Below are 72,089 nucleotides of genomic sequence, written 5' to 3'. Positions count from 1 at the left end.
TTTCTTCCTGTCTCTCTGCCTGTCTGTCTTTCTTTCTGTCTCTCTTCCTGTCTGCCTGTCTGCCTGCTTGTCTGTAGCAATAATTTATTAAACATTACATTGTTATAAGTTTGTTCTGTGTTTTGTTTCTGTTTCGCAGGGTCTTCATCTGCTCTGTAGTCAGTTAAGGGCTGAGTCAGCTTGTTTACTCGCGTACCTTCTACAGAGGTTTGTCAATATTTGTCTCCTGTTATAAGTTTGTTCTGTGTTTTGTTTCTGTTTCTCAGGGTCTTCATCTGCTCTGTAGTCAGTTAAGGGCTGAGTCAGCTTGTGTTTACTCACGTACCTTCTACAGAGGTTTGTCAATATTTGTCTCCTGTTATAAGTTTGTTCTGTGTTTTGTTTATTTCTCAGGGTCTTCATCTGCTCTGTAGTCAGTTAAGGGCAGAGTCAGCTTGTGTTTACTCACGTACCTTCTACAGAGGTTTGTCAATATTTGTCTCCTGAATCTTGTCTGCCTGTCTCTCTTCCTGTCTGTCTGCCTGTCTGTAATTTATTGAACTCTAGCAATAATTTATTAAACATTACATTGTTTTAGGTTTGTTCTGTGTTTTGTTTCTGTTTCTCAGGGTCTTCATCAGCCCTTAACTTTGACTACAGGGCAGAGTCAGCTTGTTTACTCACGTACCTTCTACAGAGGTTTGTCAATATTTTTCTCCTGAATCTTGTCTGCCTGTCTCTCTTCCTGTCTGTCTGTCTGTCTGTAATTTATTGAACTCTAGCAATAATTTATTAAACATTACATTGTTATAAGTTTGTTCTGTGTTTTGTTTCTGTTTCTCAGGGTCTTCATCAGCCCTTAACTTTGACTACAGGGCAGAGTCAGCTTGTTTACTCACGTACCTTCTACAGAGGTTTGTCAATATTTTTCTCCTGATTCTTGTCTGCCTGTCTCTCTTCCTGTCTGTCTGTCTGTCTGTCTGTCTGTCTGTCTTTCTTCCTGTCTGTCTGTCTGTCTGTCTTTCTTCCTGTCTTTCTTCCTGTCTCTCTGCCTGTCTGTCTTTCTTTCTGTCCCTCTTCCTGTCTGCCTGTCTGCCTGCTTGTCTGTAGCAATAATTTATTAAACATTACATTGTTATAAGTTTGTTCTGTGTTTTGTTTCTGTTTCTCAGGGTCTTCATCTGCTCTGTAGTCAGTTAAGGGCTGAGTCAGCTTGTGTTTACTCGCGTACCTTCTACAGAGGTTTGTCAATATTTGTCTCCTGTTATAAGTTTGTTCTGTGTTTTGTTTCTGTTTCTCAGGGTCTTCATCTGCTCTGTAGTCAGTTAAGGGCTGAGTCAGCTTGTGTTTACTCACGTACCTTCTACAGAGGTTTGTCAATATTTGTCTCCTGTTATAAGTTTGTTCTGTGTTTTGTTTCTGTTTCTCAGGGTCTTCATCTGCTCTGTAGTCAGTTAAGGGCAGAGTCAGCTTGTGTTTACTCACGTACCTTCTACAGAGGTTTGTCAATATTTGTCTCCTGAATCTTGTCTGCCTGTCTCTCTTCCTGTCTGTCTGCCTGTCTGTAATTTATTGAACTCTAGCGATAATTTATTAAACATTACATTGTTTTAAGTTTGTTCTGTGTTTTGTTTCTGTTTCTCAGGGTCTTCATCAGCCCTTAACTTTGACTACAGGGCAGAGTCAGCTTGTGTTTACTCACGTACCTTCTACAGAGGTTTGTCAATATTTTTCTCCTGAATCTTGTCTGCCTGTCTCTCTTCCTGTCTGTCTGTCTGTCTGTCTGTCTGTCTCTCTTCCTGTCTGTCTGCCTGTCTCTCTTCCTGTGTGTCTGCCTGTCTGTAATTTATTGAACTCTAGCAATAATTTATTAAACATTACATTGTTAAAAGTTTGTTCTGTGTTTTGTTTCTGTTTCTCAGGGTCTTCATCAGCCCTTAACTTTGACTACAGGGCAGAGTCAGCTTGTGTTTACTCACGTACCTTCTACAGAGGTTTGTCAATATTTGTCTCCTGAATCTTGTCTGCCTGTCTCTCTTCCTGTCTGTCTTCCTGTCTCTCTGCCTGTCTGTCTGCCTGTCTTTCTTCCTGTCTCTCTTCCTGTCTGCCTGTCTCTCTTCCTGTCTGTCTGTCTGTCTTTCTTCCTGTCTGTCTGTCTTTCTTCCTGTCTGTCTGTCTTCCTGTCTCTCTGCCTGTCTGTCTTTCTTTCAGTCTTTCTTTCTGTCTCTTTTCCTGTCTGCCTGTCTGCCTGCTTGTCTGTAGCAATAATTTATTAAACATTACATTGTTATAAGTTTGTTCTGTGTTTTGTTTCTGTTTCGCAGGGTCTTCATCTGCTCTGTAGTCAGTTAAGGGCTGAGTCAGCTTGTGTTTACTCGCGTACCTTCTACAGAGGTTTGTCAATATTTGTCTCCTGTTATAAGTTTGTTCTGTGTTTTGTTTCTGTTTCTCAGGGTCTTCATCTGCTCTGTAGTCAGTTAAGGGCTGAGTCAGCTTGTGTTTACTCACGTACCTTCTACAGAGGTTTGTCAATATTTGTCTCCTGTTATAAGTTTGTTCTGTGTTTTGTTTCTGTTTCTCAGGGTCTTCATCTGCTCTGTAGTCAGTTAAGGGCAGAGTCAGCTTGTGTTTACTCACGTACCTTCTACAGAGGTTTGTCAATATTTGTCTCCTGTTATAAGTTTGTTCTGTGTTTTGTTTGTTTCTCAGGGTCTTCATCTGCTCTGTAGTCAGTTAAGGGCAGAGTCAGCTTGTGTTTACTCACGTACCTTCTACAGAGGTTTGTCAATATTTGTCTCCTGAATCTTGTCTGCCTGTCTCTCTTCCTGTCTGTCTGCCTGTCTGTAATTTATTGAACTCTAGCAATAATTTATTAAACATTACATTGTTTTAAGTTTGTTCTGTGTTTTGTTTCTGTTTCTCAGGGTCTTCATCAGCCCTTAACTTTGACTACAGGGCAGAGTCAGCTTGTTTACTCACGTACCTTCTACAGGGGTTTGTCAATATTTTTCTCCTGAATCTTGTCTGCCTGTCTCTCTTCCTGTCTGTCTGTCTGTCTGTCTGTCTGTCTGTCTCTCTTCCTGTCTGTCTGCCTGTCTCTCTTCCTGTGTGTCTGCCTGTCTGTAATTTATTGAACTCTAGCAATAATTTATTAAACATTACATTGTTATAAGTTTGTTCTGTGTTTTGTTTCTGTTTCTCAGGGTCTTCATCAGCCCTTAACTTTGACTACAGGGCAGAGTCAGCTTGTGTTTACTCACGTACCTTCTACAGAGGTTTGTCAATATTTTTCCTGAATCTTGTCTGCCGGTCTCTCTTCCTGTCTGTCTTCCTGTCTCTCTGCCTGTCTGTCTGCCTGTCTTTCTTCCTGTCTCTCTTCCTGTCTGCCTGTCTCTCTTCCTGTCTGTCTGTCTGTCTTTCTTCCTGTTTCTCTGCCTGTCTGTCTTTCTTCCTGTCTCTCTTCCTGTCTGCCTGTCTCTCTTCCTGTCTGTCTGTCTGTCTGTCTTTCTTCCTGTCTGTCTGTCTGTCTGTCTTTCTTCCTGTCTTTCTTCCTGTCTCTCTGCCTGTCTGTCTTTCTTTCTGTCTCTCTTCTTGTCTGCCTGTCTGCCTGCTTGTCTGTAGCAATAATTTATTAAACATTACATTGTTATAAGTTTGTTCTGTGTTTTGTTTCTGTTTCTCAGGGTCTTCATCTGCTCTGTAGTCAGTTAAGGGCTGAGTCAGCTTGTGTTTACTCGCGTACCTTCTACAGAGGTTTGTCAATATTTGTCTCCTGTTATAAGTTTGTTCTGTGTTTTGTTTCTGTTTCTCAGGGTCTTCATCTGCTCTGTAGTCAGTTAAGGGCTGAGTCAGCTTGTGTTTACTCGCGTACCTTCTACAGAGGTTTGTCAATATTTGTCTCCTGTTATAAGTTTGTTCTGTGTTTTGTTTCTGTTTCTCAGGGTCTTCATCTGCTCTGTAGTCAGTTAAGGGCAGAGTCAGCTTGTGTTTACTCACGTACCTTCTACAGAGGTTTGTCAATATTTGTCTCCTGAATCTTGTCTGCCTGTCTCTCTTCCTGTCTGTCTGCCTGTCTGTAATTTATTGAACTCTAGCGATAATTTATTAAACATTACATTGTTTTAAGTTTGTTCTGTGTTTTGTTTCTGTTTCTCAGGGTCTTCATCAGCCCTTAACTTTGACTACAGGGCAGAGTCAGCTTGTTTACTCACGTACCTTCTACAGAGGTTTGTCAATATTTTTCTCCTGAATCTTGTCTGCCTGTCTCTCTTCCTGTCTGTCTGTCTGTCTGTCTGTCTCTCTTCCTGTCTGTCTGCCTGTCTCTCTTCCTGTGTGTCTGCCTGTCTGTAATTTATTGAACTCTAGCAATAATTTATTAAACATTACATTGTTAAAAGTTTGTTCTGTGTTTTGTTTCTGTTTCTCAGGGTCTTCATCAGCCCTTAACTTTGACTACAGGGCAGAGTCAGCTTGTGTTTACTCACGTACCTTCTACAGAGGTTTGTCAATATTTCTCCTGAATCTTGTCTGCCTGTCTCTCTTCCTGTCTGTCTTCCTGTCTCTCTGCCTGTCTGTCTGCCTGTCTTTCTTCCTGTCTCTCTTCCTGTCTGCCTGTCTCTCTTCCTGTCTGTCTGTCTGTCTTTCTTCCTGTCTGTCTGTCTGTCTTTCTTCCTGTCTTTCTTCCTGTCTCTCTGCCTGTCTGTCTTTCTTTCTGTCTCTCTTCCTGTCTGCCTGTCTGCCTGCTTGTCTGTAGCAATAATTTATTAAACATTACATTGTTATAAGTTTGTTCTGTGTTTTGTTTCTGTTTCGCAGGGTCTTCATCTGCTCTGTAGTCAGTTAAGGGCTGAGTCAGCTTGTGTTTACTCGCGTACCTTCTACAGAGGTTTGTCAATATTTGTCTCCTGTTATAAGTTTGTTCTGTGTTTTGTTTCTGTTTCTCAGGGTCTTCATCTGCTCTGTAGTCAGTTAAGGGCTGAGTCAGCTTGTGTTTACTCACGTACCTTCTACAGAGGTTTGTCAATATTTGTCTCCTGTTATAAGTTTGTTCTGTGTTTTGTTTGTTTCTCAGGGTCTTCATCTGCTCTGTAGTCAGTTAAGGGCAGAGTCAGCTTGTGTTTACTCACGTACCTTCTACAGAGGTTTGTCAATATTTGTCTCCTGAATCTTGTCTGCCTGTCTCTCTTCCTGTCTGTCTGCCTGTCTGTAATTTATTGAACGCTAGCAATAATTTATTAAACATTACATTGTTTTAAGTTTGTTCTGTGTTTTGTTTCTGTTTCTCAGGGTCTTCATCAGCCCTTAACTTTGACTACAGGGCAGAGTCAGCTTGTTTACTCACGTACCTTCTACAGAGGTTTGTCAATATTTTTCTCCTGAATCTTGTCTGCCTGTCTCTCTTCCTGTCTGTCTGTCTGTCTGTCTGTCTGTCTGTCTGTGTCTCTTCCTGTCTGTCTGCCTGTCTCTCTTCCTGTGTGTCTGCCTGTCTGTAATTTATTGAACTCTAGCAATAATTTATTAAACATTACATTGTTTTAAGTTTGTTCTGTGTTTTGTTTCTGTTTCTCAGGGTCTTCATCAGCCCTTAACTTTGACTACAGGGCAGAGTCAGCTTGTGTTTACTCACGTACCTTCTACAGAGGTTTGTCAATATTTCTCCTGAATCTTGTCTGCCTGTCTCTCTTCCTGTCTGTCTTCCTGTCTCTCTGCCTGTCTGTCTGCCTGTCTTTCTTCCTGTCTCTCTTCCTGTCTGCCTGTCTCTCTTCCTGTCTGTCTGTCTGTCTTTCTTCCTGTCTGTCTGTCTTTCTTCCTGTCTGTCTGTCTGTCTTCCTGTCTTTCTTCCTGTCTCTCTGCCTGTCTGTCTTTCTTTCTGTCTCTCTTCCTGTCTGCCTGTCTGCCTGCTTGTCTGTAGCAATAATTTATTAAACATTACATTGTTATAAGTTTGTTCTGTGTTTTGTTTCTGTTTCTCAGGGTCTTCATCTGCTCTGTAGTCAGTTAAGGGCTGAGTCAGCTTGTGTTTACTCACGTACCTTCTACAGAGGTTTGTCAATATTTGTCTCCTGTTATAAGTTTGTTCTGTGTTTTGTTTCTGTTTCTCAGGGTCTTCATCTGCTCTGTAGTCAGTTAAGGGCTGAGTCAGCTTGTGTTTACTCACGTACCTTCTACAGAGGTTTGTCAATATTTGTCTCCTGTTATAAGTTTGTTCTGTGTTTTGTTTCTGTTTCTCAGGGTCTTCATCTGCTCTGTAGTCAGTTAAGGGCAGAGTCAGCTTGTGTTTACTCACGTACCTTCTACAGAGGTTTGTCAATATTTGTCTCCTGAATCTTGTCTGCCTGTCTCTCTTCCTGTCTGTCTGCCTGTCTGTAATTTATTGAACTCTAGCAATAATTTATTAAACATTACATTGTTTTAAGTTTGTTCTGTGTTTTGTTTCTGTTTCTCAGGGTCTTCATCAGCCCTTAACTTTGACTACAGGGCAGAGTCAGCTTGTTTACTCACGTACCTTCTACAGAGGTTTGTCAATATTTTTCTCCTGAATCTTGTCTGCCTGTCTCTCTTCCTGTCTGTCTGTCTGTCTGTCTGTCTGTCTGTCTGTCTCTCTTCCTGTCTGTCTGCCTGTCTCTCTTCCTGTGTGTCTGCCTGTCTGTAATTTATTGAACTCTAGCAATAATTTATTAAACATTACATTGTTATAAGTTTGTTCTGTGTTTTGTTTCTGTTTCTCAGGGTCTTCATCAGCCCTTAACTTTGACTACAGGGCAGAGTCAGCTTGTGTTTACTCACGTACCTTCTACAGAGGTTTGTCAATATTTCTCCTGAATCTTGTCTGCCTGTCTCTCTTCCTGTCTGTCTTCCTGTCTCTCTGCCTGTCTGTCTGCCTGTCTTTCTTCCTGTCTCTCTTCCTGTCTGCCTGTCTCTCTTCCTGTCTGTCTGTCTGTCTTTCTTCCTGTCTGTCTGTCTGTCTTTCTTCCTGTCTGTCTGTCTGTCTGTCTTTCTTCCTGTCTGTCTGTCTGTCTGTCTTTCTTCCTGTCTGTCTGTCTGTCTTTCTTTCTGTCTCTCTTCCTGTCTGCCTGTCTGCCTGCTTGTCTGTAGCAATAATTTATTAAACATTACATTGTTATAAGTTTGTTCTGTGTTTTGTTTCTGTTTCTCAGGGTCTTCATCTGCTCTGTAGTCAGTTAAGGGCTGAGTCAGCTTGTGTTTACTCACGTACCTTCTACAGAGGTTTGTCAATATTTGTTTCCTGTTATAAGTTTGTTCTGTGTTTTGTTTCTGTTTCTCAGGGTCTTCATCTGCTCTGTAGTCAGTTAAGGGCAGAGTCAGCTTGTGTTTACTCACGTACCTTCTACCGAGGTTTGTCAATATTTGTCTCCTGAATCTTGTCTGCCTGTCTCTCTTCCTGTCTGTCTGTCTGTCTGTCTCTCTTCCTGTCTGTCTGCCTGTCTTTCTTCCTGTCTCTCTTCCTGTGTGTCTGCCTGTCTGTAATTTATTGAACTCTAGCAATAATTTATTAAACATTACATTGTTTTAAGTTTGTTCTGTGTTTTGTTTCTGTTTCTCAGGGTCTTCATCAGCCCTTAACTTTGACTACAGGGCAGAGTCAGCTTGTGTTTACTCACGTACCTTCTACAGAGGTTTGTCAATATTTCTCCTGAATCTTGTCTGCCTGTCTCTCTTCCTGTCTGTCTTCCTGTCTCTCTGCCTGTCTGTCTGCCTGTCTTTCTTCCTGTCTCTCTTCCTGTCTGCCTGTCTCTCTTCCTGTCTGTCTGTCTTTCTTCCTGTCTGTCTGTCTTTCTTCCTGTTTCTCTGCCTGTCTGTCTTTCTTTCTGTCTCTCTTCCTGTCTGCCTGTCTGCCTGAGTAGTACTTATGATATACCATGTGTCAAAATGATTGATGACTTCCGGTCCCGCCCACTAGATATGACATCTGGTCACCGCCCTTCCGGTTGTCCGTTGAGCTGTCCCGCCCTTTCTGGCGTGTATAGATATGGATATGGATTGTCGTATCGGGCGTTCGATCATGTGTTTTGACAGGTTTATCTACCGCATATGTTGTTTTTATCTACCGGTGTCTTTCCGGCATATGTTGTTATGGTTTGCCCTATTGTCCTAGCTAGTCGTAGATCATGTGGTTTTGACAGAAAGTTTGAAGACTGTGTCACACAACCATTATCTCTTGTGCACACGAGTTGGGTGTATTTTCTGTGTTTGTGATCTGTTTTTGACAGAAAGTTTGAATTTGCGGTCTGTATTCACAGAATTGGCCATAAACACTGATATCTCTGCTACGCAGACGTCCACGCTCACATTCCAGAGCAATGTATATAAATGGGTGTAGTGTGTTGTAAAACCATCACCAGAAACATGAGCTACATGAGCATGGATGGTTTATCCTCTCCTCAATCCCTAGAGCCGGGGGTGTGCGACCAAATGATGGAAAGGCTGACTATGGCACCAAGAAAAAAAAACCCTTTCGGACGCATCCGTTTGACAAGTTTTCTCCATGAACTTTCGGAATGGACTGCTGCTGAATATGTAATGTGTAGGAACTGTGTATTCGGATACAAATTTCACAAACCAACTCGAGTTGTTACACTCTACACCACTGACAGCGTCGGAGAGTTTCAGCCTGGGGAAGATACGTGTGTGGTATTTCCTGAAAAAGACTGGACTCTCTTCTACAATCGTGTCTGGAAGGATCTGAATGATGACGGCGAAGAGCCTTTGTACATTTCGGAGTGGGACGGGGTAACCGATAATGTTCGGTACCGCGTGGTAGGTGACCATACTAACAAGAGTCCTACTGATTCTGTTTACATATTCTGTTGTAGAGACAAGACAAAGCTCAACAACAAGCGGTCGGGACGCATCCAGCCTAACGAGCATCACGATCTGTATGAAATGCAATTTTTGTTCGACTGGTGCGATCTGAATCTCCTGAATATGGTTTTTTCAATCATCAACAAAATGTTCAAATGGTGTGACATGCATGACGAATACAGCAAAATTAAAGTGCAACTGTTCCACCCTCAGACATGCCCACGGAGTAGCATATGGTCTCGACCATCCCCACCCATTTACTACAGCCATCCTAAAGCTCGCAAGCCAGACCTATCCAAATAACGTCTATTAATCAGGTTTTGAGTGCTACAACAACCCCGCCCCTTTACTACAACTATCATAAATTCCTGCGACCAGACCCTTCGAAGCAGCATTTATAAACCATGGCTGAAGACGTCGCTTCAGAACCCCATCATGTGTGCAGCTGCGGTATCTCTTTCGGCAGCATTCTCGACCCTCCCGACGACAACGCAACCATCCATACTCTGACTGACGCCTGCGGGCCATTGGGCATACACAAAGACTGGGCTCCGGCTAAAACTATCAAGCGTCGCATAGACTTTGAATCATGCATTGAAAGCGATTGGGGTCCGGGTAACATTTTCAACCCTGAACCATTGGACCTGTGCAAAGACTGGACTCTGGCTGAAAGACGCAAACGTAGCTTAGACTGGGATCCGGAGATCGAGTGCGACTGTGGTTGTACTAAACCTTGGTCAGCACCACCACCACCACCATCCAACAAAAAGCTTGAATCTCCCAACCTGGCTGACCTCTCTCATGCTAAACCCGGTTTCGATGCTACAGACGGATGTTTCAGTGACGTGGGATTCAAAATCATAAAAGCCGCGACAGTGGTTTTGCTGCAACATCTCATCGGAAAGAAGCTGAAGGACGAGTGCGAAGGGTGTGAGATTGATCACCCCAGTCAACTGCAACATTCCTGCCTGTTCGACCCACCTAACTACTACTTTGACACACATTTTGATGAACTTTCAACCAAACTGTTTAGACCCTATTTTCACGCCATCATCGGTATACTCCTAGGACGGTTGGGGTTAAAATCTCACCCCCAACGTATTCAAGGAACAGTCGGGACTATTCTGCACGAATTAAAAGACGAACCATTCATCGCCGCTAAGCTAGAAGAAATCAGGACGAGACTTCTGGACAAACCCTGTGAGGAAATAGTGCACGACGTCGTTGATCTCTGGGAAGGTATTTCGATCGTGAATGGCGAGTGACGAAGCCGTCTCCAACATGGGTGCTACCAGTAGTCTAACCAGCTGTATGGAATACCTGTTTAAAGGACATTACAGACGACAGATGACAAAACTGATGAAAAAGATTATCGATTTTGCATCACGCGACGGTCATCCACCTATGGAGGCAACTACGCGTGAAGCAAATTTCAAGAAACAAATGATGTATATAAGAGGAGCGGCTAATTCATGGGATGATTTGACGGACAAATGCGCTTATGGTACCGATCCGCCTGATGTAATGATAAAACAGGTTCTAGATATGTGTGAATCGCGACTCCCGCTCGGGGTCATCGATGTGCTATGTACTTGTACCTATGTGGCTGATGTATGTACCGAGCTGGTGAAGAAATCAAAAGAAGAAGAATATGACATCAATGATGATGATGAGAGCGATGCTGTTCAAATTATCGAAATGGATGTCGCCATCGGTGAAATTGTTGAAATGTACGTCGATTACATCCTAGACAAAAACATGATGGCCTGTCGTGATTTTCTCTTCTGGTTAGACTATCAGTGATCCATTTTACTTAGACTATGCATGTAACATTGTTATATCCAATTGTATTGTATTTTATGGTATAACCATTTTGTACTAACATCATTATATTAATTTTTACTTAGATTTTGTTGTACTAACATTATTATTATTATTATTATTATATCCATGTATACTATCTTGTATTATATCCATTTTACTTCAATCATGTATCCTGTAATTTTTCAATAAAAGATTGATTCAAACCACATGTATGAGTTATTCTTTTGCAGCGGTTGAAACGGCAGCATGTCGGAGCTCATGAAAAAGGCTTATTATACACCCTCCAACCCCGGCTCTTTAGGGGGTAAAAAAACGATTAAAAGACGCCGTCTTAAAAGATACCGGAGTTCGTCTAAGCGATAAAAAGGTTTCAGAATGGTTGTCTGGTGAGGATGCATACACTTTACACAAAACAGCTCCTATAAAATACAAACGAAATAGAGTGGTTGTGTACGGGGTCGATACCCAGTTCCAGGCCGATCTAGTCGACATGATCGCCTATGCCAAGGATAACGACTGCAATAAATATCTGTTGACTTGCATAGATGTATTTAGCAAGTATGCGTGGACTCGTGTGTTGAAGAATAAGAGTGGGCCCGAAGTCGCTAGAGCGTTCGAGTCTATACTCGAGGAGGGTCGTGTGCCACAGAAATTGCAGACGGATCAGGGGAAGGAATTTTTTAACAAACAATTTCAAGATGTAATGAAAAAGCACAACATTGATCATTTCGCTACCGCTACCGATTTGAAAGCCAGCGTCGTAGAACGATTTAATAGAACGTTAAAGAGTCGTATGTGGAGATTTTTAACAGCTACAAATTCCCGACGATACATAGATGTTTTACAAGACATTATGCAGGGGTACAACACCAGTTATCATCGAAGTATCTGCATGAGACCCGTGGACGTCGACAAAGTAAACGAGGATCAAGTGTTTCAAAACTTGTATGGTGATATAAAGAAGACCGAGAGAGCCGTATTTAATTTCAAAGTCGGTGACGTCGTCAGGATTTCTAAAGTGAGAGGCCCGTTCGCCAAAGGTTATGAGCAAAACTACACGGAAGAATTTTTCACCATATCCGCATGCATTCCGCGACAACCCCCGGTCTACAGACTCAGCGATTATGACGGTGATGTCATCGAGGGGTTTTTTTATGAAAAAGAGTTACAAAAAATAATTGTGAGTAAAAACAAATCTTTTAAGGTGGAAAAGATTTTAGGTCAGAAAAAACAAGGGAAATCTACGCTTGTTTTAGTGAAATGGCTAGGCTGGCCTTCAAAATTCAATAGTTATATAGATAAAAAAACACTGTTGGACTTAAAACACCCCGACGTTTAATGGATGAGTTCATTTGAACGAAGGACAGTCATGGACGATCAAGGGTTCTACATTACGCTACCGTGCAATGCATCGAGGTCGGTTTACCCCGAAAATCGCATATCCTGCTATACAACCAGGTTAGCAAAAGCTATACAATTGAAAGGACAATGGGAGGTGGGGCTCGCCGAAATCGAATATCCTAGAAGTTGGTATAACTTTAATGACAAAGACGGGGATTTCACCCTGTACACAGGTCCCGTATACACAAATAGCGGGGGTCCCAAAGACGCTCCTAAAAAAAAAAAAGACTTACCCACGTTTTTTGTATCGAGGAAATTACACATAAGTGGTGGGTACTACGCGAACATTCGTGCGATCCTCCGTGTGATAAATCAACTTCTAGCACCCACGGCTGTATTGGATTACGACGAATTAAAAAACAAAGTGTTTCTGATCGCGAAACCCAATGTTTCAGTCAGCTTTCAAGGCAGACTCGCCACTATTTTAGGAATGATACCGGACGATACTCTCGGACGTTCGAACTATCATAAAGAAGCAGATTTTACTACGAGCCATATCACGTACGCTCCTCATCGCTGGGTTCTACACAATGTACGTTTACACCGACATCATTCAATATCAATCGGTCGGTGATTCTAACGTCCCGCTTTTGAGATGCGTACATATATCAGGTAAAAGCAACGAGACGGTCATTGCTAGATACGACAACCCGCATTACGCATCGATCAACAAGGATCACATCACAAGTATTACCATAGAGTTGAAGGACGACCAAAACCACGAAATACCATTTTCTTACGGGAAAGTCATCGTAAAACTACACTTTAAACCAACGAATCATTCTATTCTTTAAAATGAGTTATTACTATGGCCCTAGAGAGCACAATACCGCGGACTATGTGGACTATTACCGAAATCAGGCCGGCGGGGGTTTGCCAGGCTATGCCGGGGGAGGGGTTATGTACGGGGCAGGGTTAGGAGGACTTTTCAGAGGTTTGTTCAGGATGGCCATACCTCTGTTAAAAAGAGGATTTAGCATTGCGAAACCCCACCTAAAATCCGCCGCTAAAAATATAGTATCCGACGTCGTCTCAAACGTATTGACGCGTGCGCATAGCAATAATGCTAATGCTCAAGACGGATCTGGGCTGATGGTCATGGCAGGTAAGAGAATGTCTAAACCGCCGGGTGTGAGGAGGCGTGGTCAATGGGGTAAGAAGAGGAAGAAGACAACAAGCGGAACAAAGAAGCGTCCAGTCATACGCAGAAAGCGTAAGAAGTCTGTTAGTCGAAAAGCATCTGTCAAGAGATTTGTAAAAACCATATTCTAACATGGCGCTACTACATCGTATGTCGGGGGAATGCATCAAGTCCGAGCTGGACTTATTTACGGTCCCTCTGACACAGACGGTTATTGAGAAAAACGGCTATTTAGAAGTTGCCCCTTTATCCGCCATATCGGACACCGCTCCATTAGAGTTTTTTATCGCTGGCACTGGTGATGATTATCTGGACCTAAATAACACGATGCTCTATCTACGCCTGAAAATCACAAGACCTAATGGAGCGGACATCGTACATCCTGCACGGGTTGCCCTAATAAATTACCCCGGAGCCACCATATTTTCACAAGTCGACGTAACCCTGGGCGATCGTCTGATATCACAGAGTTCGAGCACCTACCCTTACCGTTGCATCATAGAGAGTCTGATCAACTACAGTAAAGATGCGTTGGAATCTCTTTTCTCTGCCGGACTGTTTTACAAAGACACTGCCGGTCACATGGACGTGAATGACCCCGTAGGCCGTAACGCGGGGTTGACAAAGAGATCGACCTACACCGCCGAAAGTAAGGTGGTGGAGCTGATGGTCCCTATACACAGCGATATATTCTTTCAAGAAAAACTTTTGCTGAATGGAGTTGACGTCAAGATACGCCTAATTAGAGCAAAAGATGAATTCTGTCTGATGAGGTGCGATGACGTGGCTTACAAAATAAAAATAGAGTCGGCGTCCCTATTTGTCAAGAAAGTCGCTGTAGCACCGCCGGTGAGACTGGGGCACGCCCAGGCACTACTCTCGACAACCGCAAAGTATCCCATAGATAGGGTGGTTCTAAAAAATTTCTCCATACCTGAGGGTACACGTGTTTCAAATCAAGAAAATCTGTTTTTAGGGACCCTGCCAAAATCTATCGTCATAGCCATGGTCGACAATGACGCATTCACCGGTTCCTACGAAAAAAATCCATTTGCATTCAAACATTACGATCTGGAGTTCCTGGCCGTCTATGTAGACGGTCAACAATTCCCCTCAAAGCCTCTACAGCCTAATTTCGAAGCTGGTTCGGCAGTGCGCGAATTTTATCAGTTGGCGATGACGACAGGAAGACATCTTAAAAACCAGGCACTCTCTATCGACAGGGGTGATTTCCTGAACGGATACACGCTTTACGCGTTTAATCTTACGCCTGATGAAGACTGTGGTCAGCACATTTCCCTCATCAAGTCCGGGAATATCAGACTCGAAGCTCGATTCAGACAACCGCTGCCGAATACCGTTAATTTATTAATTTACGCCGTATTCGACAGCATCATTGAAGTGTCTAACCGGCGACAAGTACTAGTCGATTACTACTGAGATGAATACTCTACAACTCACCGCGATCATGGATAAAATTACATGCAGGACTCATTTTCTCGGCGTGCTACCGAGCGATCAACTACCCGAAAAACCGCTTAGGATCTTACCGTCGATGGCCGTCATAAACACCCACCCTGCTCAGCTACCGGGAGAGCATTGGGTTGCTGTTTATTTAACCCAAGAGGGAGCCGCTTGTTTTTTCGATAGTTTTGGCAATCCGCCCAACAGCCCTCGCTTTCCAATCTCCATCAATAACTTTTTAACGATCAACAACGTCGACGTGTTATATTCCGACAGACGTGTCCAGGATTTTTCATCAGATACCTGTGGTCAGCACTGTGTGTTTTTTCTGTATCATTTAGTCAGAGGTTACGACTATAACCATGTGATGAAACTATACAGCGATGATTATATCAAAAATGATAAAATGGTGTCCCTCTTTGTAAAGAGATTAAGACCGCATGTTTGTAATGATAAAATGTTATCCTGCGTTCCCTGTGTGCAGACGTGTTTGACGTATAAATAATAAAATAAAAAGCTTGAAACCATTACATATTTTTAGTGTCTTTTATTTAATCTATTTGTTAAAATTCCAACCATCGCTTTCGTTTGAGAGCCGGCGATTTAAACACAGAGTCTTCGGGGTTTGGAACCGTGTAAGGCGAATATCTTTGTGTCTTTTTATAAGGTCTAACCCGGGGAGGACTGCCGGGTTTACTCTTTAGAGACTTAATCCTGCGTCTGACCTGCTGATTCGGTACTGTAGAAAATGGAATGTTTAATTCGGCAAAGGCACGTAGAAACTCCGACCATCCTCGAGGTCTCCGTTCATCCCTAACGTTTTGCGGTGCCGTAACATTTTTTAACAAATCGACCATGTGCGACCCTTGTACGGCTTTACCTCTGAACACAAACTCCCCCGATTCGTTCCACGCACTTAACGCTTTAGCTTTAGACATCTTGTCTAATATGTATCTGCTGTTTTTCACACTTCTCGAAGGTACGTTCTTCAGAACTTCATCGACAATGTCCTCCCCCTCAGCTCTGCCGTCTTCGACATTATTATCATCATCCGCTGGCTCGTCTTTATGGCTGAGATCAGTATTGGGTAGCGAAAGCGTTAAAACACTGCTCTCACGATCGCCTTGTTTAACGATGGTCAAAAACCTACTCAGGGTATTGGTGTAAAGTTTGGCTTTTTCGTATGGATTCAAGTCAGTGCGACGTAAAATATTTCTTATGCTATCATCCAAATCGTTCTCCACGCTCCGTTGAATGTTCTCGCGAACATTTTCACTCTTCATCTTATCCAGTTGATGGTGCGGAACTAAATACATCTTCTCGGCATACTCCATCCTATCGATTTGCTATTAAGCTTGATATAAAGGGTACTGCGACGCTTAGAAGTGGCAATAGGAATCCGCCCTTCTGGTTGAAGACTCGTTTCTTGGCCGTAATCCCAATTTTTTTATCGGCTATAAATTTGATTTCGGCTTTTCTCTTTTTCAGTTTTTGGTACTGTTGCCTATTGACCGGGATGGTACCGTAGAGGATGTTAAGCGCCACTTCACACAACGCTAAAATGAATTCGTCGGACGATGATTGTAAAATAAGACGTCGCTGTTTAGGACTGGATTTATGTAGCAGTTTTAACACCGGCAGATGTTTACAAAGTCTGGCGGACATGACGTTTGATCACGTTCTTCTTTTTTTCGGGATATAAACCACTTGACGCTCAGAAAGCAATCCTGTTCTGAGACGGTACTGCTCCGGAGTTTTTGCTTTATAGTCTATCATTAGATAGCCGAAAGGATGGTCGACTGCGTCGTGATAACACTCCATAAAGTATTTTGTGTTTCCCGGGTACATTTGACGTCCTAGCATCGCTACTTGATTGACGTCCCGAGGATTTTTAAACAGTATCATATAATTGGCGTTTAAGCTTATGGTTCGGCTGGACTTACCCTGTGCAAATAAATTTTGCACTATGTAAATAGAACTGAGATTCCTATGGTGACAGTATTGCGTAAAAACCCGTTGAAGTTCCACGTTACCACTAGCCTGCTCCATTAAATCATCCACCACGAGCAGGTTTGTCTTGGTGACAGGCAGTAAATCATCATCATTCAGAGTCTGTGGTATTCCTTGTACAAATTTAATGTCATACAATTGAAGTAAATCATCGTACAAAGTCTGCCAACAATCATACAACCAAACAATGTTTTCAATTTTCTTGGAAATGATATTCAAACCTTTTTCCAACAAAAGTTTTACAAAATAAGACTTTCCAGAATTTGATGGACCGCTCACGACACAAGAGAAAGGGTGTTGAAGTCTGAAATCAAAATTGGAAACATCCTGAGAGCCTCTGTGCATCATCATCATCTGATCAGTAGCCATAAGGAAGCGTGCTAAAGTCCTGTAAAAGTCTACGTTTATTGTACACAACCTTGAACCTTTTAACGACTGATTTGTTGTGCAATGTGAGCGACTTCTTATTTCGTACAATATTCTCGCTCTGAGCCAGAATGTATTTGGATCTATCATGCGACGTCACATAGCTGTCAACCAGACCAATCAGGGATTCGAGACAGATAGCTTGTGAATTTTTAGCATTCAGGGTTATCCCCTTAGCTTTCATACACACTTTACCTTTGGCCGTGGCAAAACCGTACGATTTGGGACCGCTCGACGAAAATTGTGATATAAAATCCCCATCGTCCAATTCGCTAGTCAGATCTCCTAAATAATCCCCCAGAGGCGGCTCCCAGTCCCCCTCCCTAGACACAAAAATAACACTATCTGTGTCGGAGTATAACAATCGGCTGCCGAGTCTGTCCATCAATTCGTACAATTCCAGGCGGGCGTGCGCGGTGGTAAAAGCACCTACAAAAACGTTCACGTCGCGCGCCTTACAAACATCCTCTTTGGATGGTTTATGCTGGACGAGCGCTACGTCATCTGAGATGAATGAGAAATACGCCAACGTGTCGGTATTTCCAAAAACAATTCTGGTGAAATCTTCGGGGTCGTTCACCAGAGTAGTTTGAGGCAAGTTCTGTCTTAAAGAGAAACGTCCCCATAGCGAATTCAAAATTAATTTCGTTATTGCCCTCTGGGCAGCGTTGTACTTAATCTTTTCGGGGTCGAGTTGAATCCCCTCTTTTTCAAAATACTCACGAATGTAAGTCTCTTTCTCAGCATCCGTAACGACATTGGACGGGTAACCGGACGCTTGTTGTTTCAAACGCAAAAACGTTTTTACGTATTCGGCAAACAACTTGTCTGACCGTTGAGGAAAATGCCAAACCTCGTCTATCTTGACCACCACATAACCCTTCTCGATGGCTTTTAAAAGCTCGATACTGACCCAACAGCCCGAGAGCGATCTTTCCTCGTCCGTGTGCCTACAACTCGTGGTCTGGTTTTGCTCCTGAGCGCATGTTCTGCATAGCGGGAACATGAGTTTTCCTTGACATCTGTAAGGGAGAACCGGGTGCAGTAATTTACGCGGAGGGTACACGGTCGCTTTGATAAGCCCGTAATAATTTTCAATCGGCTCAAAATCTGTGAATATGATTTGGGGGTGTTCGATCGGATAGGTTTTCCTCGCTTGGCAATAAGGATACAAGCTGGTGAAATCCAGATACCTTATTTTCTCATCACCGGTCACTTTGTGATAAAGTTTGTAGGCGTTCGTTCTGCCACCGTACAACGCGTCTCGGGGGTTCAATCTTTCCGGGGCGGAATAATCGGCCATAAACTCTATCACAGAGGGATCGGTCTTTTTCATCCGGTTCCATTCGCATTCCCAAAGAACTTCGATTTGCAAACCGTACGCGTTGCGTAGAATTTCAATCTTATCGTCAAACTCGCCCCTGAGAACCCCGTAGGGTACTCCCGAAAGGGGGTGGCTATGATGGGGTTCAAAGCGACAGCAATGACCATGGAAGACACAGCCGGCGTACTCTAAACCGTGCCTAACACCGTCCTGCTCGTAGTAGCCGTCTAAAAAGTACTTACCGATCGATACTTCACCATGGTTTACGGCGTGGTGAACGTCCACGTTTCGAGTCTTTTTTACATACTCTAGCCATTCGATCGAACCGCTTGAGTAGGCCTTATTCTGATGGACGTACGCTTTGTTATGGGTCAGCGCGAGTGTGTTTCTGTCGAGATAATGTGTTTTGAAGACCCCCATCGCGCAGCTTGCGATCGTTGTGAACGCAAAAGGGTCAAGTTCGGTGCATTGTATGAAAGACTTTCTGTATGTCATGCACCCTTCGCGTAATAAGACGACGTCGTTAACGCCGTACGCGTACAGTTCTTTCTTGAAATCAAAGAACTTACCCTGAACCGTGCTGTACCACGCATCAAACTTTTCTCTGTCTTTATCAGACATGTTATCGTAGTTGTAGAACTTTTTGTCGGGGTATGGTCCCAAATAGTTCTCATTTTCCACCCTGTTGAAAAGATGTGGAAAGTAACCTTTTTCATCCGTCGTTAAGTCTAACGCCGCGGGCATTTTGGCCAGAGCGAATGGGAAAAATGAGTAACTGTCGATATATCGCTGGGAGAATGCTTCGTCGTACAACAGAAGTAATTTGCAGCCTTGCATTATGACCTCAAGCGCGATCCCGACTTTGCTAAAATACTCCAGGATTAGAAAGGAGTCAAATCTGGAGGCGTAATGAGCGATGAAGCAGTAGCCTTCGTATCGAGGTTGTCTGAAATGGTTGATTAGCTTAGCGATGCAGTTGGTACCACGAGCAGTAAATTTCTTACCTTTGAATGTGATGGCGCAAACAAAATTAGCCACGTGCCTACCATTTTCGTAACGCGTTTCAAAATCATAGAAGATGTATTTCTCACACGGTTCCTTAGGCTCTAGAGGTTGTATGAAGCATTGGTGATCCCCATCGGTAGTCAGACACTCTCGACAGTGCATGCATTTGTCCGGGGCGCAGATGTGTTTACTTTTTTTCTTATCACCCGGTTTAACGTCGTAACGTCTGTTACATAGTTTACAGTATTTAATCATATCACAGGCTGGGTATTCCTGACCGGGAGGTGAGTTTTTTTTATGCATTTCGAAACAATATGCCGATTTACAGTACCGAAAACAATCGAGGCAATGTATGATTCTTACAGGGAACCTGTGACAATCGGTGTCAAAACAGATGTTGCAAGCGTACTTACATCGATGGGCCCTGCGGTTGGTGTAAGATTTGTAGCAAAATGGACACACGTATGGCGAACCCATGAACCCCGTCAAATTCAGTATCATGTAGTAATGATCATTGTGTAGGTAAAGGAAAATCGTTTTTGGGTGGGGTTCGTCAGAATTTTTGTACGTTTCTAAGACCATGGCGTTAGATCTGTGAAATACGACGATTTTAATGTCTAGCGCACGTTCAAACGATGCTATGTCGTCGAGACCGATTTTGTCTTGGATTGAGAAGCCGACGCTGTTTTGGATAACGACAGCCAGTTTTTCTAACTCACTCTCGGGATGTTGTGGGTTAAGGAAATGGGCGATACAGATGGAAAAGCACAAATTATTTGAAATATTGTTTGGGCAGAATAAGCTCGTCTTTTTTCTTTTAATTACCTGATCAACGGCCAGATCTGTAAGTTTTCGACGACCTCCCCCTTGTCTGTTCATTGCTACTGACGCATCAATTTCAACGGTTTGGTCAGATAGTAACCGATTGTTGCTCTGTAAAACTTTTTCAATTTGATCGAGAAGTAAATCCACGTTGTAATTATTACCATGAGTTAAAACCCCGCTGACTGGTGTTTGGAGACTGGGAGCTGACAATGTAATATTTATTACGGAATTGTGGTCGAATTCTCTAGCAAAATTAACAATCCCATTGACCATGTCGTGTAAACGTGTGTGGCAAGAGGCCAAATCTGTAGAGTTAATCTCTCTCAGATTTGTAGTCCTTCTCAACGTCACGCTATTGAAACGAGGTCTTGGTAAAACATGATATCCGTTAACGTCCCCACCCTCACGAATCAACCTGTCAATGTCTGTGCGACTTAGAGTCTGTGTAGTAGAATCGACATTACCTGATGTGGATGGTTGCGATGTATCATTACTGCCGGGGTGGTCTGGTGGTGGTTGGTTGTTTAAAACACCGCCAAATTGTACAACAGGATCAGCGTCTACACTTGGCATGTGATCGTACAAATTCATATTTGGATTTACAGCTAATTCGAAAAGATCCAAATTAGCGAAGGGTTGTGAAGATTCTAAATTAAACAGATAGTCTTCTAAAGAATCAGGAAGTATACTTAGCATTTCAATTTCGTCGGGCGACAGTTCTGTGTCGTCAGCGTCAAAGCTTTTAGCACCGTCCATTTTAGATTTCAGACCAAAACACGAAATAGTACAAAGTCAAGAGTATATGTAAAAAAGTATATAAAAAAGCAAACATAAAATAGTACAAAATCAGAGTATAAAACCATAAATGAAATAGCACAATATAAAAATCAAAGCAAAACATAGCATATAAAATCAGAGTATATAAAAATCAATACATGATTTAATGGAACACATGTATTTTACTCATCTGACTGTTCGACGAGAATGAGAAGAAGATGATGAACCAAAAGTACCAGTTCACGATGCTGTTCGTTGAACACGCGTCCGTTTCTATTGATACGTCGGAATATTTCATCAACCAGATTTTGAATAAATCGATCTTGCGCATCGATTCTGCTATGTACCTCCAGCTGAGAGCTGCGAAGATCACCGCTCAATGCGGCTAATCTACTGTGTGTTTCTATCTGTGCTTCACGAAGCTGTTGTCTCAATGATTCTATTGAATCAATAAGCGTACGCATCAGAGGACTAGCAGCGTTATCATCATCAACTGCCTGAGATCCTGCCGCTGGGGCTACTTCTTCCTCAATGTCTCCTTCGTCTTCTTCCGATGATTGACCGCTGTTTTCATCAATTGTTTGATTAGTGTTTACCGATACCTGGTCGTCGAGCTCACTTGCCCAAGAACCACGCTCCCATGCTTCCAGTTGATCACTATTCCAACCCGTCACATCATCATCATGCTTTCCGGTCGAACCTGTTGTGTAGAAAAATTACAAAATTCTTAATGGTCTGTTTCAATTTTTGGATTTTTAAACTTATGATAATGTAGTTAGTCTTACCGTAAAACCCGGTCGTGTTAGGACTGCGCTGGTGACTGCTTGCACCACTGGTAGATGGTCTGCCTGACTGGTTGTCAGGCGGGGTAGCAGGGGAAATGACAGGTGGGGTGACAGGTGGGGTGATAGGTAGAATGACCGGAGGGGTGGTAGGAGGTGTGACAGGAGGTCTGGCAGGTGGTGTGATAGGACTGGGTGGTGGGGCGACGAGTGGAATGGCTGGCGGGCTATCGGGCGAACTGGAACCGACGGTCTTTCTCAATGGTTCACCGCTTGGTCCAGCACTCTCCCCATCATCGACGTGCAGACTGGAATCGATGGTCTTTCTGACCTTTCTCAAAGTATCACCGCATGGTTCAGCACTCTCGCCGTCATCATCATCTTTCGTAAGGTCTATCACAGCCGATACTGTAAATTAAAAATTTAGTTAAAATAAATGGAATAAAATAAGTTCATTTTAATTTATAAAACAATATAAAAGATAAGTTCTCACATGCATCATTAATGGCTTGAAAGGCGATCAATTCAATATTCGGGGTGTTTGAGCCTGGAAAATATAAAACCTGTTTATGCATGAAAGACAATTTAGCGATCTGATTTTACACGCACACACACACACACACACACACACACACACACACACACACACACACACACACACACACACACACATCAAACGTGAATAATAAAACACATACGCATGTAGCATGTAGCATGTAACCTGGATCTCTACCCCTCAGCCTTGAGAGGGTCCGACTGACGCTTGAATTTGAAATGCTTGTTCTTTTAGCATACACGCTCATGCGCACAAACACACACACACACACACACAGACACACACACACACACACACACACACACACACACACACACACAAAGCATGAATTTAAAAATAAATAATAAAAAATAATTAAAAATAATTAAAATAAATAAATAATTAAAAATAAAATAAATAATTAAATATAAATAATTTTAAAAATAAATAATAAAAATAATTAAAATAAAATAAATAATTTAAAATAAAATAAATAATTAAATAATAATAATTAAAAATAAATAAATTACATTTAAAAACAAAATAAATAATAAAAAAATAATTTAAATAAATAATTTAAAATAAAATAATTAAATATAAATAAATTTAAAAATAAAAAAATTACATTTAAAAACAAAATAATTAAATAATAAAAAAATAATTTAAATAAATAATTTAAAATAAAATAACTAATTAAATATAAATAAATTTAAAAATAAAAAAATAATTAAAATAAATAATTTAAAATAAAATAAATAATTAAATATAAAGAAATTAAATAAATAAATAAAATTAAATATAAATAAATTTAAAAAAAAATATAACAGCTTGTCATACCAACATCAGCCACGAGATGGCAGTATTTAAAACAGCTTGTCGTACCAACATCAACCACAAGGTGGCAGTATTTAAAAACAGCTTGTCGTACCAACATCACCCACGAGATGTCAGTATTTAAAAACAGCTTGTCGTACCAACATCAGCCACAAGGTGGCAGTATTTAAAAACAGCTTGTCGTACCAACATCAGCCACAAGGTGGCAGTATTTAAAAACAGCTTGTCGTACCAACATCAGCCACAAGGTGGCAGTATTTAAAAACAGCTTGTCGTACCAACATCAGCCACAAGGTGGCAGTATTTAAAAACAGCTTGTCGTACCAACATCAGCCATAAGGTGGCAGTATTTAAAAACAGCTTGTCGTACCAACATCAGCCACAAGGTGGCAGTATTTAAAAACAGCTTGTCGTACCAACATCAGCCACGAGGTGGCAGTATTTAAAAACAGCTTGTCGTACCAACATCAGCCACAAGGTGGCAGTATTTAAAAACAGCTTGTACTAATAACAAACAGAATCAAGGAACAATTTTACCAAAACAGGATGTAGTTCTTACATCCCCAACGCTAGGGTTGCTGTGGTATCGGTTTAAACAACAGCTGGGTTGAATTTCAGACTTTTACCGCTTTCAGACAGTGTTAAAACAGACTTTTATGTTTTTAAAACATCACGAAAACATAGCGACCCAACTTAAGAAACCATGTAGACGGCGGTAAACAATTACAGGTAGAACATAAGTCACAGTTAGCACGCATATGATATGATAAGCCAAGAAACTATAATAGAACATCAAAATGAGATCAGACGGGACAGCGTTAGAACACAATTAGAGCAAAGACGTAATGAAAAGCTTAGATGTGGGGAAAAACATTTGTTGTGAACATAAAAAGACAAAAACAAATGTAGCATGATGGCTAATTAACCGACGGGGATTAAGGAGGCCTAGTCTTTTCATAATAAAAGTCATGGGAAAACGAACAAAATTCTAATTTTGTTTTTCTGAAACAAACGAGAAATTATGATAACCCATATTTTTGACAAAACAGTTTCAGAATTAACAGATTAATATAAACGATAGAGATTTTAACAGACGAAACCCAGCAACAGTTAAAACAGCAATAGAAGTCAACAGATTAAAAACAGCAAATATAAATAACAGATAAAGCCAGCAGTTAAAAACAGCAATAGCAGACAGCAGATATAAATAACAGATAAAGCCAACAGATAAAAATAGTAGACAAAGCAGTTTAAAACAATGTTTCTTAGATAAAACTGCAGCAATACCAGCCAAGCAACTATAGCCAATCAATGCTAAAAACAGTAATGAGTTATTCGTAAAGTATAAAAAACAGATAAAGCCAAGAGATAAAAATAGTAATATAACGTAAAACACTTACTTTTTTGCATCTTGAAAAGGTGAGGTGGTCAGAGTCGGTAAAACTGACGGTTTGGCTGAAATCCAAGCTCTGTATTTATAGACCTGTTGTGCCTGTGGTGAAAAATGGTAATTCACCAAAAGATGGCGCTCTTGCATCAGGAATAAATTTGTACTCAGGAAATGCACATCACGAGTCAGGATCGGAGCAGGATGTCACACCCAATGCAACGCCGTTAATCTATTTCAACCTGTCAAACGGACTAATAAAATGTCCAGCATCTGTGTGGTTCTTTTAAAAGAACGGCAAGCATGTTCATCCATGTGTAGTAGAGATATCACTGTTTATGGTCGATTTCTGTGAATACAGATCGTAAAGTCAAACGGACTGCAAAAATGACCACCATCTGTGTATCTTTTAAACATATTCATCCATGTGTAGCAGAGATATCAGTGCTTATGGGACGATTCAGCGAATACAGGCCGTAAAGTCAAACGGACTGCTAAAATGACCAGTACACAAAGTGCACGAGATAATGATTGTGCACAAAGGCGCTTACATCAGCTTTCTTGAACACATAAGTTCGGGGGTTGTAACTCTCTATAAACATGTTAGATTAAGAATTTATATATTCATCTAAAAACTAAAATTCCCTGTTACCTATGGAATAGCCTACTGAGGAGCAGGAGGACGCGCGCTTAGACAGACAGGCGCGCGTGCACCGTGATGACTGAATGAGTGAAACACCGACAGATGGAGCTGTGAGAGAGAGAGAGAGAGAGAGAGAGAGAGAGAGAAACACTGACATTTTATATTATATTATTTTATAATCTTTTCATTTATACTTTAAACGAACGGTATGTTTTCAACTCTTTTTGTGATAGGTTTTAGTAAAATCCTTATTCATTTTATTCTTTTGTTTATCTAAAAAATTGGTTCAATAAGATATTTATTTTATAAGCATTTCATTTATACTTTTATAAAGAACGGTATGTTTTTCAACCTTGGTTAAATTATTTTATAATCTTTTCATTTATACTTTTTAAAGAACAGTATGTTTTCAACTCTTTTTTTTGTGATAGGCTTTAGTATTTAGTAAAATCCTTATTCATTTTATTCTTTTGTTTCTCTAAAACTGAATTAAATGGTTTCAGTAGATTTTTAGTAAGATATTATTGCATATTATTTGTGTGAAATATAAAACATGATTAGGGTAACTCTCTTTTTCTCACTTTCACTGTTACCTCAGGAATGTGAAGGGGTCATGTCAGAGGACGCACACACACACACACACACACACACGCACACACACACACACAGACACATAACTGAACCGGACAACAAATTCAAACTTTCTGTCAAAAACAGATCACAAACACAGAAAATACACCCAACTCGTGTGCACAAGAGATAATGGTTGTGTGACACAGTCTTCAAACTTTCTGTCAAAACCACATGATCTACGACTAGCTAGGACAATAGGGCAAACCATAACAACATATGCCGGAAAGACACCGGTAGATAAAAACAACATATGCGGTAGATAAACCTGTCAAAACACATGATCGAACGCCCGATACGACAATCCATATCCATATCTATACACGCCAGAAAGGGCGGGACAGCTCAACGGACAACCGGAAGGGCGGTGACCAGATGTCATATCTAGTGGGCGGGACCGGAAGTCATCAATCATTTTGACACATGGTATATCATAAGTACTACTTGCCTGCTTGTCTGTAGCAATAATTTATTAAACATTACATTGTTATAAGTTTGTTCTGTGTTTTGTTTCTGTTTCTCAGGGTCTTCATCAGCCCTTAACTTTGACTACAGGGCAGAGTCAGCTTGTGTTTACTCACGTACCTTCTACAGAGGTTTGTCAATATTTGTCTCCTGAATCTTGTCTGCCTGTCTCTCTTCCTGTCTGTCTTCCTGTCTCTCTGCCTGTCTGTCTGCCTGTCTTTCTTCCTGTCTCTCTTCCTGTCTGCCTGTCTCTCTTCCTGTCTGTCTGTCTGTCTTTCTTCCTGTCTGTCTGTCTTTCTTCCTGTCTGTCTGTCTGTCTGTCTTTCTTCCTGTCTCTCTGCCTGTCTGTCTTTCTTTCTGTCTCTCTTCCTGTCTGCCTGTCTGCCTGCTTGTCTGTAGCAATAATTTATTAAACATTACATTGTTATAAGTTTGTTCTGTGTTTTGTTTCTGTTTCTCAGGGTCTTCATCTGCTCTGTAGTCAGTTAAGGGCTGAGTCAGCTTGTGTTTACTCGCGTACCTTCTACAGAGGTTTGTCAATATTTGTTTCCTGTTATAAGTTTGTTCTGTGTTTTGTTTCTGTTTCTCAGGGTCTTCATCTGCTCTGTAGTCAGTTAAGGGCAGAGTCAGCTTGTGTTTACTCACGTACCTTCTACAGAGGTTTGTCAATATTTGTCTCCTGTTATAAGTTTGTTCTGTGTTTTGTTTCTGTTTCTCAGGGTCTTCATCTGCTCTGTAGTCAGTTAAGGGCAGAGTCAGCTTGTGTTTACTCACGTACCTTCTACAGAGGTTTGTCAATATTTGTCTCCTGAATCTTGTCTGCCTGTCTCTCTTCCTGTCTGTCTGCCTGTCTGTAATTTATTGAACTCTAGCAATAATTTATTAAACATTACATTGTTTTAAGTTTGTTCTGTGTTTTGTTTCTGTTTCTCAGGGTCTTCATCAGCCCTTAACTTTGACTACAGGGCAGAGTCAGCTTGTTTACTCACGTACCTTCTACAGAGGTTTGTCAATATTTTTCTCCTGATTCTTGTCTGCCTGTCTCTCTTCCTGTGTGTCTGCCTGTCTGTAATTTATTGAACTCTAGCAATAATTTATTAAACATTACATTGTTATAAGTTTGTTCTGTGTTTTGTTTCTGTTTCTCAGGGTCTTCATCAGCCCTTAACTTTGACTACAGGGCAGAGTCAGCTTGTGTTTACTCACGTACCTTCTACAGAGGTTTGTCAATATTTCTCCTGAATCTTGTCTGCCTGTCTCTCTTCCTGTCTGTCTTCCTGTCTCTCTACCTGTCTGTCTGCCTGTCTTTCTTCCTGTCTCTCTTCCTGTCTGCCTGTCTCTCTTCCTGTCTGTCTGTCTGTCTGTCTGTCTTTCTTCCTGTCTGTCTGTCTGTCTGTCTGTCTTTCTTCCTGTCTTTCTTCCTGTCTCTCTGCCTGTCTGTCTTTCTTTCTGTCTCTCTTCCTGTCTGCCTGTCTGCCTGCTTGTCTGTAGCAATAATTTATTAAACATTACATTGTTATAAGTTTGTTCTGTGTTTTGTTTCTGTTTCTCAGGGTCTTCATCTGCTCTGTAGTCAGTTAAGGGCTGAGTCAGCTTGTGTTTACTCACGTACCTTCTACAGAGGTTTGTCAATATTTGTCTCCTGTTATAAGTTTGTTCTGTGTTTTGTTTCTGTTTCTCAGGGTCTTCATCTGCTCTGTAGTCAGTTAAGGGCAGAGTCAGCTTGTGTTTACTCACGTACCTTCTACAGAGGTTTGTCAATATTTGTCTCCTGAATCTTGTCTGCCTGTCTCTCTTCCTGTCTGCCTGTCTGCCTGCTTGTCTGTAGCAATAATTTATTAAACATTACATTGTTATAAGTTTGTTCTGTGTTTTGTTTCTGTTTCTCAGGGTCTTCATCTGCTCTGTAGTCAGTTAAGGGCTGAGTCAGCTTGTGTTTACTCACGTACCTTCTACAGAGGTTTGTCAATATTTGTCTCCTGAATCTTGTCTGCCTGTCTCTCTTCCTGTCTGTCTGCCTGTCTGTAATTTATTGAACTCTAGCAATAATTTATTAAACATTACATTGTTTTAAGTTTGTTCTGTGTTTTGTTTCTGTTTCTCAGGGTCTTCATCAGCCCTTAACTTTGACTACAGGGCAGAGTCAGCTTGTTTACTCACGTACCTTCTACAGAGGTTTGTCAATATTTTTCTCCTGAATCTTGTCTGCCTGTCTCTCTTCCTGTCTGTCTGTCTGTCTGTCTGTCTCTCTTCCTGTCTGTCTGCCTGTCTCTCTTCCTGTGTGTCTGCCTGTCTGTAATTTATTGAACTCTAGCAATAATTTATTAAACATTACATTGTTTTAAGTTTGTTCTGTGTTTTGTTTCTGTTTCTCAGGGTCTTCATCAGCCCTTAACTTTGACTACAGGGCAGAGTCAGCTTGTGTTTACTCACGTACCTTCTACAGAGGTTTGTCAATATTTCTCCTGAATCTTGTCTGCCTGTCTCTCTTCCTGTCTGTCTTCCTGTCTCTCTTCCTGTCTGCCTGTCTCTCTTCCTGTCTGTCTGTCTGTCTTTCTTCCTGTCTGTCTGTCTTTCTTCCTGTCTGTCTGTCTGTCTTCCTGTCTTTCTTCCTGTCTCTCTGCCTGTCTGTCTTTCTTTCTGTCTCTCTTCCTGTCTGCCTGTCTGCCTGCTTGTCTGTAGCAATAATTTATTAAACATTACATTGTTATAAGTTTGTTCTGTGTTTTGTTTCTGTTTCTCAGGGTCTTCATCAGCCCTGTAGTCAGTTAAGGGCTGAGTCAGCTTGTGTTTACTCGCGTACCTTCTACAGAGGTTTGTCAATATTTGTCTCCTGTTATAAGTTTGTTCTGTGTTTTGTTTCTGTTTCTCAGGGTCTTCATCTGCTCTGTAGTCAGTTAAGGGCTGAGTCAGCTTGTGTTTACTCACGTACCTTCTACAGAGGTTTGTCAATATTTGTCTCCTGTTATAAGTTTGTTCTGTGTTTTGTTTCTGTTTCTCAGGGTCTTCATCTGCTCTGTAGTCAGTTAAGGGCAGAGTCAGCTTGTGTTTACTCACGTACCTTCTACAGAGGTTTGTCAATATTTGTCTCCTGAATCTTGTCTGCCTGTCTCTCTTCCTGTCTGTCTGCCTGTCTGTAATTTATTGAACTCTAGCAATAATTTATTAAACATTACATTGTTTTAAGTTTGTTCTGTGTTTTGTTTCTGTTTCTCAGGGTCTTCATCAGCCCTTAACTTTGACTACAGGGCAGAGTCAGCTTGTTTACTCACTTACCTTCTACAGAGGTTTGTCAATATTTTTCTCCTGAATCTTGTCTGCCTGTCTCTCTTCCTGTCTGTCTGTCTGTCTGTCTCTCTTCCTGTCTGTCTGCCTGTCTCTCTTCCTGTGTGTCTGCCTGTCTGTAATTTATTGAACTCTAGCAATAATTTATTAAACATTACATTGTTATAAGTTTGTTCTGTGTTTTGTTTCTGTTTCTCAGGGTCTTCATCAGCCCTTAACTTTGACTACAGGGCAGAGTCAGCTTGTGTTTACTCACGTACCTTCTACAGAGGTTTGTCAGTATTTCTCCTGAATCTTGTCTGCCTGTCTGTCTGCCTGTCTTTCTTCCTGTCTCTCTTCCTGTCTGCCTGTCTCTCTTCCTGTCTGTCTGTCTGTCTGTCTCTCTTCCTGTCTGTCTGTCTGTCTTTCTTCCTGTCTGTCTGTCTGTCTGTCTTTCTTCCTGTCTGTCTGTCTGTCTTTCTTTCTGTCTCTCTTCCTGTCTGCCTGTCTGCCTGCTTGTCTGTAGCAATAATTTATTAAACATTACATTGTTATAAGTTTGTTCTGTGTTTTGTTTCTGTTTCTCAGGGTCTTCATCTGCTCTGTAGTCAGTTAAGGGCTGAGTCAGCTTGTGTTTACTCACGTACCTTCTACAGAGGTTTGTCAATATTTGTTTCCTGTTATAAGTTTGTTCTGTGTTTTGTTTCTGTTTCTCAGGGTCTTCATCTGCTCTGTAGTCAGTTAAGGGCAGAGTCAGCTTGTTTACTCACGTACCTTCTACCGAGGTTTGTCAATATTTGTCTCCTGAATCTTGTCTGCCTGTCTCTCTTCCTGTCTGTCTGTCTGTCTGTCTCTCTTCCTGTCTGTCTGCCTGTCTTTCTTCCTGTCTCTCTTCCTGTGTGTCTGCCTGTCTGTAATTTATTGAACTCTAGCAATAATTTATTAAACATTACATTGTTTTAAGTTTGTTCTGTGTTTTGTTTCTGTTTCTCAGGGTCTTCATCAGCCCTTAACTTTGACTACAGGGGAGAGTCAGCTTGTTTACTCACGTACCTTCTACAGAGGTTTGTCAATATTTGTCTCCTGAATCTTGTCTGCCTGTCTCTCTTCCTGTCTGTCTGCCTGTCTGTAATTTATTGAACTCTAGCAATAATTTATTAAACATTACATTGTTTTAAGTTTGTTCTGTGTTTTGTTTCTGTTTCTCAGGGTCTTCATCAGCCCTTAACTTTGACTACAGGGCAGAGTCAGCTTGTGTTTACTCACGTACCTTCTACAGAGGTTTGTCAATATTTCTCCTGAATCTTGTCTGCCTGTCTCTCTTCCTGTCTGTCTTCCTGTCTCTCTGCCTGTCTGTCTGCCTGTCTTTCTTCCTGTCTCTCTTCCTGTCTGCCTGTCTCTCTTCCTGTCTGTCTGTCTTTCTTCCTGTTTGTCTGTCTTTCTTCCTGTTTCTCTGCCTGTCTGTCTTTCTTTCTGTCTCTCTTCCTGTCTGCCTGTCTGCCTGCTTGTCTGTAGCAATAATTTATTAAACATTACATTGTTATAAGTTTGTTCTGTGTTTTGTTTCTGTTTCTCAGGGTCTTCATCAGCCCTTAACTTTGACTACAGGGCAGAGTCAGCTTGTGTTTACTCACGTACCTTCTACAGAGGTTTGTCATTATTTGTCTCCTGAATCTTGTCTGCCTGTCTCTCTTCCTGTCTGTCTTCCTGTCTCTCTGCCTGTCTGTCTGCCTGTCTTTCTTCCTGTCTCTCTTCCTGTCTGCCTGTCTCTCTTCCTGTCTGTCTGTCTGTCTTTCTTCCTGTCTGTCTGTCTTTCTTCCTGTCTGTCTGTCTGTCTGTCTTTCTTCCTGTCTCTCTGCCTGTCTGTCTTTCTTTCTGTCTCTCTTCCTGTCTGCCTGTCTGCCTGCTTGTCTGTAGCAATAATTTATTAAACATTACATTGTTATAAGTTTGTTCTGTGTTTTGTTTCTGTTTCTCAGGGTCTTCATCTGCTCTGTAGTCAGTTAAGGGCTGAGTCAGCTTGTGTTTACTCGCGTACCTTCTACAGAGGTTTGTCAATATTTGTCTCCTGTTATAAGTTTGTTCTGTGTTTTGTTTCTGTTTCTCAGGGTCTTCATCTGCTCTGTAGTCAGTTAAGGGCTGAGTCAGCTTGTGTTTACTCACGTACCTTCTACAGAGGTTTGTCAATATTTGTCTCCTGTTATAAGTTTGTTCTGTGTTTTGTTTCTGTTTCTCAGGGTCTTCATCTGCTCTGTAGTCAGTTAAGGGCAGAGTCAGCTTGTGTTTACTCACGTACCTTCTACAGAGGTTTGTCAATATTTGTCTCCTGAATCTTGTCTGCCTGTCTCTCTTCCTGTCTGTCTGCCTGTCTGTAATTTATTGAACTCTAGCAATAATTTATTAAACATTACATTGTTTTAAGTTTGTTCTGTGTTTTGTTTCTGTTTCTCAGGGTCTTCATCAGCCCTTAACTTTGACTACAGGGCAGAGTCAGCTTGTTTACTCACGTACCTTCTACAGAGGTTTGTCAATATTTTTCTCCTGAATCTTGTCTGCCTGTCTCTCTTCCTGTCTGTCTGTCTGTCTGTAATTTATTGAACTCTAGCAATAATTTATTAAACATTACATTGTTATAAGTTTGTTCTGTGTTTTGTTTCTGTTTCTCAGGGTCTTCATCAGCCCTTAACTTTGACTACAGGGCAGAGTCAGCTTGTTTACTCACGTACCTTCTACAGAGGTTTGTCAATATTTTTCTCCTGATTCTTGTCTGCCTGTCTCTCTTCCTGTCTGTCTGTCTGTCTGTCTTTCTTCCTGTCTGTCTGTCTGTCTGTCTTTCTTCCTGTCTTTCTTCCTGTCTCTCTGCCTGTCTGTCTTTCTTTCTGTCTCTCTTCCTGTCTGCCTGTCTGCCTGCTTGTCTGTAGCAATAATTTATTAAACATTACATTGTTATAAGTTTGTTCTGTGTTTTGTTTCTGTTTCTCAGGGTCTTCATCTGCTCTGTAGTCAGTTAAGGGCTGAGTCAGCTTGTGTTTACTCGCGTACCTTCTACAGAGGTTTGTCAATATTTGTCTCCTGTTATAAGTTTGTTCTGTGTTTTGTTTCTGTTTCTCAGGGTCTTCATCTGCTCTGTAGTCAGTTAAGGGCTGAGTCAGCTTGTGTTTACTCACGTACCTTCTACAGAGGTTTGTCAATATTTGTCTCCTGTTATAAGTTTGTTCTGTGTTTTGTTTCTGTTTCTCAGGGTCTTCATCTGCTCTGTAGTCAGTTAAGGGCAGAGTCAGCTTGTGTTTACTCACGTACCTTCTACAGAGGTTTGTCAATATTTGTCTCCTGAATCTTGTCTGCCTGTCTCTCTTCCTGTCTGTCTGCCTGTCTGTAATTTATTGAACTCTAGCGATAATTTATTAAACATTACATTGTTTTAAGTTTGTTCTGTGTTTTGTTTCTGTTTCTCAGGGTCTTCATCAGCCCTTAACTTTGACTACAGGGCAGAGTCAGCTTGTGTTTACTCACGTACCTTCTACAGAGGTTTGTCAATATTTTTCTCCTGAATCTTGTCTGCCTGTCTCTCTTCCTGTCTGTCTGCCTGTCTGTAATTTATTGAACTCTAGCGATAATTTATTAAACATTACATTGTTTTAAGTTTGTTCTGTGTTTTGTTTCTGTTTCTCAGGGTCTTCATCAGCCCTTAACTTTGACTACAGGGCAGAGTCAGCTTGTGTTTACTCACGTACCTTCTACAGAGGTTTGTCAATATTTGTCTCCTGAATCTTGTCTGCCTGTCTCTCTTCCTGTCTGTCTTCCTGTCTCTCTGCCTGTCTGTCTGCCTGTCTTTCTTCCTGTCTCTCTTCCTGTCTGCCTGTCTCTCTTCCTGTCTGTCTGTCTGTCTGTCTTTCTTCCTGTCTGTCTGTCTGTCTTTCTTCCTGTCTGTCTGTCTGTCTGTCTTTCTTCCTGTCTCTCTGCCTGTCTGTCTTTCTTTCTGTCTCTCTTCCTGTCTGCCTGTCTGCCTGCTTGTCTGTAGCAATAATTTATTAAACATTACATTGTTATAAGTTTGTTCTGTGTTTTGTTTCTGTTTCTCAGGGTCTTCATCTGCTCTGTAGTCAGTTAAGGGCTGAGTCAGCTTGTGTTTACTCGCGTACCTTCTACAGAGGTTTGTCAATATTTGTCTCCTGTTATAAGTTTGTTCTGTGTTTTGTTTCTGTTTCTCAGGGTCTTCATCTGCTCTGTAGTCAGTTAAGGGCAGAGTCAGCTTGTGTTTACTCACGTACCTTCTACAGAGGTTTGTCAATATTTGTCTCCTGTTATAAGTTTGTTCTGTGTTTTGTTTCTGTTTCTCAGGGTCTTCATCTGCTCTGTAGTCAGTTAAGGGCAGAGTCAGCTTGTGTTTACTCACGTACCTTCTACAGAGGTTTGTCAATATTTGTCTCCTGTTATAAGTTTGTTCTGTGTTTTGTTTCTGTTTCTCAGGGTCTTCATCTGCTCTGTAGTCAGTTAAGGGCTGAGTCAGCTTGTGTTTACTCACGTACCTTCTACAGAGGTTTGTCAATATTTGTCTCCTGTTATAAGTTTGTTCTGTGTTTTGTTTCTGTTTCTCAGGGTCTTCATCTGCTCTGTAGTCAGTTAAGGGCAGAGTCAGCTTGTGTTTACTCACGTACCTTCTACAGAGGTTTGTCAATATTTGTCTCCTGAATCTTGTCTGCCTGTCTCTCTTCCTGTCTGTCTGCCTGTCTGTAATTTATTGAACTCTAGCAATAATTTATTAAACATTACATTGTTTTAAGTTTGTTCTGTGTTTTGTTTCTGTTTCTCAGGGTCTTCATCAGCCCTTAACTTTGACTACAGGGCAGAGTCAGCTTGTTTACTCACGTACCTTCTACAGAGGTTTGTCAATATTTTTCTCCTGAATCTTGTCTGCCTGTCTCTCTTCCTGTCTGTCTGTCTGTCTGTAATTTATTGAACTCTAGCAATAATTTATTAAACATTACATTGTTAAAAGTTTGTTCTGTGTTTTGTTTCTGTTTCTCAGGGTCTTCATCAGCCCTTAACTTTGACTACAGGGCAGAGTCAGCTTGTGTTTACTCACGTACCTTCTACAGAGGTTTGTCAATATTTCTCCTGAATCTTGTCTGCCTGTCTCTCTTCCTGTCTGTCTTCCTGTCTCTCTGCCTGTCTGTCTGCCTGTCTTTCTTCCTGTCTCTCTTCCTGTCTGCCTGTCTCTCTTCCTGTCTGTCTGTCTGTCTTTCTTCCTGTCTGTCTGTCTTTCTTCCTGTCTGTCTGTCTGTCTGTCTTTCTTCCTGTCTGTCTGTCTGTCTTTCTTTCTGTCTCTCTTCCTGTCTGCCTGTCTGCCTGCTTGTCTGTAGCAATAATTTATTAAACATTACATTGTTATAAGTTTGTTCTGTGTTTTGTTTCTGTTTCTCAGGGTCTTCATCTGCTCTGTAGTCAGTTAAGGGCAGAGTCAGCTTGTGTTTACTCACGTACCTTCTACAGAGGTTTGTCAATATTTGTCTCCTGAATCTTGTCTGCCTGTCTCTCTTCCTGTCTGTCTGCCTGTCTGTAATTTATTGAACTCTAGCAATAATTTATTAAACATTACATTGTTTTAAGTTTGTTCTGTGTTTTGTTTCTGTTTCTCAGGGTCTTCATCAGCCCTTAACTTTGACTACAGGGCAGAGTCAGCTTGTTTACTCACGTACCTTCTACAGAGGTTTGTCAATATTTTTCTCCTGAATCTTGTCTGCCTGTCTCTCTTCCTGTCTGTCTGTCTGTCTGTCTCTCTTCCTGTCTGTCTGCCTGTCTCTCTTCCTGTGTGTCTGCCTGTCTGTAATTTATTGAACTCTAGCAATAATTTATTAAACATTACATTGTTATAAGTTTGTTCTGTGTTTTGTTTCTGTTTCTCAGGGTCTTCATCAGCCCTTAACTTTGACTACAGGGCAGAGTCAGCTTGTGTTTACTCACGTACCTTCTACAGAGGTTTGTCAATATTTCTCCTGAATCTTGTCTGCCTGTCTGTCTGCCTGTCTTTCTTCCTGTCTCTCTTCCTGTCTGCCTGTCTCTCTTCCTGTCTGTCTGTCTGTCTGTCTCTCTTCCTGTCTGTCTGTCTGTCTTTCTTCCTGTCTGTCTGTCTGTCTGTCTTTCTTCCTGTCTGTCTGTCTGTCTTTCTTTCTGTCTCTCTTCCTGTCTGCCTGTCTGCCTGCTTGTCTGTAGCAATAATTTATTAAACATTACATTGTTATAAGTTTGTTCTGTGTTTTGTTTCTGTTTCTCAGGGTCTTCATCTGCTCTGTAGTCAGTTAAGGGCTGAGTCAGCTTGTGTTTACTCACGTACCTTCTACAGAGGTTTGTCAATATTTGTTTCCTGTTATAAGTTTGTTCTGTGTTTTGTTTCTGTTTCTCAGGGTCTTCATCTGCTCTGTAGTCAGTTAAGGGCTGAGTCAGCTTGTGTTTACTCACGTACCTTCTACAGAGGTTTGTCAATATTTGTCTCCTGAATCTTGTCTGCCTGTCTCTCTTCCTGTCTGTCTGTCTGTCTGTCTCTCTTCCTGTCTGTCTGCCTGTCTTTCTTCCTGTCTCTCTTCCTGTGTGTCTGCCTGTCTGTAATTTATTGAACTCTAGCAATAATTTATTAAACATTACATTGTTTTAAGTTTGTTCTGTGTTTTGTTTCTGTTTCTCAGGGTCTTCATCAGCCCTTAACTTTGACTACAGGGCAGAGTCAGCTTGTTTACTCACGTACCTTCTACAGAGGTTTGTCAATATTTGTCTCCTGAATCTTGTCTGCCTGTCTCTCTTCCTGTCTGTCTGCCTGTCTGTAATTTATTGAACTCTAGCAATAATTTATTAAACATTACATTGTTTTAAGTTTGTTCTGTGTTTTGTTTCTGTTTCTCAGGGTCTTCATCAGCCCTTAACTTTGACTACAGGGCAGAGTCAGCTTGTGTTTACTCACGTACCTTCTACAGAGGTTTGTCAATATTTCTCCTGAATCTTGTCTGCCTGTCTCTCTTCCTGTCTGTCTTCCTGTCTCTCTGCCTGTCTGTCTGCCTGTCTTTCTTCCTGTCTCTCTTCCTGTCTGCCTGTCTCTCTTCCTGTCTGTCTGTCTTTCTTCCTGTTTGTCTGTCTTTCTTCCTGTTTCTCTGCCTGTCTGTCTTTCTTTCTGTCTCTCTTCCTGTCTGCCTGTCTGCCTGCTTGTCTGTAGCAATAATTTATTAAACATTACATTGTTATAAGTTTGTTCTGTGTTTTGTTTCTGTTTCTCAGGGTCTTCATCAGCCCTTAACTTTGACTACAGGGCAGAGTCAGCTTGTGTTTACTCACGTACCTTCTACAGAGGTTTGTCAATATTTGTCTCCTGAATCTTGTCTGCCTGTCTCTCTTCCTGTCTGTCTTCCTGTCTCTCTGCCTGTCTGTCTGCCTGTCTTTCTTCCTGTCTCTCTTCCTGTCTGCCTGTCTCTCTTCCTGTCTGTCTGTCTGTCTTTCTTCCTGTCTGTCTGTCTTTCTTCCTGTCTGTCTGTCTGTCTGTCTTTCTTCCTGTCTCTCTGCCTGTCTGTCTTTCTTTCTGTCTCTCTTCCTGTCTGCCTGTCTGCCTGCTTGTCTGTAGCAATAATTTATTAAACATTACATTGTTATAAGTTTGTTCTGTGTTTTGTTTCTGTTTCTCAGGGTCTTCATCTGCTCTGTAGTCAGTTAAGGGCTGAGTCAGCTTGTGTTTACTCGCGTACCTTCTACAGAGGTTTGTCAATATTTGTCTCCTGTTATAAGTTTGTTCTGTGTTTTGTTTCTGTTTCTCAGGGTCTTCATCTGCTCTGTAGTCAGTTAAGGGCTGAGTCAGCTTGTGTTTACTCACGTACCTTCTACAGAGGTTTGTCAATATTTGTCTCCTGTTATAAGTTTGTTCTGTGTTTTGTTTCTGTTTCTCAGGGTCTTCATCTGCTCTGTAGTCAGTTAAGGGCAGAGTCAGCTTGTGTTTACTCACGTACCTTCTACAGAGGTTTGTCAATATTTGTCTCCTGAATCTTGTCTGCCTGTCTCTCTTCCTGTCTGTCTGCCTGTCTGTAATTTATTGAACTCTAGCAATAATTTATTAAACATTACATTGTTTTAAGTTTGTTCTGTGTTTTGTTTCTGTTTCTCAGGGTCTTCATCAGCCCTTAACTTTGACTACAGGGCAGAGTCAGCTTGTTTACTCACGTACCTTCTACAGAGGTTTGTCAATATTTTTCTCCTGAATCTTGTCTGCCTGTCTCTCTTCCTGTCTGTCTGTCTGTCTGTAATTTATTGAACTCTAGCAATAATTTATTAAACATTACATTGTTATAAGTTTGTTCTGTGTTTTGTTTCTGTTTCTCAGGGTCTTCATCAGCCCTTAACTTTGACTACAGGGCAGAGTCAGCTTGTTTACTCACGTACCTTCTACAGAGGTTTGTCAATATTTTTCTCCTGATTCTTGTCTGCCTGTCTCTCTTCCTGTCTGTCTGTCTGTCTGTCTTTCTTCCTGTCTGTCTGTCTGTCTGTCTTTCTTCCTGTCTTTCTTCCTGTCTCTCTGCCTGTCTGTCTTTCTTTCTGTCTCTCTTCCTGTCTGCCTGTCTGCCTGCTTGTCTGTAGCAATAATTTATTAAACATTACATTGTTATAAGTTTGTTCTGTGTTTTGTTTCTGTTTCTCAGGGTCTTCATCTGCTCTGTAGTCAGTTAAGGGCTGAGTCAGCTTGTGTTTACTCGCGTACCTTCTACAGAGGTTTGTCAATATTTGTCTCCTGTTATAAGTTTGTTCTGTGTTTTGTTTCTGTTTCTCAGGGTCTTCATCTGCTCTGTAGTCAGTTAAGGGCTGAGTCAGCTTGTGTTTACTCACGTACCTTCTACAGAGGTTTGTCAATATTTGTCTCCTGTTATAAGTTTGTTCTGTGTTTTGTTTCTGTTTCTCAGGGTCTTCATCTGCTCTGTAGTCAGTTAAGGGCAGAGTCAGCTTGTGTTTACTCACGTACCTTCTACAGAGGTTTGTCAATATTTGTCTCCTGAATCTTGTCTGCCTGTCTCTCTTCCTGTCTGTCTGCCTGTCTGTAATTTATTGAACTCTAGCGATAATTTATTAAACATTACATTGTTTTAAGTTTGTTCTGTGTTTTGTTTCTGTTTCTCAGGGTCTTCATCAGCCCTTAACTTTGACTACAGGGCAGAGTCAGCTTGTGTTTACTCACGTACCTTCTACAGAGGTTTGTCAATATTTTTCTCCTGAATCTTGTCTGCCTGTCTCTCTTCCTGTCTGTCTGCCTGTCTGTAATTTATTGAACTCTAGCGATAATTTATTAAACATTACATTGTTTTAAGTTTGTTCTGTGTTTTGTTTCTGTTTCTCAGGGTCTTCATCAGCCCTTAACTTTGACTACAGGGCAGAGTCAGCTTGTGTTTACTCACGTACCTTCTACAGAGGTTTGTCAATATTTGTCTCCTGAATCTTGTCTGCCTGTCTCTCTTCCTGTCTGTCTTCCTGTCTCTCTGCCTGTCTGTCTGCCTGTCTTTCTTCCTGTCTCTCTTCCTGTCTGCCTGTCTCTCTTCCTGTCTGTCTGTCTGTCTTTCTTCCTGTCTGTCTGTCTTTCTTCCTGTCTGTCTGTCTGTCTGTCTTTCTTCCTGTCTCTCTGCCTGTCTGTCTTTCTTTCTGTCTCTCTTCCTGTCTGCCTGTCTGCCTGCTTGTCTGTAGCAATAATTTATTAAACATTACATTGTTATAAGTTTGTTCTGTGTTTTGTTTCTGTTTCTCAGGGTCTTCATCTGCTCTGTAGTCAGTTAAGGGCTGAGTCAGCTTGTGTTTACTCGCGTACCTTCTACAGAGGTTTGTCAATATTTGTCTCCTGTTATAAGTTTGTTCTGTGTTTTGTTTCTGTTTCTCAGGGTCTTCATCTGCTCTGTAGTCAGTTAAGGGCAGAGTCAGCTTGTGTTTACTCACGTACCTTCTACAGAGGTTTGTCAATATTTGTCTCCTGAATCTTGTCTGCCTGTCTCTCTTCCTGTCTGTCTGCCTGTCTGTAATTTATTGAACTCTAGCAATAATTTATTAAACATTACATTGTTTTAAGTTTGTTCTGTGTTTTGTTTCTGTTTCTCAGGGTCTTCACCAGCCCTTAACTTTGACTACAGGGCAGAGTCAGCTTGTTTACTCACGTACCTTCTACAGAGGTTTGTCAATATTTTTCTCCTGAATCTTGTCTGCCTGTCTCTCTTCCTGTCTGTCTGTCTGTCTGTCTGTCTCTCTTCCTGTCTGTCTGCCTGTCTCTCTTCCTGTGTGTCTGCCTGTCTGTAATTTATTGAGCTCTAGCAATAATTTATTAAACATTACATTGTTTTAAGTTTGTTCTGTGTTTTGTTTCTGTTTCTCAGGGTCTTCATCAGCCCTTAACTTTGACTACAGGGCAGAGTCAGCTTGTGTTTACTCACGTACCTTCTACAGAGGTTTGTCAATATTTTTCTCCTGAATCTTGTCTGCCTGTCTCTCTTCCTGTCTGTCTGTCTGTCTGTCTGTCTCTCTTCCTGTCTGTCTGCCTGTCTCTCTTCCTGTCTGTCTGCCTGTCTGTAATTTATTGAACTCTAGCAATAATTTATTAAACATTACATTGTTTTAAGTTTGTTCTGTGTTTTGTTTCTGTTTCTCAGGGTCTTCATCAGCCCTTAACTTTGACTACAGGGCAGAGTCAGCTTGTTTACTCACGTACCTTCTACAGAGGTTTGTCAATATTTTTCTCCTGAATCTTGTCTGCCTGTCTCTCTTCCTGTCTGTCTGTCTGTCTGTCTGTCTCTCTTCCTGTCTGTCTTTCTGTCTCTCTTCCTGTCTGTCTGCCTGTCTTTCTTCCTGTCTCTCTTCCTGTCTCTCTGCCTGTCTGTCTTTCTGCCTGTCTTTCTTCCTGTCTCTCTTCCTGTCTGTCTGCCTCTCTTCCTGTCTGCCTCTCTGTAATTTATTGAACTCTAGCAATAATTTATTAAACATTACATTGTTATAAGTTTGTTCTGTGTTTTGTTTCTGTTTCTCAGGGTCTTCATCTGCTCTGTAGTCAGTTAAGGGCTGAGTCAGCTTGTGTTTACTCACGTACCTTCTACAGAGGTTTGTCAATATTTGTCTCCTTAATCTTGTCTGCCTGTCTCTCTTCCTGTCTGTCTGTCTGTCTGCCTGTCTTTCTTCCTGTCTCTCTTCCTGTCTGCCTGTCTCTCTTCCTGTCTGTCTGTCTGTCTGTCTTTCTTCCTGTCTGTCTGTCTTTCTTCCTGTCTTTCTTCCTTTCTCTCTGCCTGTCTGTCTTTCTTTCTGTCTCTCTTCCTGTCTGCCTGTCTGCCTGCTTGTCTGTAGCAATAATTTATTAAACATTACATTGTTATAAGTTTGTTCTGTGTTTTGTTTCTGTTTCTCAGGGTCTTCATCTGCTCTGTAGTCAGTTAAGGGCAGAGTCAGCTTGTGTTTACTCACGTACCTTCTACAGAGGTTTGTCAATATTTGTCTCCTGAATCTTGTCTGCCTGTCTCTCTTCCTGTCTGTCTGCCTGTCTGTAATTTATTGAACTCTAGCAATAATTTATTAAACATTACATTGTTTTAAGTTTGTTCTGTGTTTTGTTTCTGTTTCTCAGGGTCTTCATCAGCCCTTAACTTTGACTACAGGGCAGAGTCAGCTTGTGTTTACTCACGTACCTTCTACAGAGGTTTGTCAATATTTTTCTCCTGAATCTTGTCTGCCTGTCTCTCTTCCTGTCTGTCTTCCTGTCTCTCTGCCTGTCTGTCTGCCTGTCTTTCTTCCTGTCTGTCTGTCTGTCTGTCTGTCTCTCTTCCTGTCTGTCTGTCTGTCTGTCTCTCTTCCTGTCTGTCTGCCTGTCTCTCTTCCTGTCTGTCTGTCTGTCTGTCTCTCTTCCTGTCTGTCTGCCTGTCTCTCTTCCTGTGTGTCTGCCTGTCTGTAATTTATTGAACTCTAGCAATAATTTATTAAACATTACATTGTTATAAGTTTGTTCTGTGTTTTGTTTCTGTTTCTCAGGGTCTTCATCAGCCCTTAACTTTGACTACAGGGCAGAGTCAGCTTGTGTTTACTCACGTACCTTCTACAGAGGTTTGTCAATATTTCTCCTGAATCTTGTCTGCCTGTCTCTCTTCCTGTCTGTCTTCCTGTCTCTCTGCCTGTCTGTCTGCCTGTCTTTCTTCCTGTCTCTCTTCCTGTCTGCCTGTCTCTCTTCCTGTCTGTCTGTCTGTCTTTCTTCCTGTCTGTCTGTCTTTCTTCCTGTCTGTCTGTCTGTCTGTCTGTCTGTCTGTCTTTCTTCCTGTCTGTCTGTCTGTCTTTCTTTCTGTCTTTCTTCCTGTCTCTCTGCCTGTCTGTCTTTCTTTCTGTCTCTCTTCCTGTCTGCCTGTCTGCCTGCTTGTCTGTAGCAATAATTTATTAAACATTACATTGTTATAAGTTTGTTCTGTGTTTTGTTTCTGTTTCTCAGGGTCTTCATCTGCTCTGTAGTCAGTTAAGGGCTGAGTCAGCTTGTGTTTACTCACGTACCTTCTACAGAGGTTTGTCAATATTTGTCTCCTGTTATAAGTTTGTTCTGTGTTTTGTTTGTTTCTCAGGGTCTTCATCTGCTCTGTAGTCAGTTAAGGGCAGAGTCAGCTTGTGTTTACTCACGTACCTTCTACAGAGGTTTGTCAATATTTGTCTCCTGAATCTTGTCTGCCTGTCTCTCTTCCTGTCTGTCTGTCTGTCTGTCTCTCTTCCTGTCTGTCTGCCTGTCTTTCTTCCTGTCTCTCTTCCTGTCTGCCTGTCTGTCTTTCTGCCTGTCTTTCTTCCCGTCTCTCTTCCTGTCTGTCTGTCTCTCTTCCTGTCTGTCTGTCTTCGTCCTGTCTGTCTGCCTGTCTGTAATTTATTGAACTCTAGCAATAATTTATTAAACATTACATTGTTATAAGTTTGTTATGTGTTTTGTTTCTGTTTCTCAGGGTCTTCATCTGCTCTGTAGTCAGTTAAAGGCAGAGTCAGCTTGTGTTTACTCACGTACCTTCTACAGAGGTTTGTCAATATTTGTCTCCTTAATCTTGTCTGCCTGTCTCTCTTCCTGTCTGTCTGTCTGTCTGTCTTTCTTCCGGTCTCTCTTCCTGTCTGTCTGTCTGTCTGTCTTTTTTCCTGTCTCTCTTCCTGTCTGCCTGTCTTCTTCCTGTCTGTCTGCCTGTCTGTAATTTATTGAACTCTAGCAATAATTTATTAAACATTACATTGTTTTAAGTTTGTTCTGTGTTTTGTTTCTGTTTCTCACGGTCTTCATCAGCCCTTAACTTTGACTACAGGGCAGAGTCAGCTTGTGTTTACTCACGTACCTTCTACAGAGGTTTGTCAATATTTGTCTCCTGAATCTTGTCTGCCTGTCTCTCTTCCTGTCTGTCTGTCTCTCTGTCTGTCTCTCTTCCTGTCTGTCTGCCTGTCTGTCTTCCTGTCTCTCTTCCTGTCTGCCTGTCTGTCTTTCTGCCTGTCTTTCTTCCCGTCTCTCTTCCTGTCTGTCTGTCTCTCTTCCTGTCTGTCTGTCTTCTTCCTGTCTGTCTGCCTGTCTGTAATTTATTGAACTCTAGCAATAATTTATTAAACATTACATTGTTTTAAGTTTGTTCTGTGTTTTGTTTCTGTTTCTCAGGGTCTTCATCAGCCCTTTACTTTGACTACAGGGCTGAGTCAGCTTGTGTTTACTCACGTACCTTCTACAGAGGTTTGTCAATATTTGTCTCCTGAATCTTGTATGCCTGTCTGTCTTCCTGTCTCTCTGCCTGTCTGTCTGCCTGTCTTTCTTCCTGTCTGCCTTTCTGTCTTTCTTCCTGTCTGTCTGTCTTTCTTCCTGTCTTTCTTCCTGTCTCTCTGCCTGTCTGTCTTTCTTTCTGTCTCTCTTCCTGTCTGCCTGTCTGCCTGCTTGTCTGTAGCAATAATTTATTAAACATTACATTGTTATAAGTTTGTTCTGTGTTTTGTTTCTGTTTCTCAGGGTCTTCATCTGCTCTGTAGTCAGTTAAGGGCTGAGTCAGCTTGTGTTTACTCGCGTACCTTCTACAGAGGTTTGTCAATATTTGTCTCCTGTTATAAGTTTGTTCTGTGTTTTGTTTCTGTTTCTCAGGGTCTTCATCTGCTCTGTAGTCAGTTAAGGGCTGAGTCAGCTTGTGTTTACTCACGTACCTTCTACAGAGGTTTGTCAATATTTGTCTCCTGAATATTGTCTGCCTGTCTCTCTTCCTGTCTGTCTGCCTGTCTCTCTTCCTGTCTGTCTTCCTGTCTCTCTGCCTGTCTGTCTGCCTGTCTTTCTTCCTGTCTCTCTTCCTGTCTGTCTGTCTTTCTTCCTGTCTGTCTGTCTTTCTTCCTGTCTCTCTGCATGTCTGTCTTCCTGTCTGTCTGTCTCTCTTCCTGTCTGTCTGCCTGTCTGTAATTTATTGAACTCTAGCAATAATTTATTAAACATTACATTGTTTTAAGTTTGTTCTGTTTTGTTTCTGTTTCTCAGGGTCTTCATCTGCTCTGTAGTCAGTTAAGGGCAGAGTCAGCTTGTGTTTACTCACGTACCTTCTACAGAGGTTTGTCAATATTTGTCTCCTTAATCTTGTCTGCCTGTCTCTCTTCCTGTCTGTCTTTCTTCCTGTCTGTCTGCCTGTCTCTCTTCCTGTCTTTCTGTCTGTCTGTCTCTCTTCCTGTCTGTCTGTCTTTCTTTCTGTCTCTCTTCCTGCCTGTCTGTCTGTCTTTCTTCCTGTTTCTCTACCCAGAGGTGTCAGCAGAGCGATGAAATCAACATTGATTCCATGTGAGAATATTAGATATAATGTTTGATTACGACATTAAGTGAGTCCTGATGTTACCTAATTCCAATAGAGTTCAGAATGTCTGTAAATTCCAATGGTGGCCTGCACACAGTAGCCAGCACAAGTCTTAAATGGAATTTTGCACTTACACCAGATAGAGGTCTAGATTCAAATATAATGCTTTTGATGGTGCGTTATGCAGCACTGAGTAATACTGAAGTTAGTACTATAAATTACAGCAACACCTCCTTCGTTTCCTATTAGCTCGTGTTTATAACCGTAATCTTTGTCGTTTTTTTTATCCCCCCGTTCCATGTTTTTAAATGACAAACCTCTTTGTTTGTTCCCCTGTGATTAATGTGAAAAGGCAGGGCAAAGGCAGGGGGCGCCCAATGTCTTAGCCGTCGCACTAAGGCGTCAGCACGCAGTGAGCTGCACACCCCTCAGGGGGTTGCCTTCCTCCTGCCACGACTTCCTGCAGACTGAGTCCTTGCGCCGACGGTTGGGACGGTGTCGTGATGTTCCCGGACGCCATGGTTCCCTGTGGACTCACTACTGTATTCCATGGTAGGTTTCGGTGGGCGACGTTTGGGATGGTTGGCGAAACCGTGTGGGAAACTCCCTGCGGACTGAGTCCTCCGTCCCATGGAAGGTTCGGTGTGGCGATGGGTCCAGGTTCCTTTTCGAGCAACCCCCTGAGGGGTGTTGCAGCTCGCTGCGGCTGATTCCTTAGTGCGACGGCTAAGACATTGGGGCGCCCACTGTCCCGACCATTGCCCCTTGGAGTCAGTCTGCTGGGAGTTGGACCCCCCCCAGAGAGTGCTGAAGGAACCTGGGCGCAGAGCCACCCATGGGTCTTTCGTCGACACATCCCCCCCCCCCCCGGGGTTTCTGCGACACTGCCTCTGGTCTGATTTCTTGGGCTGATGATTGAGACGGTGGGCGCCCACTATCCCAGCCATCAGCCCAAGAAATCAGACCAGATGCAGTTTCGCGGCAACCCCGGGGGGGGGGGGGGGGTGTCGACGAAAAATCAATGGGTGGCTCTGCGCCCAGGTTCCTTCAGCACTCCCTGGGGGGGTGTCCAACTCCCAGCAGACTGACTCCCTGGGGCAACGGGCAAAGGCAGGGGGCGCCCAATGTCTTAGCCGTCGGACTAAGGCGTCAGCACGCAGTGAGCTGCACACCCCTCAGGAGGTTGCCGAAAGGAACCTGGACACATCGCCCACCCAAGGGTTTAGCCGATACCTGCCTGGGTTTGACTAGACTTCCCTGCGGCCAGACTCCTTGGGCCGACGGCTGGGACTGTGGGCGTCCACCGTCTCAATCATCAGCCCAAGGAGTCTGGCCGTAGGGAAGTCGCGTCAAACCCAAGGCAGGTATCGGCTAAACCCTTGGGTGGGTTTCTTTCCTTTTCCCATTTCTTTCAGGGCCATATCAAGATCAGATGGTGGACCTGCACCTAGACACGACCGCAGCGCATGTAGTCAGCTGGATCCGGGCCGTATCCAGATCAGATGGAGGACCAGCACCTGTCCCAGAGGTGTCAGCAGAGCGATGAAATCAACATTGATTCCATGTGAGAATATTAGATATAATGTTTGATTACGACATTAAGTGAGTCCTGATGTTACCTAATTCCAATAGAGTTCAGAATGTCTGTAAATTCCAATGGTGGCCTGCACACAGTAGCCAGCACAAGTCTTAAATGGAATTTTGCACTTACACCAGATAGAGGTCTAGATTCAAATATAATGCTTTTGATGGTGCGTTATGCAGCACTGAGTAATACTGAAGTTAGTACTATAAATTACAGCAACACCTCCTTCGTTTCCTATTAGCTCGTGTTTATAACCGTAATCTTTTTCGTTTTTTTTATCCCCCCGTTCCATGTTTTTAAATGACAAACCTCTTTGTTTATTTTCACATTAATCACAGGGGAACAAAGTGACTAGAAAGATTTTAAGTGCTGATAACAGCTGTGTTCTTGAAGTAATTAAATAGATTCACGCCCCAATACAGGATACAAGATCAAAGACGAGAGGGCGTGGTTTAAACTAAAACTACTGCGGCGCTTGTGAGTGGAGAGGTCCTAAAAAACATGGAGATGGCAGAAAGTGCACCCTGTGCTTTTTCTTGATTTTCAAAACAACAGTGCAAAGCAGGTGGTTAGGTTAGCGTTGAATTGAGAATGCTGAGCATACTGACTTTGTCTTTTCTTGATCTATTTCAGAACATCCTCCACCCCTTGGGGACGGTGCCACGACTTCCTGCAGACTGAGTCCTTGCGGCGACGGATGGGACGGTGTCGTGATGTTCCCGGACGCCATGGTTCCCTGTGGACTCACTACTGTATTCCATGGTAGGTTTCGGTGGGCGACGTTTGGGACGGTTGGCGAAACCGTGTGGGAAACTCCCTGCGGACTGAGTCCTCCGTCCCATGGAAGGTTCGGTGTGGCGATGGGTCCAGGTTCCTTTTCGAGCAACCCCCTGAGGGGTGTTGCAGCTCGCTGCGGCTGATTCCTTAGTGCAACGGCTAAGACATTGGGGCGCCCACTGTCCCGACCATTGCCCCTTGGAGTCAGTCTGCTGGGAGTTGGACCCCCCCCAGAGAGTGCTGAAGGAACCTGGGCGCAGAGCCACCCATGGGTCTTTCGTCGACACATCCCCCCCCCCCCGGGGTTTCTGCGACACTGCCTTTGGTCTGATTTCTTGGGCTGATGATTGAGACGGTGGGCGCCCACTATCCCAGCCATCAGCCCAAGAAATCAGACCAGATGCAGTTTCGCGGCAACCCCGGGGGGGGGGGGGGGTGTAGACGAAAAATCAATGGGTGGCTCTGCGCCCAGGTTCCTTCAGCACTCCCTGGGGGGGTGTCCAACTCCCAGCAGACTGACTCCCTGGGGCAACGGGCAAAGCCAGGGGGCGCCCAATGTCTTAGCCGTCGCACTAAGGCGTCAGCACGCAGTGAGCTGCACACCCCTCAGGGGGTTGCCTTCCTCCTGCCACGACTTCCTGCAGACTGAGTCCTTGCGCCGACGGTTGGGACGGTGTCGTGATGTTCCCGGACGCCATGGTTCCCTGTGGACTCACTACTGTATTCCATGGTAGGTTTCGGTGGGCGACGTTTGGGACGGTTGGCGAAACCGTGTGGGAAACTCCCTGCGGACTGAGTCCTCCGTCCCATGGAAGGTTCGGTGTGGCGATGCGTCCAGGTTCCTTTTCGAGCAACCCCCTGAGGGGTGTTGCAGCTCGCTGCGGCTGATTCCTTAGTGCGACGGCTAAGACATTGGGGCGCCCACTGTCCCAACCATTGCCCCTTGGAGTCAGTCTGCTGGGAGTTGGACACCCCCCCAGGGAGTGCTGAAGGAACCTGGGCGCAGAGCCACCCATTGGTTTTTCGTCGACACCCCCCCCCCCCCCGGGGTTGCCGCGAAACTGCATCTGGTCTGATTTTTTGGGCTGATGGCTGGGATAGTGGGCGCCCACCGTCTCAATCATCAGCCCAAGAAATCAGACCAGAGGCAGTGTCGCAGAAACCCCGGGGGGGGGGGATGTGACGACGAAAGACCCATGGGTGGCTCTGCGCCCAGGTTCCTTCAGCACTCTCTGGGGGGGGTCCAACTCCCAGCAGACTGACTCCAAGGGGCAATGGTCGGGACAGTGGGCGCCCCAATGTCTTAACCGTCGCACTAAGGAATCAGCCGCAGCGAGCTGCAACACCCCTCAGGGGGTTGCTCGAAAAGGAACCTGGACCCATCGCCACACCGAACCTTCCATGGGACGGAGGACTCAGTCTGCAGGGAGTTTCCCACACGGTTTCGCCAACCGTCCCAAACGTCGCCCACCGAAACCTACCATGGAATACAGTAGTGAGTCCACAGGGAACCATGGTGTCCGGGAACATCACGACACCGTCCCAACCGTCGGCGCAAGGACTCAGTCTGCAGGAAGTCGTGGCAGGAGGAAGGCAACCCCCTGAGGGGTGTGCAGCTCACTGCGTGCTGACGCCTTAGTGTGACGGCTAAGACATTGGGCGCCCCTGGCTTTGCCCGTTGCCCCAGGGAGTCAGTCTGCTGGGAGTTGGACACCTCCCCCCAGGGAGTGCTGAAGGAACCTGGGCGCAGAGCCACCCATTGGTTTTTCGTCGACACCCCCCCCCCCCGGGTGTTGCCGCGAAACTGCCTCTGGTCTGATTTCTTGGGCTGATGGCTGGGATAGTGGGCGCCCACCGTCTCAATCATCAGCCCAAGAGATCAGACCAGATGCAGTTTCGCGGCAACCCCGGGGGGGGGGGGGTGTCGACGAAAAACCAATGGGTGGCTCTGCGCCCAGGTTCCTTCAGCACTCCCTGGGGGGGTGTCCAACTCCCAGCAGACTGACTCCCTGGGGCAACGGGCAAAGGCAGGGGGCGCCCAATGTCTTAGCCGTCGCACTAAGGCGTCAGCACGCAGTGAGCTGCACACCCCTCAGGGGGTTGCCTTCCTCCTGCCACGACTTCCTGCAGACTGAGTCCTTGCGCCGACGGTTGGGACGGTGTCGTGATGTTCCCGGACGCCATGGTTCCCTGTGGACTCACTACTGTATTCCATGGTAGGTTTCGGTGGGCGACGTTTGGGATGGTTGGCGAAACCGTGTGGGAAACTCCCTGCGGACTGAGTCCTCCGTCCCATGGAAGGTTCGGTGTGGCGATGGGTCCAGGTTCCTTTTCGAGCAACCCCCTGAGGGGTGTTGCAGCTCGCTGCGGCTGATTCCTTAGTGCGACGGCTAAGACATTGGGGCGCCCACTGTCCCGACCATTGCCCCTTGGAGTCAGTCTGCTGGGAGTTGGACCCCCCCCAGAGAGTGCTGAAGGAACCTGGGCGCAGAGCCACCCATGGGTCTTTCGTCGACACATCCCCCCCCCCCCCGGGGTTTCTGCGACACTGCCTCTGGTCTGATTTCTTGGGCTGATGATTGAGACGGTGGGCGCCCACTATCCCAGCCATCAGCCCAAGAAATCAGACCAGATGCAGTTTCGCGGCAACCCCGGGGGGGGGGGGGGGGTGTCGACGAAAAATCAATGGGTGGCTCTGCGCCCAGGTTCCTTCAGCACTCCCTGGGGGGGTGTCCAACTCCCAGCAGACTGACTCCCTGGGGCAACGGGCAAAGGCAGGGGGCGCCCAATGTCTTAGCCGTCGGACTAAGGCGTCAGCACGCAGTGAGCTGCACACCCCTCAGGAGGTTGCCGAAAGGAACCTGGACACATCGCCCACCCAAGGGTTTAGCCGATACCTGCCTGGGTTTGACTAGACTTCCCTGCGGCCAGACTCCTTGGGCCGACGGCTGGGACTGTGGGCGTCCACCGTCTCAATCATCAGCCCAAGGAGTCTGGCCGTAGGGAAGTCGCGTCAAACCCAAGGCAGGTATCGGCTAAACCCTTGGGTGGGTTTCTTTCCTTTTCCCATTTCTTTCAGGGCCATATCAAGATCAGATGGTGGACCTGCACCTAGACACGACCGCAGCGCATGTAGTCAGCTGGATCCGGGCCGTATCCAGATCAGATGGAGGACCAGCACCTGTCCCAGAGGTGTCAGCAGAGCGATGAAATCAACATTGATTCCATGTGAGAATATTAGATATAATGTTTGATTACGACATTAAGTGAGTCCTGATGTTACCTAATTCCAATAGAGTTCAGAATGTCTGTAAATTCCAATGGTGGCCTGCACACAGTAGCCAGCACAAGTCTTAAATGGAATTTTGCACTTACACCAGATAGAGGTCTAGATTCAAATATAATGCTTTTGATGGTGCGTTATGCAGCACTGAGTAATACTGAAGTTAGTACTATAAATTACAGCAACACCTCCTTCGTTTCCTATTAGCTCGTGTTTATAACCGTAATCTTTTTCGTTTTTTTTATCCCCCCGTTCCATGTTTTTAAATGACAAACCTCTTTGTTTATTTTCACATTAATCACAGGGGAACAAAGTGACTAGAAAGATTTTAAGTGCTGATAACAGCTGTGTTCTTGAAGTAATTAAATAGATTCACGCCCCAATACAGGATACAAGATCAAAGACGAGAGGGCGTGGTTTAAACTAAAACTACTGCGGCGCTTGTGAGTGGAGAGGTCCTAAAAAACATGGAGATGGCAGAAAGTGCACCCTGTGCTTTTTCTTGATTTTCAAAACAACAGTGCAAAGCAGGTGGTTAGGTTAGCGTTGAATTGAGAATGCTGAGCATACTGACTTTGTCTTTTCTTGATCTATTTCAGAACATCCTCCACCCCTTGGGGACGGTGCCACGACTTCCTGCAGACTGAGTCCTTGCGGCGACGGATGGGACGGTGTCGTGATGTTCCCGGACGCCATGGTTCCCTGTGGACTCACTACTGTATTCCATGGTAGGTTTCGGTGGGCGACGTTTGGGACGGTTGGCGAAACCGTGTGGGAAACTCCCTGCGGACTGAGTCCTCCGTCCCATGGAAGGTTCGGTGTGGCGATGGGTCCAGGTTCCTTTTCGAGCAACCCCCTGAGGGGTGTTGCAGCTCGCTGCGGCTGATTCCTTAGTGCAACGGCTAAGACATTGGGGCGCCCACTGTCCCGACCATTGCCCCTTGGAGTCAGTCTGCTGGGAGTTGGACCCCCCCCAGAGAGTGCTGAAGGAACCTGGGCGCAGAGCCACCCATGGGTCTTTCGTCGACACATCCCCCCCCCCCCGGGGTTTCTGCGACACTGCCTTTGGTCTGATTTCTTGGGCTGATGATTGAGACGGTGGGCGCCCACTATCCCAGCCATCAGCCCAAGAAATCAGACCAGATGCAGTTTCGCGGCAACCCCGGGGGGGGGTGGGGGTGTAGACGAAAAATCAATGGGTGGCTCTGCGCCCAGGTTCCTTCAGCACTCCCTGGGGGGGTGTCCAACTCCCAGCAGACTGACTCCCTGGGGCAACGGGCAAAGCCAGGGGGCGCCCAATGTCTTAGCCGTCGCACTAAGGCGTCAGCACGCAGTGAGCTGCACACCCCTCAGGGGGTTGCCTTCCTCCTGCCACGACTTCCTGCAGACTGAGTCCTTGCGCCGACGGTTGGGACGGTGTCGTGATGTTCCCGGACGCCATGGTTCCCTGTGGACTCACTACTGTATTCCATGGTAGGTTTCGGTGGGCGACGTTTGGGACGGTTGGCGAAACCGTGTGGGAAACTCCCTGCGGCCTGAGTCCTCCGTCCCATGGAAGGTTCGGTGTGGCGATGGGTCCAGGTTCCTTTTCGAGCAACCCCCTGAGGGGTGTTGCAGCTCGCTGCGGCTGATTCCTTAGTGCGACGGCTAAGACATTGGGGCGCCCACTGTCCCGACCATTGCCCCTTGGAGTCAGTCTGCTGGGAGTTGGACCCCCCCCCAGAGAGTGCTGAAGGAACCTGGGCGCAGAGCCACCCATGGGTCTTTCGTCGACAACCCCCCCCCCCCCCCCCGGGGTTTCCTCGACACTGCCTCTGGTCTGATTTCTTGGGCTGATGATTGAGACGGTGGGCGCCCACTATCCCAGCCATCAGCCCAAGAAATCAGACCAGAGGCAGTGTCGAGGAAACCCCGGGGGGGGGGGGATGTGTCGACGAAAGACCCATGGGTGGCTCTGCGCCCAGGTTCCTTCAGCACTCTCTGGGGGGGGGTCCAACTCCCAGCAGACTGACTCCAAGGGGCAATGGTCGGGACAGTGGGCGCCCCAATGTCTTAGCCGTCGCACTAAGGAATCAGCCGCAGCGAGCTGCAACACCCCTCAGGGGGTTGCTCGAAAAGGAACCTGGACCCATCGCCACACCGAACCTTCCATGGGACGGAGGACTCAGTCCGCAGGGAGTTTCCCACACGGTTTCGCCAACCGTCCCAAACGTCGCCCACCGAAACCTACCATGGAATACAGTAGTGAGTCCACAGGGAACCATGGCGTCCGGGAACATCACGACACCGTCCCAACCGTCGGCGCAAGGACTCAGTCTGCAGGAAGTCGTGGCAGGAGGAAGGCAACCCCCTGAGGGGTGTGCAGCTCACTGCGTGCTGACGCCTTAGTGCGACGGCTAAGATATTGGGCGCCCCCTGGCTTTGCCCGTTGCCCCAGGGAGTCAGTCTGCTGGGAGTTGGACACCCCCCCAGGGAGTGCTGAAGGAACCTGGGCGCAGAGCCACCCATTGGTTTTTCGTCGACACCCCCCCCCCCCCCCGGGGTTGCCGCGAAACTGCATCTGGTCTGATTTTTTGGGCTGATGGCTGGGATAGTGGGCGCCCACCGTCTCAATCATCAGCCCAAGAAATCAGACCAGAGGCAGTGTCGCAGAAACCCCGGGGGGGGGGGGGATGTGTCGACGAAAGACCCATGGGTGGCTCTGCGCCCAGGTTCCTTCAGCACTCTCTGGGGGGGGTCCAACTCCCAGCAGACTGACTCCAAGGGGCAATGGTCGGGACAGTGGGCGCCCCAATGTCTTAGCCGTCGCACTAAGGAATCAGCCGCAGCGAGCTGCAACACCCCTCAGGGGGTTGCTCGAAAAGGAACCTGGACCCATCGCCACACCGAACCTTCCATGGGACGGAGGACTCAGTCCGCAGGGAGTTTCCCACACGGTTTCGCCAACCGTCCCAAACGTCGCCCACCGAAACCTACCATGGAATACAGTAGTGAGTCCACAGGGAACCATGGCGTCCGGGAACATCACGACACCGTCCCAACCGTCGGCGCAAGGACTCAGTCTGCAGGAAGTCGTGGCAGGAGGAAGGCAACCCCCTGAGGGGTGTGCAGCTCACTGCGTGCTGACGCCTTAGTGTGACGGCTAAGACATTGGGCGCCCCTGGCTTTGCCCGTTGCCCCAGGGAGTCAGTCTGCTGGGAGTTGGACACCTCCCCCCAGGGAGTGCTGAAGGAACCTGGGCGCAGAGCCACCCATTGGTTTTTCGTCGACACCCCCCCCCCCCCCGGGGTTGCCGCGAAACTGCCTCTGGTCTGATTTCTTGGGCTGATGGCTGGGATAGTGGGCGCCCACCGTCTCAATCATCAGCCCAAGAGATCAGACCAGATGCAGTTTCGCGGCAACCCCGGGGGGGGGGGGGTGTCGACGAAAAACCAATGGGTGGCTCTGCGCCCAGGTTCCTTCAGCACTCCCTGGGGGGGTGTCCAACTCCCAGCAGACTGACTCCCTGGGGCAACGGGCAAAGGCAAGGGGCGCCCAATGTCTTAACCGTCGCACTAAGGCGTCAGCACGCAGTGAGCTGCACACCCCTCAGGGGGTTGCCTTCCTCCTGCCACGACTTCCTGCAGACTGAGTCCTTGCGCCGACGGTTGGGACGGTGTCGTGATGTTCCCGGACGCCATGGTTCCCTGTGGACTCACTACTGTATTCCATGGTAGGTTTCGGTGGGCGACGTTTGGGATGGTTGGCGAAACCGTGTGGGAAACTCCCTGCGGACTGAGTCCTCCGTCCCATGGAAGGTTCGGTGTGGCGATGGGTCCAGGTTCCTTTTCGAGCAACCCCCTGAGGGGTGTTGCAGCTCGCTGCGGCTGATTCCTTAGTGCGACGGCTAAGACATTGCGGCGCCCACTGTCCCGACCATTGCCCCTTGGAGTCAGTCTGCTGGGAGTTGGACCCCCCCCAGAGAGTGCTGAAGGAACCTGGGCGCAGAGCCACCCATGGGTCTTTCGTCGACACATCCCCCCCCCCCCCGGGGTTTCTGCGACACTGCCTCTGGTCTGATTTCTTGGGCTGATGATTGAGACGGTGGGCGCCCACTATCCCAGCCATCAGCCCAAGAAATCAGACCAGATGCAGTTTCGCGGCAACCCCGGGGGGGGGGGGGTGTCGACGAAAAATCAATGGGTGGCTCTGCGCCCAGGTTCCTTCAGCACTCCCTGGGGGGGTGTCCAACTCCCAGCAGACTGACTCCCTGGGGCAACGGGCAAAGGCAGGGGGCGCCCAATGTCTTAGCCGTCGGACTAAGGCGTCAGCACGCAGTGAGCTGCACACCCCTCAGGGGGTTGCCGAAAGGAACCTGGACGCATCGCCCACCCAAGGGTTTAGCCGATACCTGCCTGGGTTTGACTAGACTTCCCTGCGGCCAGACTCCTTGGGCCGACGGCTGGGACTGTGGGCGCCCACCGTCTCAATCATCAGCCCAAGGAGTCTGGCCGTAGGGAAGTCGCGTCAAACCCAAGGCAGGTATCGGCTAAACCCTTGGGTGGGTTTCTTTCCTTTTCCCATTTCTTTCAGGGCCATATCAAGATCAGATGGTGGACCTGCACCTAGACACGACCGCAGCGCATGTAGTCAGCTGGATCCGGGCCGTATCCAGATCAGATGGAGGACCAGCACCTGTCCCAGAGGTGTCAGCAGAGCGATGAAATCAACATTGATTCCATGTGAGAATATTAGATATAATGTTTGATTACGACATTAAGTGAGTCCTGATGTTACCTAATTCCAATAGAGTTCAGAATGTCTGTAAATTCCAATGGTGGCCTGCACACAGTAGCCAGCACAAGTCTTAAATGGAATTTTGCACTTACACCAGATAGAGGTCTAGATTCAAATATAATGCTTTTGAAGTGATGGTGTGTTATGCAACACTGAGTAATACTGAAGTTAGTACTATAAATTACAGCAACACCTCCTTCGTTTCCTATTACCGGAAGCTCGTGTTTATAACCGTAATCTTTGTAGTTTTTTATCCCCCCGTTCCATGTTTTTAAATGACCAACCGCTCTGTGTGATCGGGGCTTCAGCTCTTTGTTTGTTCCCCTGTGATTAATGTGAAAATGATGAAATAAAGTGACTAGAAAGATTTTAAGTGCTAATTCGTTGCCACTAAAATTCACATAAAATACTTGTACTTAATGTTTGCCTTAATCTGTCTGGTAATGTACATACTTAAACTATGCTGTTGCAAAGCAAACAAAGCAAAAATACACTGGTAATGGTCCAGGTTAACCACTTGGGTGGGGTTCGATTCCCCACAGTGTACATGCTATTATTAGCTTCAAAAAATATCCTATACTAAACATAAACTAATATAACTAACTTTATCTAAGTAAGCTTTCAAATGATTTGTTTATAGTTTAAGTTCTCATGACCCGTAGGTGGCGCTGTTCCCAACTTTGGCATGGAACCTCAGATCATGCTTCTGATAAAGTGTACCAATTTTCGTTTCGATTGATCAAAGTTTGGCCGAGATACAGCCTCTTAGCCGATTTTGGGTGGACCTGGTTAAGTTTGCGACATCATAAGTTTTGAACAGAAATGAATAAAAAAAATCTGTTCACTCACTTCTGTGCGGCTCAGTCCAATGTGAGCAAATTTTGGAGAAAATTGGACAAATTTTGAAGGAGTAGCGAAAAAACTGAATACTGTACTTTTCAAAATGGCCACTACTGTAATGGGCGGTATGTAGTCTAACTACATTTAATACATTTAAACTACAGAATTACTGATTCCTTGGTGAATCAGCGTCTGACTGGACATGTCATTCCAGCTCTTTTAAAGTCCATCAACTTTTGGACATCTTTGACCCCACTTCACCAATTGCAGTGTCTCCTTTTTATAAACCATCTTCTCAATAAATGAGTGACAAACAACAGTTGTGGTGTCTTTTCTTAATGACAATTTCTTAATAAACATGTTTATAAAACCAAGTCTCAGTGTCTTTTCTAATTAACCAGATTCAAGGGTTTCTTATAAAAACCTTTTACATTGTTTCCACATAACAAGGTTTCTTATAAAAACCTTATAAAGTGTTTTTCTTTTCACTTTTCTCACACAAAGTTACAATTATTCCCAATACCCTATTAGAAGCCTATATATTATGAGGCATTAATTATAACAGAATAAATTGCATGTTTCACCCAACTATATATATATATATACACTGCTCAAAAAAATTAAAGGAACACTTTGAAAACACATCAGATCTCAATGGGGAAAAATATTATGCTGGATATCTATACTAATATGGACTGGGTAATGTGTAATGAACGAAAGGATGCCACATCGTTTGATGGAGATGAAAATAATCAACCTACAGAGGATTGAATTCAAAAACACCCCGGAAATCTAAGTGAAAAAGTGATGCAGCAGGCTTGTCAATTTTGCTGAAATTTCATTGCAGCAACTCAAAATGGTTCTCAGTAGTTAGTATGGCCCCCAAATGCTTGTTTGCATGCCTGACAACGTCGGGGCATGCTCCTAATGAGACGACGGATGGTGTCCTGGGGTATTTCCTCCCAGATCTGGACCAGCGCATCACTGAGCTCCTGGACAGTCTGAGGTGCAACCAGGTGATGTCAGATGGACCGAAACACAATGTCCCAGAGGTGTTCTATTGGACATAGGTCAGGTGAGCGTGGTGGCCCTTCCATGGTATCATTCCTTCATCCTCCAGGAACTGCCTGCATGCTCTCGCCACATGAGGCAGGGCATTGTTGTGCACCAGGAGGAACCCAGGACCCACTGCACCAGCATAGGGTCTGACAAAGGATCCAAGGATTTCATCCCGATACCTAATGGCAGTCAGGGTGCCATTGTCTAGCCTGCAGAGGTCTGTGCGTCCCTCCATGGATACGCCTCCCCAGACCCTCACTGACCCACCACCAAACCGGTCATGCTGAACGATGTTACAGGCAGCATAACATTCTCCACGGCTTCTCCAGACCCTTTCCTGTCTGTCATGTGCTCAGGGTGAACCTGCTCTCATTTGTGAAAACCACAGGGCACCAGTGGCGGACCTGCCAATTCTGGTGTTCGATGGAAAATGCCAATCGAGCTCCCTGGTGCTGGGCAGTGAGCACAGGGCCCACTAGAGGACGTCGGGCCCTCAGGCCACCCTCATGAAGTCTGTTTCTGATTGTTTGGTCAGAGACATTCACACCAGTGGCCTGCTGGAGGTCATTTTGTAGGGCTCTGGCAGTGCTCATCATGTTCCTCCAAGCACATAGGAGCAGATACCGGTCCTGCTGATGGGTTAAGGACCTTCTACGGCCCTGTCCAGCTCTCCTAGAGTAGCTGTCTGTCTTCCTGGAATCTCCTCCATGCTCTTGAGACTGTGCTTGGAGACACAGCAAACCTTCTGGCAATGGCACGTATTGATGAGCCATCCTGAAGGAGCTGGACTGCCTGCGCAACCTCTGTAGGGTCCAGGTATCGCCTCATGCTACCAGTAGTGACACTGACCCTAGCCAAATGCTAAACTGGTGAAAAACAGTCCGAAAAGATGAGTAGGGAAAAAATGTCAGTGGCCTCCACCTGTAAAACCATTCCTGTTTTGGGGGTTGTCTCACTGTTGCCCATCTAGTGCACCTGCTGTTAATGTCATTAACACTAAAGCAGTTGAAACTGATTACCACCCCCCTCTGTTACTTAACTGACCAGATCAATATCCCAGGAGTTTAACTGACTTGATGCTATTCTCTGATTAAAAAGTGTTCCCTTAATTTTTTTGAGCTGTGTATATATATTAGGGCTGTCAATCAATTACATTTTTTAATCACGATTAATCACACTTTTTTTTTAATTGTTCTAAATGTACCTTAAATTAATACTTTTCAAGTTTGTAATACTCTAATCAACGTGGGCATGGATAAATATGGGACTAAATATTATGCTTTATGGTTTCAATAATAAACATACATTTGCATAGTCAATATAGAGCAGGGGTGGGGAACGTTGATCCTGGAGGGCCATTGTCCTGCAGAGTTTAGCTCCAACCCTAATCAAACACACCTGAAGCTAATCAATGTCTTCAGGATTACTGAAGTTGCAGGCAGCCAAATGTTTTTTTCAGGGTTGGAGCTAAACTCTGCAGGACAATGGCCCTCCAGGATCAACGTTCCCCACCCCTGATATAGAGCATGAAGACGAGACATGTTGGCTCGCAGATGTTTTTCAAAGAACTTGTTCTAAAGAACAAGAAAATACCAGGTTCCCATTACTTCTCTTTCTTTGCACTGAGCAATTTACTAACACAAACATGTTTAGATTTTTGCATGACAGGGCAGCTCTTCTGAAAATACTAAATGTACATTTATTATTTATTAGCCTATTACATTGTTGTTTGTCTCTCTCTGTGCCCATTTTGATGAAGCTAAATTCTCAATAAAACTGTTTTCATTGGTATATTTTACTGTTTCTGTTGTCAAACAACGGAATGAATTTGAAATGGTGACTGAAACGCGACCCATTAAGACATAACCAGCTCTCCCTTCCAAGACGTTAATCTGCACAAAAATGCTGATAATCGAGCCGTCGTCTGGTGAAATCAAATTCACATAAGATAAAGATTATCTGTGCTCTGATTTCGGCTATACTTGTAAAAATAGAGAAGCAACATAATATCTGTGCTGAACCCTCTGAGGTCGACAAACGCGCCGGCGCGTTTTGCCGGATTTTCTTCACATTGTCGCACTATAAACTTAAATTACTCCGTCATTTATGGACATACAGAAAAAAGAAATATAAAAAAAGAATCTGTGATATTTTTCCTTTTGTATGTGTCCACTTACAATCAAATCAAAACATTGTGCTTTTGTAAAATAAAGAAAATAAACAGGGTGTGCGTTCTGCCTCTCCGTCGCGGGGAACTTTTTTTTCTTGAGCACGTCTATAAACTGAAACAAAACTCAGCAAATACTTGTCACACATTTATGAGCCATATACCTTTATAAACATTTAAGTGTGTACTTTTAAATGATCGGATTAAAAACGAAAACAAATATTCTCAGTTTAAGTAATTTGTATAAAACCAACAAGATGTCCAGCTTCTCAAACGCTTGCTCATTACAGTTAATTTGGCCACGCCCACTCGCGCAAAAGACATTCACATGCAATTCTCCATATGGAACGTGAACGCGCTCGTTACCTCAAAAACAAAACACCAAAACACTTCACAAGTCTCTGCTTTTCGTCCAGTTTGAAAGACGCACCGTGAGTAGCTTACATTGGAATTACCTCAGAAGAAGAAGAACGCGATTAGAAGACAAGGAAGATGTAAGGTAAGAAATTCTTACATATTAGTTTGTTATTGTTGCATAAATTTCACATTGCAGTTGAACTGTTGCTAGATATATGGTGAATATTATAATATGAAGAGTTCAGATGCAAAAACCTCTAAATGCCATCTGAAATTTTCTTCTAGAATGATCATTTTTATGAAGCTCATATATTTAAGTTCAGTAATTTCATTTAAATGACAATGCAAATTACCTATTAATTGCATTTAAGTGAAATTATTGAAATTAAATGTACAAGCTTGATAAAAATTATCATTCTAGGAGGAAATTTCAGATGGCATTTAGAGGTTTTTGCATCTGAACTCTTCATATTTAGACCCGTGTTTACTGTTACTGTGTTTGTGGATATCTGCTCAAATGTAGATATGGTAATCATAATGTTTTATATTTGAGCGTGATCGCGTTTGAATGTATCATACTTGGAGCGCGATCGCGTTTGAATGTAGGCTATCATATTTGGTGAAAAGCACCAAACGGCTTCATTTTTTTTACTATTATCTCATGCCATATCATCATAACAAATGGAAACATTTGAAGTAACATGATAATCAATATATTTTTCTCTAGCTTAGTTGTTACTGAAATATTTTGGAAGATTTATAGGCTGCTAATATGGTTATTGTTATTATTTTATGCAGCACTGCGCATAGCCTATGCCTAAAAGGCACAATAAACCTGATGTTCATTATTATTGGAAACATTTATGTGTGTGTGTGTATGTGTGTATTCTGTGAATTTTAAAAAGCAATTTTAACCAGAAAAATCTAAAATTTATTCCCAAAATCGTGCAGGCCTACAGTTTTTCTTTATCAGTATGTTCACTTTTTTTTTTTTTCAGGGCCCAGGTGCCACTCCTGCTGACTTCAACATTCACATGAGTCTCATGAACATGGTAAAGTGAAAATCAAACACCTTGGAAATGAAAGGTATGTACAATGTTTTTAGGAATGGCACAAAGGTCTCTGTCTTTGGATAATTGTTTTCAGTGAGTGCTTTTTTGTCATTTGTTTTGTATCTTTGGATTATGTTGTGTTGTAAATAAATCCAAACAATTTAAAAGCCATTCTTTTTTAATTCTCCTCATTTACAGTATTGTGCAAGGTTGCTCAGAATGATAGGGCCCTGATAGCTCCTAATAGGGCCATTAGGGAGTGTCTTTGTCTTTCTCAGGTGAGAAAAGCTTACATATTAATGAGATCCCGCATAAGGCTTTTTCACACAAAACACGTCGTACATTTTTTAAATCAATATATTGTCTTATCTGAATGAGCAGTCAGGGTGATTTTCACATAGTTTGGAGCAAATATTCTAGGCTACGTCATACAATTTTCAAAAGTCTTGTGAAGAAATAATCAGTATGGGTTTCATGGCCTTATTTCAGTGAGAATTTTTTTTTGTATTTTCACAAACCACGCATAAATGTAATTATCTCAAAACAACAAACTTTTACACACATGCTGCTGATATATTATTGTAGCAGAGTTTGTGCTGAATGCAGTGTAATTAGACTTTAGCCATGAAAATGTCACAAGTAACAGAAATAAGCACAAATGTCAGAGCATGTCAGAACACCTCCAGGGCCCAGAAAACAGCTCAGACCTCAGAGGGTTAACTGAGTTAAAGCGCTGCTCCTCAGAGAGAGAGAGAGAGAGAGAGAGAGAGAGAGGGAGAGAGCGCATGCTGAGAGAGCAGTACCGGCGGTATCGGTAGATTCTCAGAAACTAAATAAGGTTTGGCCGCTTTGCAGACCCCTTTAGCGATTTTTTCCCTTCAACAATGTCGCTAAGTTAGCAACACCATAAACCAACTAGTAACACCGTTTCTCCAACTAGGGGTTGGGCCACGGGTCAAAAAATAAGCGCTGCGTTAATCACACGTTAAAAAAATTAGTGCCGTTAATATGATTTTGCGGTAACGCGTTATTAACGCGCTAACTTTGACAGCCCTTATAATTGGAATAATATTTCACAATATTACTGTTTTTGTTTGTATTTTTAATCAAATAAATGCAGCCTTGGTGAGCAGAAGAGACTTCTCCTAAAAACATTAAAAATCTTCCTGACCCCAAACTTTTGAACAGTATATATATATATAAATATAGCTGCGAGCACCGGGGTTGCGGTGCCACCGGCTTGGGCCCGTAATCGCTGCTCGCAGCTATATATATATATATATATATATATATTTATTATTATTATTATTTTTCTGTCAACCTTTCGGGCACTTTTGAGACCATTAATGTGAACTCTTGAAACTTTGCACACGGGTCAGAACAACGGGCCGGTCTGAAGCTGGTACCTGGGAGTGGCAGAGCCCCCTTGAACGGGGTCCAAAAACTTGGTCCATAAATCAGACACGCTTGCATGTAATAATATGAAACTCGGTAAACATATAGATCTCATCGGGCCGAACAACTTTCGTACTTTTACTTTTTACGCCAGCCCAACAGGAAGTCACAGGAATATGCTATTATGGGTTGTTTTGAAACGCATGCTGTGGAATTTAATGTACTCCTCCTAGAGAATTCATCCAATCGCCTCCAATCTCGGTCAGCATGAAGTCAAGACATTGAGGATGCTAAATTGCGGACGGATTTTTGACATCTCGAACGGTTTGGCCGTGGCGAGGAATCGAATTTATGGCGAGAAAAGAGGAACACGAAGTGGAATAAATTCTGCATACATTGACTGATCTTGATGAAACTTCAGCAGAGTGTTCGTGGTAAGAGGCCGATCAGATGGATGTAACTATTGTGAGTCAAAGTTTATAGCGCCACCAACTGGCAGCAGGAAGTGTGTCACTTTCAACATGCTTTTGACAAAAGTGGGGGGGTTAGTTTTAAGGCAAGGCAAGGCAAGTTTATTTATATAGCACATTTCATACACAATGGCAATTCAAAGTGCTTTACATAGAAGAAATTAAAATAATAAAAGAAATAAGAATAATTAAAACAGTTTTGAAAAATAAAATAAAATACAGTACAAACAGTCGGATGAACATTGGCACAGTGCTCATTCAGTAAATGCCACAGTTAAACAGAAGTGTTTTGAGTCTGGATTTGAATGTGACTACTGTAGGAGCACGTCTGATATCCTCTGGAAGCTGGTTCCAGCTGCGGCTGGCATAATAGCTAAAAGCGGACTAAAAGCTTAGAGTGAACCCTTGGTATTTCTAGCTGATATGATCCTAGTGATCTGAGTGATCTGTTGGGTTTATATTCAGTGAGCATATCTGCAATGTATTGAGGTCCTAGGCCATTGAATGATTTATATACCAGTAATAATACTTTAAAATCAATCCTAAATTTAACTGGGAGCCAGTGTAAAGACCTGAGGACTGGTGTAATGTGTTCATATTTTCTGGTTCGGCTCAGAATCCTGGCGGCAGCGTTCTGTATGAGCTGCAACTGTCTCATGGTCTTTTTGGGAAGGCCAGTGAGGAGTCCATTACAATAATCCACCCTGCTGGTGATGAAAGCATGCACAAGTTTCTCTAAGTCTTGTCTGGAGACAAAGCATCTAATTCTTGCAATATTTTTCAGATGATAGTATGCTGATTTAGTAATTGCTTTGACATGACTACTGAAACTAAGGTCTGATTCTAGGGACACACCAAGATTCCTGACTTGATTTTTAGTTGTTTGACCCCTAGAGTGAAGGTATGCGTTCACCTTGAGAACTTCATCTTTGTTTCCAAACGCAATGACTTCACTTTTGTCTTTGTTTAACTGAAAGAAAAAGAAAGTTTTGACACATCCAACTGTTGACTTCATCAATGCATTGGCACAGGGAGTCAATGGAGCTGTAATCGTTAGGCGATAGGGCTAAGTAGAGCTGTGTGTCGTCTGCATAGCTGTGGTAAGCAATTTGGTTCTTTCTCATTATTTGGCTCATTGGGAGCATATACAGGTTGAACAGAAGTGGCGCAAGAATTGAGCCTTGAGGGACTCCGCATGTCATGGATGTCCACTCAGACTTATGATCTCCTATACTCACATAATAACCTCTCCCATCTAAGTATGACCTGAACCATTTTAGGACTATCCCAGAAAAGCCCCACCCAGTTTTCCAGCCTGTCAAGAAGTATGTTATGATCGACAGTGTCAAATGCAGCACTGAGGTCGAGTAGTACCAGCACTGATAATTTGCCTGAATCAGTATTTAAGCGAATATAGTTTATTACAGATGTGTCTGAGGTAGACGTGCCCAATAATGGTGATTGTACAAATAGTTGTCAAGATAGAACTAAAAGTGGAACTGTAAATGATAACGTCAATGTAGAATATGCTTGTGGCATAATGACGGCAGTTAAGACAGCTGTTTTAGAAGAGAAGATAGATTCTGTACAAAGTTTGTTTGATAGTGTTGGAATAGATCAGAAATTGTTTGAGATGGTATATAAGTGCATAAATAATACTACACACATTGTCTTGAAACGACAATTAAATGAAGTGTGGGTTAATCAGTATAATAAGTTTGGCCTTCAGTGTTGGAATGCTAATATGGACATTCAATATGTAACAGATGCTTATGCCTGCATTGTTTATATCATTTCCTACATTTCAAAATCTGAAAGGGAAATGGGTTTGTTGTTAGCTAATGCCCAACGAGAATCAACAACTCAGGGTAATGTGGATGCAAAACAAGCTTTAAAAAAATGAGGGACCGTGTATTTACACAATCGAGAAGTTAGTGCACAGGAAGCTGTTTATAGATTGAACCTTCCTTGAATACTCTTTTAAGTGCATATAGTTTATTCCTACAGGTGACGATACTGTTCGTATGAATTTGCCACTTAGTATTATACAAAACAAGTTGAACTCTCAAAATCTGAAAAGTGAAAAGATGTGGATGACAAGTTTTGTTGATCGTTACAAGAATAGACCAAATCAGCCTTTTTTTAATGATATCTGCTTAGCCACATTTGCGTCAGAGTACAAGTGAACCTACTTCCAATAAAATTATGTTACAAAACAATTTGGGTTTCATTGTGAAAAGAACACGCACTCAACCTGCTATAGTCCGTTTTGCACGATTCTCAGTGACAAAAAGTCCAGAAAATTTTTATCAAAGTTTATTACAGCTTTTTCTTCCATACCGTACAGATAGACAACTTAAACCAGAAGGATATAATAATTATGAACATTTTTATAGGGAAGGTGAGGTTTCTTTTAGCGATGGATCAGCACAATTAGTACAACATGTCGTAAATACAAACAGAGCATTTTTTGAAAAGGATGCCGATGTGATGGACACTGCACAAAATACTGTTAATAATGAGGGCATTTTAGAAAATGCATGGTGTGCACTTTGTCCTGAACAGCAACTACAACGTTTTGAGTGTGAACAGCTTAGACAAGAGACAGATCAGGAAGTAGAGGGACATGAGATCATTCCAGATTTAGCATGTAACAATCAGCAAATTGCTCAGATAGAAAAAAGAGATAATTGTCTCAGTTGTGTAGATGGGTTGAGCTTAATTCGCTCTTTAAACAAAACCAAAATGGCTGTTTTCTATAAAATTAGACAGTGGTGTTTGAATAAAATCAGAGGAGAAAGCCCAGAACCATTTCATGTTTTTATTACTGGTGGAGGTGGAGCAGGCACAGGAAAAAATCATTTAATTAAAGCCATACAATATGAAGCAACAAGATTATTGTCTCAAACAGCTCTGCAACCAGATGACATTACTGTTCTTTTAACCGCTCCTACGGGAATCGCCGCATACAATTAAAAACTTCCACAATTCATACAACCTTTTGTATAAGCACAAATGTGAAGTTGCCCCTTTGAGCGAAAACAAGCTAAATTCTTTACGCGCAAAATTCCACGGCCTTCAAAAATTAATTATAGATGAAATATCAATGGTAGACCATAAACTGCTAACATATATTCATGGAAGATTGAGACAAATTAAGCAAACCGGAGATTTTTCTATTTTTGGTAATATTGCCGTCATAGCTGTTGGCGATTTCTTCCAATTAGCTCCTGTGAAGGGTAAACCGCTCTTTGTGGATGAACCAGGAATCGATTTATGAATAAATTACTTTGGTGTTGTAGAGTTGACACAGGTTGTTAGACAACAGGACAGCACTTTTGCTGAAATATTAAATCGATTAAGAAAGCGAAGCAAGAAATCTCCACTAAAAAAAGAAGATTTGGAAATATTAGCAAGTTGTGAGAATGAGAATAATGACTCTTTACATATTTTTTCTACTAATGATGAAGTTCATGAGCACATCCTAGAGCAATTAATTCAAATCTGCGAAGATGTTGAAACTATAGAGGCTGAAGATTTTGCACGTAGCAAGCAGTCTGGTAAATTAGAATTACTTGTTGGACATCATGTAAAAGTTTATAATACAACCTTGGCAGCAAAGTTGCTTTTAGGCATAAATGCACGTGTCATGTTAATTAAAAATCTTGATGTCAATGATGGACTAGTTAATGGTGTTTGTGGTACAGTTACACACATTGAACGTTCAGATAAAAATAAATTACCTGAAACTATTTACGTTTGTTTTGATGATAGTAACGTGGGGATAAAAAGCCGTAAGCAGTGTTTGTCTGAGCCAGCAAGAGTGTTTCAATCCACACCAATATATGTAGAAGAAGAAACAGTTTGTACGAAAGGTGGACTTCGTCGGCAGTTTCCTTTAAAATTAGCTTGGGCGTGCACAGTTCATAAAGTTCAGGGTTTAACTGTCGATAGTGCAGTAGTTAGTTTAAAAAGAGTTTTTGCTGCTGGGCAGGCTTATGTAGCATTAACCCTCTGGAGTCTGAGCGGTTTTCTGGGCCCTTGAGATGTTCTGACATGCCCTGACATTTGTGCTTTTTTCAGTTGCTTATAAACATATTAATGGCAAAGGTGTAAATTCACTCTATAAAGCACAAACATGGCTACCATAATATGTGAGCCACGTGTATGTACATGTTTTCATTTTTGAGAGAATAATGTTTATGCGTGGATATTGAAAAAACTAAAAACTAAAATTTCTGAAATAAGGCCTCAAAACACATAGTAAATATGTGTCAATAAGACTTTTGACCAATGGATTTCGTCGCCTATAGTTTTTTCTTCAAAATTATGTGAAAATAGTCTTGCTTTATCGTTCAAATAAAACCATAGATTGATTTAAATTGAGGTAAAACAGGTTTTGCTTGGAAACCCAATATGCGAGGGGGCGTGAACGAGGAGTGGTTTACACCTGAATTACCACCCACTCTGCATAATGATGAGCCATTCACACAGGTGTGAAACTGGCTGAGCCACAATGCAAGGACAAAAGATATTTAGAAGAAGACTTATATTGACCATTTAAGATTTTGCTTACATCTATCTTGTACATATGTTTTGCTATTTTATTAAAAAGGTTACAATTATAACAATAATTACAATTTCAACAATGTTTCAAGTGTACTCTTTCTTTGTAAAAAAAAAAAAGATTATAGGCCTACATTTTATCTATGTATTCATTACTTTGAATATAGCCAACATCGGAACAGCTAACATCTTAGTTGATGACTTTATTTTTGACAAAAATATTAGGCTATTTTATATATAGAAATTGCTAAACAAAAGCTTATTTGACGAGTCAGTATATTCTACAGTAAAAACTGTACCCAAATCTACTAAACAAAATGTTGTCTTTCATATTTCGCCTGACTGTAAAGTTGTTTTCATGAAATATTAGGGCATATAAATGTTAATTTGCAGTTTACGTTGCTTATACAAATAGCCTACATTTTATTTCAACATATTTCAGTCGATTTTTACTCATCTCAGTATAGCAAAACAGTTTGCTAAAACATCATCATTCGTTGACGATAGGCTTATTTACTTTAAATCCAGGAAATTTGTTAATGAAAAAATTATTAAAATTAAGATACAATTGATACAAAACGAAATTCGTTTTAAAGAAAGGATTTGTACTTTCTGTTTTGAGGTCTCTGTGAAAGTTTGAAAGTCTTTTAGTGGTTTTTTTTAGAGCTCGCGTCCATAATGGAGAACTGTCACGTAATATTGTTTTTTGCCAGCTGTGGTAAACAGCGCGCATCTATGCCGTTCATTCATTCATAAACAGAAACCCGAGAAGGAAAAACTTACTAGTATTCCTCAGCTCGTATTCCTCGATCGTATTCCTCATTATTCCTCACAGCGCTGCGAAACCAAGCAAGTAATGTTCTGAATAAACTTGTGTTTTGGTTTTCTCGAGCTGATACGGGGGCGTTCACAGGATTGCGCGGATTACCTCAGCCATTTGCGTTTGAATAGCGTGCGCTCTCCGTGGGCGGAGTCACATTACATTTGAATTAGCTCTAATGAGGTCGACTGGAATCGCTCTCTTTTAATACAGATTTCACAAGATGAGAATATTTGTTTTTTATATAAATTACTTCATTTGAAAGAAGATATTTCAAGCTTCATAAAGACATATATCACGTGTATGTGTGAGAAGTATTCACTGAGTTATGGTTCATTTTCGGACGCGTTTCAGAATGGACTACACGGACAGATAGAAGGCAGAACTCGCTTCGTGTTTATTTTTCTTTATTTGTCGAAAAGCACAACAGTATGTTTTTATTGTGAGTATACACAAAAATAATACACATTTAACAGAATCGATTGATGTATGAAACTTGTTTTGTAAAATCAAAGTCAAAAGAGTATTTTGGGTCTCAATTCAACTCATAAGGAAAAAAGCGAGCAGATCACGCCGGCGTGATCTCCGACCTCTGAGGGTTAAGTCAGGTAAGAACTTTGTCTGGTTTGACAATAAAAGACTTCAAAGAAAAAAGTATTTATTGTAATGACAAAGTCTTCGAGGCAATTAATGAAATGTCATCTTTTATGACACACGATGATTTAGATTATACAATGCCAAATAGCTCTTTTTCTGTGTTTTTGTTAAATGTACAGAGTTTGCAATGCCATAAACAGGATTTGATGGTTTGTGTTCAACAATTGCAACCCATGTGCATTGGTTTAACTGAAACATGGTTGCCTGCTTTCTATCAGTCAGACAATGTACACTTAGACAATTATAACTTTGTTAATCTTTCTCGATCAGCCGCATACACAAACGATAGTCTCTATTCAGTGATTTGAAAGCGCAACAACATGGTGGCGTCGGCATATATACAGCATGTGGTGTGGAAAACACTACTATACCATTCCCAAATCTTAACTTGGAGTGCATCCTGACACACTTCACTGAAATTGACATTTTACTTGGAATAGTATATAGACCACAAACATATCCTTTATCCATTTTCAAACAAAATTTTGGTACATTGATTAATTACATGACTTCAGTATGCAATAAAATTGTACTTATAGGAGACTTTAATAATGATGCATTGAAATCAAAATCCCTGTGCTCTTTCATGTCAGATAGTGGTTTTGATCAACTTGTTAAAAAGCCAACAACTGAAAAGGGAACCTTAATAGACCATGTGTATGTGAAGAACATTGGCACAACGTTTGTGTGCACAGAAAAGTTGTTAGTTTACTTTAGCACACATGAGGGAGTTTTGTGTTTATTTCAAAACTTACATGTTTAAATGTGTTGGACAACTTGTTGGACAACTCTAGCTTATGGATAATATATTACTTTTACACAGATCCATCAACGATAAAGCCTTGATTTGGTAGATTTGATTATGTACAGATCTGATTACATGGTAAAGGAGACAGGGACCCAAAGACAAAGCTTAGCTCTATCTTTTGGATCCTTGTTGAATCACAGTGTTTAGCTGTTCTATTCTGTGCTTAATTGATTGCAGTAATTTGTTATTTTATTCCTATGTGCAATACAGAGTGTGATACTAAACGCTGGGTGAGTGGGCTGAATAAACCACCCAGTATTAGGTTTACACTAAACACACAGTTCTGATCTGTGTTTTATTAATGTGCTTAATTAATTGCAGTGTTTTGGTATTTTATTCCTATGTGCAATATAGAGTGTGATACTAAACGCTGGATGAGTGGGCTGAATAAAACACCCAGTATTAGATTTACACAAACACACAGTTCTGATCTGTGTTTTATTAATGTGCGTAATTACTTAGTGTTTTGGTACTTTATTCTGGGTTATATGTTATTAAACCTTTATTCCTAATATACTCTTTTTAATTTACTTTACCTTTAAAGATTTTACATGTACATATTAATTAAATCCTTCAAAACAATATCTAAACAAATATTGATTTTCTACAAACATATAAAATTATTTCTAAAAAATTTGTTACTTTTTTTATTAACACATATTTTAACAAAAAAGGTTTTGTTTTTCTTGTATTGCAACAGCCAGTGTATAACACAACATACCTACAGTTCTACTTTGTGTACATTTCATAAAATTGACAGACTTAGCTATATTAAAGCATAAAAACAAGTCGACACCCATAGTATATTAGGCCTATACTTACTGAAAAAAAGTTTACAAATCAAATACATTTACATACAAATTCATGATTGTATTACATACAAATTAACTATATATGAATATTCTGTATACAAAAATGATTAAAAACATTACATAACTGTTATTGCAATATTTGGATTTCAAAGTGTCATCCAATTTATTTAATTTTAAAATGTCATTTAATGCCTCTAAAATTCACATAAAAGACATGCCATACTTAATGTTTACCTTAATCTCAAGCTAATGTACCTACTAAAACATACTTGCACTATGCTGTTGCTAATACAAGTTTTTGCTTTTCCTTATAGTCAAAAAAATAACAATAACAAAAAGCAAAAATGCACTGGTAATGGTACTCCAGGTTAACCACTTGGGTGGGGTTCGATTCCCTGCAGTGTACTTGCTTGTTATTATTAGCTACTACTAAATACATAAATAAGTTTTCTTTATTACTTTACTTGACACAAATTAAATATTTTTTAGATTATCTATCTATCTATCTATCTATCTATCTATCTATCTATCTATCTATCTATCTATCTATCTATCTATCTATCTATCTATCTATCTTAAATACATTTTATATATATATATATCTATATATATCTATATCTATATATATATATATATATATATATATATATATATATATATATATATATATATATATATATTGTTTTATGGTGCTTAATTTACCCCCTTGTTTGGGTCTTAAATATAGACACCTTCTACCTTATTTTGTTTATTCTCAGGTTAGGTAAAGTCAGTTAAATTTGTTCTAAACAATAAGTATATAAATTTCCATACTTACAATTCAGTCGAAAGCGGGCATGGTGAGGGGCTCAGTAGCGCCACCTTTAGTCATAAGTGGGGGGGTTAGTTTTATCAACAGCAACACAACTTGGTATGTGTATTGTTCTCATCAAGACGGACAACTTTCTAATTTACATGAACCATCTCCGACCAACAGGAAGAGAGATATTTTGGTTTGAATGTGGATTTTCTGAAGAATTTTCTCTCCCTCTCTCTGTGTCTGTGTGTGTGTGAGGGGAGGGGGGGATTTGACTATTGCTTTTATATTGTTAATCATGGTTTCAGGGGCTTTTGGGGTCCTTAACGTGCTCAAAAACTCTTGAAACTTTGCACACAGGTCAGAACCCACGGCCATCAGGGCCGGGCTGAAGCTGGTACCCGGGCGTGGCTGGGGGGCTCAACAGCGCCCCCTTGAACGGGGTTCTAAAACTTGGTCCATATATCAAACACGCTCGCATGAATTAATATGAAACTCGGTACACATATAGATCTCATCGGGCCGAACAACTTTACCCCGGTCAAGTTTTACGCCAGCCCAACAGGAAGTCGGCTATTATGGGTTGTTTGGAAAACGCTTGCTGTGGAATGTGAAATACTCCTCCTAGAAAATTCACCGTGTCCCCTTCAAACTCGGTGTGCATGTAGTCAAGACTTTGAGGATGCTAAATTGCGGACGGATTTTTGATATCTCGAACGGTTTGGCCGTGGCGAGGAATCGAATTTATGGCGAGAAAAGAGAATCAAGAAGTGGAATAACGTCTGCATACATTAACTGATCTTGATGAAACTTCAGCAGTGTGTTCGTGGTAAGAGGCCGATCAGATGGATGTAACTATTGTGAGTCAAAGTTATAGCGCCAACAACTGGCAGCAGGAAGTGTGTCACTTTCAACATGCTTTTGACAAAAGTGGGGGGGTTAGTTTTAAATACAGTAAAAAAAAATAGTTTGTATATTGTTCTCATGAAGCCGGACAACTTTCTAATTTACATTCATCAGCTCCGGCCATCAGGAAGTCAGATATTTTGGTTATGAATATGGATTTTTTGCTAAATCAGCCTCTTAATTTTTAGCCACTCCTCTTAAACTATTTATTTTATTCCCACCAAACTTTTTCAACATGATAAAAATATATTAATGATGCTAAATTGTAAACTGATATTGAATATCTCAAACGGTTTTGCTATGGCAAGGGATTAAATTAATGTCAAAAAGGAAGCAGGAAACATCTCATAACTTTTAAAAATGTAATTATACACAATTTATTTTTATATAAAATTATACAAATATTAGAACTAAACCTATTTTATTCTGTTTTTGCAATTCAAGAAGTATGAAAAAGTTAAAAACAGGCTATTTAGTGCTATTTGGTTCAACAAAAAGCAAACATAGGGCTATACTGCCCTCTTGTGTCCAAAAGGATATCAAAATAGTATATAAAACGTTTTACTAGGTAGGCCTTTTGTATTTAAATATAAATTTATTAGGTATATGACTGTGAGGATATT

Source organism: Scardinius erythrophthalmus (genome assembly GCF_964197995.2).
Source record: "Scardinius erythrophthalmus genome assembly, contig: HAP1_SCAFFOLD_79, whole genome shotgun sequence".
Taxonomy (NCBI): Eukaryota; Metazoa; Chordata; class Actinopteri; order Cypriniformes; family Leuciscidae; genus Scardinius; species Scardinius erythrophthalmus.
This window is presented reverse-complemented; position numbering follows the sequence as displayed.